The sequence below is a fragment of the Lactuca virosa genome, chromosome 8 (assembly GCF_052849685.1).
Source record: "Lactuca virosa cultivar CGN04683 chromosome 8, Lactuca_virosa_CGN04683_v6, whole genome shotgun sequence".
Taxonomy (NCBI): domain Eukaryota; kingdom Viridiplantae; phylum Streptophyta; class Magnoliopsida; order Asterales; family Asteraceae; genus Lactuca; species Lactuca virosa.
The window spans coordinates 346311458-346383546 of record NC_136433.1 but is presented as its reverse complement, the minus strand read 5'-3'; positions in this window follow the sequence as shown (position 1 = coordinate 346383546).

Here is a 72089-nt window from a genome sequence, read left to right as displayed (position 1 = left end):
GTTAGCCGGATGGGTAGGACACAGACTATAATTTTCATTAAAAGTATAATGATAAATACTAAGTAACTAAACACTTATAAATTCCCAATCTTAGTTACTTAGGAAAATGTGAAATTGGTGCTAACCCATGAAATTACACTTTGTACCTTACCAAGTCGTTGGTGGAGCTTGTGTTGGTAACCGGCACACTAAGATGGACTAGTAAGAGTGGCAAAGGGTGACTTAATGTTTATCATAGATCGGCGGAGCGCGTGTGCGTAACCGACACATTGATTAGGTGATAAAGATTAAGGGTACCAAGTTAATTTGCATGGTTATTCACACCTTGTTTGTGATCCTCGGCATCCCAGTCACAAACTTGAAAGGGCACAATCGAGATTTAAACATGCCATTGAAAAGCTCAATGAATCTCAAAGGATCTAGGAGTTTCAATTCACTTAAGACCTAAAATTCTTTTTCGTTTTTCGTTCAGTAGTCGTGTGAGGCGACTAAGTAGGGAGTACGTTGGCTCCACAGCCGAGCCAGAACCCGATATTTCACGTGGTTGACGAACGAATTGAGACCAGGAAGGTCTCATTAGATTTTGGAAAGCAGCCATGTGGCAGCATACTGCTTCAAGCAGTTCAGTGTTCGGGCAGTTTCAGCGTTTGGGAAGTATTTGTATTTGTCTTCTAGGTTACAAGTTCGGACGGAATAACAGATTGCTTGGGTTATGCTAAATGACCTGCAGGGATAATTGAATCTGTGATTTCAGTTTTCTAGTGGGAACCATAGGTTATCAGAAGTTGAGTAGTTAGTTGAGGGATAAACAGACTAGATTCAACGATAACGATTCAGTATGAGTGGTATTTTAGGGATTCAGACCATCTCGAGATAGCAGATGTCGTTATGGCCTTATTTTTTAAAAAATGTCATGAAGAGGGACTGTTTATGTCGTTATGGCGTGATGTTTAGTAGCACCGAGGTATATAACCGTAACACCATCGCCCGCTAAACCCTAAACCTAAGGAAACCTCTTCAACCACCATGAGAAATCTCCAGCCGCCGCCTGCCTTCCTCCTCGTCACCCCTGAAGCCAAGTCACTGGAGTCTGACCCTTCTACGTCGGAAATTGCTGCTATGGACCACCGATGTCGTTCGCAGGGCAGTTACAATCACTACCTTCTTCTCTCTTTGTTGCTGGCGGCGATGCCTCATTTCACGGTGGTTTCTTCTCAGTCAAAACCACCGCTGCCGTTTGGCTCGGTTCAGTTACTTAGTTCGCTGCTCTAGCCACTGCAACCACCGCCATCTCGCGCGACCGCCATATCTTCCGACTGTCATGGCTATCGTCGCCAAAAACCTTCGCTGCCTTCACCATTGCACTCCACCAGGTGGGCTGTGCTTATGTTTGTGGTGTGTGAGGGATAGCTTAGCCGGAGATCGAGAGAAAAACCCACCATGGCAGCCGACCATGGTGGTTATTGCCATGAAACAGTTTTTGCCACCACAAGCAACTATGAGGTGGTGGCTGTGTGAGCAAATCATCAGATGCGTGTGTTTGTGAAGTTGTTTGCATAGTGTATGGTCAGAAAATCAATGATCCGCCGCCACCACCACCGTGAGGTGGTGGCTGCCGCCACGCGCCACCGCCGGCCACCACAAGGTGGTTATGTATGTGTGTGTTTTGCTTAGTTGTGTGTGGTGTTTATTTTTTAGTGTGTGTTTATTTGGGATTAAAGCTTTGTAAAATGTATTACAAAGTGGAATAATGAAAAATAAACCCTAACCACCACCGTGAGGTGGTGGCTGCCGCCACCAGCCGCCGTGTCGGGTGGCGATGTGCCTCGTTTGCATTATGACTCATTGGGATGTTTGGACAAAGGGACTAAAACCCTAATGGGCCCAATGAAGCCCTAATTGACATAAACGCCCAAAAATGTGACTAATGGGCCTAATGAAATTCTAATTGATCAAAAGACCTAGTTATTGGGCCTATTGGGCTAAGATGGGTTTGGAAACCCTAATTAGGGTTTAGAAAACCCTAACATTGGATTTCTGGGCTTAGACTTATCGGGACCCACATTTGGGCCATTGTAATGGAATTGTGTATTAAGCCCAATCACACCATATGATTTATTTAGAAGAGTGATGGACTTAATGCATTAAGTCCTTAATGGGTTAGTGAGAAACCCTTAACCCTAATCGTTATTTTATGTGAAACCCTAATTTCACTTGGGTTTATTGTTGGGCCTTTCTATTAGGTCTTGACGATTGGGTTATTAATGGGCCATCCAAGATCAAGTAAATGGACTAGAATAATTAATGGGGTTTGAAGTAAGGCCCATATGAGGGTTTGGGCACAATTTGGAAAATTGGGCAATAGATGGGCCATAGTTTGGGCCTTAATGATTATATGATATTGGGCGTTTAGAATGCCAAATGTTTGGACTGGTCTATATGTTTGGGCCTTAGAGTGAGACCATGTAATGGTTTGGGCCCAATTTAGAAAGTCGGTCCATGTGTTGGGCTTTGACCCATAGTTTACTGTTGGGCCTTCGGATTGGTCCTTGGTCTTGGATCAAGCTAAGATTAGGGTAGAGTAGTCTTTTACCCCAAACATGGACTTGTGGTTATGTACTAGAACCCAATTATTAATTGGGTGATGTTTGATATTGACAGATCGAGAATCTGTAATCCAGCAGTTGAGATTGTGTCTACGAGACTTCAGCAGTGTGAGGTGACTTACATTCCAGTAGATGTGGGTCTACAGCGACAATGTCGGCCCAGTAGTAGGAGTTGTTTGTTACACGATTTTCATCGTGATAATTATCTAGTTTGCCATTTTCTGTTATGTTTGTGTGCTAGGATGCTTTGTGATACATGTTAGAAGTAGTAGGGGTCAAATAGTCCCCCAGATACCGGTTGAAAGATACCGAAGGGGTCGTTAGAACCCATGCATGCCTAGCGGTATGTTTATGATATGTTATATGTGATGGTGGTAGTAAGAGGGGAATAGTACCCAAGTTCAATCGTTTGGACCGAAGGGTAGGTCGGGCACCCCATATATGCCTGACAGTATGATTATGCTATGATATTATGTGGTACTGGGCTGATCGATGCGCGGTCGTAGGAGTTCATCTCATTGGAGATTACTCTCGGTGTTTTAGAACTGACCTTGGTGGTCTAGGGTTTAGCCAAGGAAGGGGTTTTGGAGCTATTTAATGGTCATCTTGGGGCCTTTTGGGCCAGGATTATGGGAAGGCAGTAGGGGGCTCATTTGGAACCCAAGGCTTATGGATCCCTAGAATCCTTTAGGAAGGAGGATCCTATTGTTAGTTCTTGTCATTTAGGATCGCAGGGGAGTTCAGTACCATGTTCTCAGGATGGTCGAAGTAACTCATGAGGTGGAGGTCAGGATTTCCTCAGATGCTTTTGCGAGTATGTATCTTCTTTTTTCTTATAGGTGATTATCAGGAATTTGTATTGCGTTTGAATTTGCTTGGGTTTGTGTAAGTTATATCTCAGGTTGGTTCTCTGCTTTTGTCTGGGTCATCAAGGATTGTGAGATGCCATTCCGCATGCCGAAAGTCTTCAATAAATCGGTAGTGGGTCGTATCTTCTTGAGTGGGTTTCACCATGTTTAGTTGTTGATCCAAGACTTTGTCGGAATCAATTCAGGGGCGTTTCTTAGAGGATATTTGGTCAGGGTAGTGGGTTAGTTCTCTAGTGAAGTCAGGGTTCAATGGTTGTTTCATCTGTTCTAGTATGATCGACGATCGCCTATGGAAGAGCTTTTGGGTTCAAGGACTACCGTTACTTGGAGAGGATCGGTAGCAGGAACATAGTGAGGTCAGTTGCAAGAGTTGTTGGTTCATTGGATATGTTAAGGGAGTTGTATATTCGCATGGGTTGTATGCGGTTAGAGTTTTGTGATTCTTTGAGAATCGAAGTTGGGGTGAACATTCGTCATTTAGGATAAAGGTTATGGTTGCTTTTCGCCGACTTAGGAAATCAAGGAATTGGTATGGTATCATGAGAGGTGAATTGGAGTATCATACTGATTAAGATATCAAGAGTATTCTTCCGGATTTCAGGAGTTAGGAGATCATTGAGTTGGCTAGGAATGGAACACTAGTAATGATTAGCACAGGTCATAGGTGATTCATGCTATATGAGGTTGATGGTTTGGGAATCCATCGGGATTTAAGAGATGAGAGAGCTTCGTCGAATCCAAGTAGGGGGAGAATCGATCATAATTTCTGGAAGCTTGGAAGGGCATGGGACTAGGGCAAGTTTCAAATCATGGACAGGAAGAGAGACGACCCAAGTGGCCATCTAGATTAAAGTTGTGTAAGTTGGAAGTCCCGGAAACTTCCAACGGCTAGTCGGTGCCTTCGTTGTTAAGCATAGCATGCTTGTGGATGGATCCAAGTCGAGGGTTGTGTTAGAGCCTCACTGCCTGTTCTTGTCTGATGAAGGCCTTGAGGTTCAAAACATGACCCGAACACCTGATTGGATGCAGGTTTCGGCTCAGGATGCAAGGTTGCGATGGGATTGTAACATTCATTAGTTTGTACCTTGGGCATGCCGGTCAGGATTGTCAAGGAGTATTTGTCTATCTTAGGTTGAAGATAATTGGGGTCTGAGGTGGAGTTGGGCCTTCGTAGCTCTTAATGGATGGGACCTGCAGGTGAGGTCGGTCCGTGGTATAGTTAGGTGAGACCCGTGGGCGAGGCTCGTGCGATCAAGGTAACACAGGTGGGACCTGGTAGAGACTGTTGGGTCAAGGGGTTGGATCTTAGGTTTCACGATTGAGTGTGTAGTCAGTAGGTGATGCAGAGGGGTTTATATGCTGAGTAGCCTTGTTATTTGGAATCTTGTGAAACTAGTGTTTGGACCAGTTGCGAGGATGGTAGTCTCAGTGTTGGTTTGGGAACCTATTACCGTTCGGTCTATGGAGGGGTGTCTTGAATGAAAGGACTTTGGGTGAACTACAAGTGTAGATCTTTGGGTCTCGGATTATGAATTAGGTACCGAGTTGGTTCTTAGTGGGAACTCGTGTTGGGAATCGCGGGTGTCTATGTATAAGGCCTTCTGTTCTATAGGTTTTAAAAGAAGGTATCAATATGCCGAGGGCATCTATGGAAGGGTTTAAGGGTAATGACTGGTTTCAGTTTGTTAGACGAACGGGTTCCTGTGTTGTGATGTGGTGTTATTTATGTGAGGGTTACGCAAGTATGGGGTTTCAGAATTTCAGATGGATTTCATTATATGTTTGGTCATGGATTTCTTTATAGGGATTACACCAGGGCGGGACAGTTTGTAAGGTTGTGGGAAGACCACAACATGCATGGAACCAGGAAGTGGTAGGTCGTTGGAGGCCGGTTGTAATATAAAACTTCAGTTGGTCTTGTAGCATTCACTTTTAGCATTTGATTTGGTGGCGTCAGGTTTGTCGTGCTGTTATGATCGGTGGGAGCCATAAGTGGCGCGATAGCTTGGACAATTATTGCCAGAAGAGGCTTTCATTAGGAAGTCGCGTGGGGCGATTGTGTGTGCCTTTTGTCTCAGCAACCGGGTGGGAATCCGGTGTTTCAGTTAATGGAAAACAAGTTGGGACCAGGGAGGTATCGGCTGCTTTTGGAAAGCAGTTAGGGGCATCGAGAGAAGCCAAGGCAGTGTTAGTGATTTAGGACTCGTGTGTGGCGTCGATTATCATTCGGAGGATGTGTAGGTCACTTGCAGGTTGGAGTGAATAATCTCAGAGTAGGTGATTTGACCCCGTTGCGCAGCTCTCATTTGAGTCTAACCATTGCAGGGAGGAATCTACTACTCGAAGGATTATCAGAGCCTTCTGTCAAGTATAAGTGTTCTTCAGCAGTTCATGGTCGGTGATGTTGTTCCCTCGGAAGCATCAACATAATCAAGGATTGGAAGCGTTTTGTTGGTCTGGAATTCAATGAGGTTTTGGCATGGTAGCTATTCAGTATGGGCAGTCTACTAGGGAGTCGGGTTGGGAGAGTTCTGATAAGGATGGGTTCGGTAGCCTTGGAAACGTCGTTGTATGTTCGGGTTTGTGGTGCGTTCTTCAGGCTGTCTGGCGTGGCTGGGGATGGTAAGGAATGATTTCAAGGACGCAATCTAATTTAAGTGGGGGAGAGTTGTAATGCCCGGAATCATGAGGATAATTGTTAGGAGTAAAGCCCCTTTTTAGAGTTGGACACGGCGTGTTGGAGGAACCAACATGGCGTGTCTAGATTTAATGAAACGCGAAGATTAATGAACCAACACGGCGTGTTGTGGTATCTTAACACGGCGTGTTGGCAGCTGGGAATGAAAACCTAATTTTAGGAGGTTGCACCCTATTTAAAGGCCTTAAGTCCTCATGGATGGCCTCCTTACCAGCCTCCATTGCCACTCAAACCCTAATTCGTTCCTTAGGCTTTCTTGGTGGTGTTCTTGATCCTTGAGTGAATTCTTGTGGTTCTTTTTCTCATTTCTAAAGGAAGCTTTGAAGATTGAGGGTGCTTAGCTTGGAAGGAAGATCATTGATCCATAATCTCTCCACCACTTCTTGTAGACTCTTTGAGGTATCAAGCTTGCATCTTGACTTGAGTTTGTTTAGATCTCTTGATGGCTAGTTATTATGATTTTGGTCTCCTTTCGGGTCAATGGATGAGTTGGGTTGTTTGAGGGATTGTTCCTTCAAATCCGATTTTGTTTTGGTATCCTTGAGCATAAAGGTGCAACCTTTATGTGAAGAATGGTGTCATGCATGCTTCAAACCCTCCATTAAGTCCCTTTTTAGCTTAAGAGTTTCATTTAGTCATGTAGGGATGTAAAGTTGACAACTTTACGTGATAATCCAGCTCAAGGAGGTTAGATCTATGTTTTGGGGCCATGCCTTTATGGATTAAGTGCTTAATAATTGATTTGGTTAATCTCGGGCAAACACGGCGTGTTTACAAGCCAACATGGCATGTTGGCTAGGGATTTCCTAATTATCTCGATGATGGAACAAGTCCAAGGGGCAACATGGCGTGTTTGGTCAACATGGGTTGTTGACTTTGACTCTGACCAGGAGTTTGATCAGGTTCGACCATGAGTTATGTTGGGCTATGTTTGGGTATTAGGGTAAGGCCCACGTAAGGGGTTTGGGGCTAATTTGGAAAATTGGGCCAAGTATGGGCCTTGAGTGATTATTTGGTTTTGGGCCTTTTAGATTTCGAGTTTGGGCCTCAATCTTGGACCAAGCTAGGTTAGGGATAAAATGGTCTTTTTACCCTAAGTATGGATTTTTGGATTATGGATTGGAACCGAATTGTTTATTGGGTGTTGTTTTGATGTTGACAGTTTGGGGATCTGTCAGCCAGCAGCCAGGGATCGTCTGTGTCTTTTGGCACTGCAAGGTGAGTCTACTCACCAGGTTTAGCGGGCCGAAGGCACCAATTTCTTCCCTTAGTTTTTTTATGTTAGAATTCTGGATGTTTGTGTAACTCTTGCATGCGTTATGGAATGGTATGATTACCCGGTACGGCCCGATACTAGGCAGGACCTAAGGAGTATAGGGTATGCTGGTTATGAGTATCTGTTTTATGCTTACCGGGCGAGGCCCGATGCCGAGCTTGGCTCAATGAATGTATGGTATGTTGTAGTCTTTGTGATTATTGCATGTGTTAGTAAGGTTATATGTTTATATGATTATAGGGTTATATGATTATATGTGTACCGGGCGGGGCCCAATGACAGGCAGGGTCTGGTGAATGACAGATCTGTAATCTGAATAAGGCTTGATGTTGGGCGGGGCCCGAGACCAAGTGGGACTCGAGACCTGGCGAGGCCCGATGTAGGGCGGGGGCCAAGTATGTGTTTGTGTATGTGTGGTATGTGGTGTCTTGGGGAACTCACTAAGCTTTGTGCTTACAGTTTTCAGTTTATGTTTCAGGTAGTTTGGTTTTCATTTGGAAGAGCTCGGGATGATTGCATAGCAAACACCACATCTTTCCACATTCCGTGATTTACTCTGATTCGATGATGTTCTTAATAAATCTCGATTAACTTCGCTTTATGGAAATTTTATGTATTTACGATTTACTAATCTAAAAACGAAAATTTATGTCATTATTTTTGGGACGTTACACCATCTTTGCCCCCCTTAAGGCAAAAAATCGTCCACTAAGCATTCTCCTTGCCAGCGATCCAGCATTGGCTATCGATGGGGCCCATAGCCCCAAAGAACTCAAGAGCTCCATAAGCCTTGAACTCCCGAAACGAGGGAGTTTATGTTCCTATCTGACGCACAATAATCTCTGCTCTAAAGGACCTCAACCACTCATCCATAAGCTCCATAATCACCTCCTTGATAGTACTGAACATCAAATGACTAGCATCCAAGATACCACAAGTAACCTCGGCTGCAGTGAACTCGCACAACCTCTCATCAATCGGTTCTACGCTAGAGCCAGAACCAGAACCTGAACCTGAGCCAAAACCTCCGCCTCAAGTGATTAACATCATCCTCTAACTGAAATGCAAACATATGAACAATCAGCATTAGACTCGAGGGAACTCTCACTATATAGGTCTATTTAGAGCCTCTAGGTCCATTCTTGTCTCAAGTACAGATCATGTGCGTCCAGTAGTACGGGCCCAATACTACCTTACACACCTATCTTTACCTTCCTTAAGAGTCGTCTTGATTCCTCTAAGTCACCACAGTAGAACTATATACCAATCATGTGCTAAACAACTTACGTATCCTAGACTTTCCTTGGAATCCTCAACTCCCACTATTGGTTGCTTTATGCATGCAAGTCATACACAAAATGGAATCACATAGACTGTCAAATGATGATTCTTCCCTAAGTCCACAACCAAACAAGGAACAGGAAATGAGGCTAAATCGATCATTATAGGGCTATATGAATCTAATTGTATACATCTTTGAAAGCCTACACTAAACAATTAACTAAGCCGATATCAATTAAAAGTAATAAATAGCATCCAATCCTCCTAGGCTATAAGGCATCACACAAATCAGGTAATTCTATCATATGATTCCTGAAGGTATCCTTAGCCCTAATCTAGCATGCAATTCACATATCAAGCATACTGATCATAATACATAGGTATGGGTAATTTAGGAACCACTTGCTTGAGCTTGGCTGATTACACACATCGCGCCCCGTTTTTCATACTAAAAATCTTGTAAGAAATTTAAATCATTTTTCTTTTGAAAATATTATCATTTCCTCAGTTTGAGTTCTGACATACCCAAAACTATGCCCAAATCCCTCAAACCAAGGCTCTGAAACCAACTTGTAACGACCCAAAAACCGTGATAAAATTTTTCATTTAAAAATCAATAGTTTCAATCACTAAATAAATCCAAGTCAATAACAATGTACACTATCCAAAATATCAAAAGTAATAGTATCCAAAAGTACAGAATTCATGAGGGGGGGAGGATGTGCCATCACGTCGGACTCTTCCCTTTTATACCAGAGTACCTGAAATCATAATCTTGAACTGTAAGCATAAAGCTTAGTGAGTTTCCCCAAAATACCACATGCCAAACATATAAATTAGGCCTAGCCCTGGGGTATATTCCAACCCAAAAACAAATATGGGCCCAACCCTGGGGTCCCGCCATGGGGTTTATTTCAACCCGATCATACGATAGTGGGCCCGCCCTGGGGTTTATTTCAACCCGACCATACGATAATGGGCCCCACGCTGGTGTTTATTTCAACCCGATCGTACCATAATGGGCCCCACCCTGGGGTTTATTTCAACACGATCATACAATATTGAGCCCTGCCCTGGGGTTTATTTTAACCCGATCATACAAACATATATATATATATATATATATATATATATATATATATATATATATATATATAACAATCACATAACAGCTAGCATTCTACATAACAGAATAATGGGTCGGCATTGGTGCTTTCGACCGTGGATACAGTGAGGAAACACACCTCTCAGACTGCAAAGATAACTAAACAAGACACTGCTCCGAATATCAGTTCCACCGAACACCTATTCAATGATAACTGACCAAACTCAACTTTAATTCATAATACCCAAAATACCCCTAGGTTAAACATGGTCAAAAATCTGGTCAACTCGAAAGTGAAAAGTTAGTCGAGTCGACTAAGCTGAGTAAGCTAAGCGTACAAACTTGGTCAAAAATCGGGCTGTTGACCACATACGTTCAATGTACTCTAGTGTACGCCCAACGTACGTGCCAGCCAGCTTCACCTTCTATTAAGAGCATAAACCCTTAAGCCCTTTCATCAAAAATCTAGATCTAGCCCTCAAATTATGTCCTTAATCATAAAGTTTCCAATTTTATGATCTTGCATGGCTATTAGGTGCTCAATACCAAAACGTCTGAAATGATAGCTCAAATGCATTAGAGTAACCCTTACGAAAATACATTAAGCTTATGGGACCAAAATGAACACAATCCATGGCTAATCAAGATCTACGCAAAACTTCATTAATATCAGAGTTTTTTACGTCCAAGTGGTGCCAACTGATGATGTGTTTCTGGATCCAAAGTGCATCATTCTTCTAAGATGGTCTCCTCCTCTGGTGGTTGTTGAGGCCAACAACATAAATAACCCTAAATCTTTTATACTAAAATAGTGTATAGTGGTAAAGGGGTCGAATCCACGGAGATTAGTTCAATTTGTATAACTCTATGAAAATCTCTTTGTAAAAATACTTGTGAAATAACAATTAAAAGTAAAAATGGGGGTTTTAATCTTTTTGAAATACTTGAAATAAAACTAGAATTAAACTAAAACTTAAATAGAAAATTTCAACAAAAACGATAGTTTGATATAAAATCAATAAAAGAAAGATGGTTGACTTAAGTTTTCCTCACTTTGACTTTTGATGAACATATTGTTGGATAAGGTGTCTAAGTCCATAACTATAATTGGTATGTACTTGACCCGAAAATAGCATGGTCCATTTGGGTTGCATTTCATTGGAACAATTTGAAAGAATGGACTTTTGAGTAGAGGTTGTTTATGATTTATTAATATATTATATGTTCTAATATATTAATATGAAATCATATTATTTAATTAGTATTGATCAAGAATTAATTTGGAATAAATTTAGTGATCAAAAGAGACTAATTAAATGTACGGGGATTGATTTGGTAAATCAATGATTTTTGTAGTGTGGGCCGATGGTTATTTAGGATGGGCTAAACCAATATGGTAGTCCATGGTTATCCATGGAGGTTTAACTCATGGAGCCTAAGTAATATGAAAGGTCATGTCCATTAGGTTTTACATGGATGTAACCCTTGACTTTGCCACACTATAAAAGAAGCCCCTTAGCTTCTAAAATTGGATACTAGTGGTTCAAGAGATCATCAGAGCCGATTTTGTGCAAGTACACACTCTCTCTCAAGTCCTCCATTGTTGGTGATGTTTTGTGAAGCATTTGAGGCATCACATTTGGGGTGCTAGGCTCTTAAAGGTTCAAGTTAACAAGCTACAACAAGAGGTAAGTTATCTAACTAGTTTTTATAGTTCAACAACCTATGATTTGTATGCTAGTTAGGATAATGCTTTGGAAAATCAAATTATATGTATAATTAGAGAAAACATAGATCCAAAGCATTTAGGGTTGTATGTGCACCATAGGGTTGTTAGAGTGCTCAAACCCCATCAGTGGTATCAAATCGAATTTTTTGCATCTGACTGGTGAACACGCAGAGTCCATTAGCTGACTCGCCGAGTCCACTCAGAAACAGGCCAACTCGACCTGTCCAGTTCATGTACTCGCCGAGTTGGTGCTCCTATGTGTAGAATTTCGAGTTTTTGGCAAGAATTGGATTAGGATCATTACCCCAAACTGTTTTTTGAACCATGAAATCTGTTTTTTGATATGGTAGTGATCATGCTTATCAATTAAAAGATAATTGTCTTAATTTCAAGATTTGTATTAGTTTATATGATTAGGCTAATTTCTTCAAGATTGTTGATATGAAATATCTTGATCTTATGAGTTTAACTAGATTATTTGACTATTGTGTTAATGAAAATAATGATCTAAATGCCTTTAATGGCATCCATAACTTGTCCTCAAGTTATGGAAATGAAAAGTCTTTTCTTTAAAAATTCATTAAACTCATAAGTTATGGAAATGAAAAGTTTTGAAGAGTTTCAAAACATGCCCTCAAGTATTGGAATTTGTAAAGTTACACTTATGAACACTTTAATTCCAAACCCTAGAATTTTAAAAGTTTAAAATCCAATCCTTATACTATTATAATATTATAAGTTTAATATATATATATATATATATATATATATATATATATATATATATATATAAGACAAGTCAGTGTTACCGTTAGTAGGCCTCATTCACGAAGTCGGTCTATAAGAAGGGTATAAGGCAACTGCCTATAAAATGGCAGTTTAATGGCTGTCCACTCTCACCCACCGCTTCCTTGACTGGTGCAGGGTCGTTAGCCGAACGGGTATGACAGGACTTTAATTCTCATTAAACGTATAATGATAATTATAAAGTAACTAAACTTTTATTAAATTCCCAATCTTAGTTACTTTAGGAAAAATGTGAATTTGATGCAAATCCATGAAATTGCACTTTGCACCTTGCCAATTCGTTACTGGAGCGTGTGTGGTTAACCGACACACTAACATGGACTAGTAAGGGTGGAAAAGGGTAGCTTGATGTTTGTCATAGATCAATGGAGTGTGTGTGGTTAACCGGCACGTTGATTAGGTGATAATTGACTTCAAGTGTACGAAGTAAATTTGCATGGTTATTCACACCTTGTTTGTGATCCTGAGTATCCCAGTCACAAACTTGAAGGGCATAATCGAGATTTAAACATGCCATTGAAAAGTTCAATGAATCTCAAAAGAATCTAGGAATTTCAATCCAATTAAAACTTAATAATCAATTTTGTTTTTCGTGGTGGAAATTGGTAAATCGTCATTTACCTACCTTCAAATATTTTGCAAGTTGGATTACGACATCCCTCTTCCAAATTGTAAAATATTGTGTTTGGTCCTAGCCTTAATATTTCATTTTAGGTGTTATATTAAGGATTAATATCTAATCTAAACTTTGTCTTTCTTTTTCAGATGTCTTCCAACACTGCTTCTGGCTCAAACCCTTCAGGCTCCTTCTCTCTCATGAACTTGTGTGGGAGAGCCATATTTGATGGTACCAACTTCAATGACTGGATTAGGAACATTAGGATGGTCACTCGTTATGAGGACAAGGAATATGTCCTCCATAAGGAGCTTAAGAAAATTGATGAGCCGTATGCTACTCCTGAGGAGATCGTTGAGTTTAGGACTCATGAGAAGGATGCCACCAAGGTGCCTTGTATCATGTTGGCTACTATGAAAGTTGAACTCCAAAAGTCCTATGAGGACTTCTAGCCTTTTGAGATGCACCAAGACCTGATGGAAAAATACCATCAGAGTGCTCGTCAAGAGACGTATGAAATCATCTCCTCCATGATAACAACAAAGATGAAGGATGGTGAATCCATCACGGCCCACATGCCGAAAATACAAAGGTTTGTGGACCGCTTGCTGAAGTTGAATGTGAACTTTGATGAGGAGTTGGACATAAATATCATTCTACATTACTTACCTCCATGTTATGATCAGTTCCGTATGACCTATCATATGAACAAGGAGGAGGTCACTCTTAGCAAGCTTCGAGGCCTTTTGAGGACTGTTGAAAGTAGTCTCAAATGTAAAAATGTTGTTCCTACTCCTACAGCTGCTGCCCCTGTCTTGGCAATTGGGCATGGGAAAGGGAAGAAGAGGAAGGCTCCCTCTAAGAGTCGCAAGCGAAAATCTCTTGATGGATCTTTTTCTAGTGGGACCAAAGCTGGTTCTGCTGCTCCCTCTTCCATTCCTAATAAGCAGAGTGTTTCTATTGTCACGATAAACGGCACTAGAAGCAAAGCTGCCCCAAATACTTTCAGGATGTAAAGGATGGGAAGGTTAAACCCACCCATGAAGGTATTTATACTATTATATCTAATAACTCATCACATTCTTGTTCTTGGGTCCTTGATACAGTTTGTGGAATTCACATTTGTTCTTATTTGTAGGGACTAAAAAGAAGTACGGATGTGGAACACGAGAAGATGAACTTGATTATGGGGAATATGAAGGTTTCACCTGTCACCAAGATTGGAGTTTATTCTTTATTGCTTAGTAGTAGGTTAGAATTAGATTTGAATAATTGTTGCTACTTGTATGAAATGGCAAGAAATGTTATTTCCTTTCATGGTTTGTACAAACAAGGTTTTAGTTTTTTATTTGATAATGAAATTGGTGCTATTAATGCTTTTTATAATGGTGTTTTTTTATTTTAAAGCTTTGCCTTGTAATGGTGTATATCAAACTGTGATGGTTGTAGACAACTTAGGAAATAATGTGTTGCACATTGATTCTTCCAATGATTTGGATGAGGCATGCTTGTGGAATTGTCATCTTGGACATGTCAACGAGAAGCGAATAGGCCAACTCCACAAGGTTGGAGTCTTGGAGTCATTCGACTTAAGGTCGGATGACACTTGCGAATCTTATTTGCTTGGAAAGATGACTAAATCACCCTTCACTGGTACTTGTGAAAGGGGTGAAGGTTTGTTAGATCTCATACACATCGATGCGTGTGGACCTTATAGAACCGCTACAAGGGATGCTAACCGCTTCTATGTGACTTTTACTGATGATTACAACAGATATGGCTATATCTACTTAATCAAACATAAGTCAGAAACCTTTGACCGATTCATGGAGTTTAAAAAAGAAGTGGAGAATCATCTGGGCAGGAAGATAAAAATGCTCCTGTTCGATCGGGGTGGTGAGTATCTTAGTATCGAGTTCCTATACTATCTTAAGGAATGTGGGATTGTTTCACAATTGACACCAGCTAGGACACCACAGCTTAATGATGTGGCTGAGAGGTGAAATCGAACCTTGTTGGACATGGTTCGTTCCATGATAAGTCGAGCTTCGTTACCAATCTCATTATGAGGGTATGCCTTAGAGACTACCGCCCATATCCTTAATCTAGTCCCAACTAAGAAGGTTGCCAAAACACCTCACGAGATGTGGACAGGGAAGGTTCCCTCGTTGGCACACATCAAGGTTTGGGGTGGCGAGGCTTTCATGATGTGGGAGACTCACGACAAGCTCAAACCTCGTAGTGAGCGGTGTATTTTCATCGGCTACCCGTAGAAATCCTTTGGATGTCTCTTCTACAGACCGAGTGACAATGTTGTCTTCGTTTCGAGGAGAGGAGTCTTTCGCGAGAGAGAACTCATAGGCCAAGGAAACAATGGGTGGCAAATTGACCTTGAAGAGCTTCAAGAGTCAAACGGTGAAGGAACCTCAAACACTAGCAATCAACCTGAGGAGGAAACTCCCGTTGATCCAGTTGACGAGTCTGTACCATTGAGGCGTTCCAGTAGAGTTAGTGTTCCACCTGTGTTATCTGGTTTCCATATAACATCTAAGGGTAATACATTTATCAGTGGTAGCACAATGTTAAATTTGGATGAACCTAACAATTATAAGGAAGTCATGGCAGGCCCCGAGTCTGCTAAATGGAAAGAGGCTATGGACACCGAGATTCAGTCCATGTATGACAATCAAGTTTGGAACTTGGTTGACAATGTATAGGGTCGCAAGACAGTCGGGTGCAAATGGATCTTCAAGAAGAATACAGACATGGATGGGAGAGTACACACATATAAGGGTCGACTGGTTGCGAAGGGATTTACTCAAACTCCGGGAGTTGACTATGAATAGACCTTCTCACCAGTAGCGAAGATTAAGTCCATTAGGGTTATGCTAGCCATAGCTGCATTTCATGATTATGAAATATGGAAAATGGATGTCAAAACTGCTTTCCTTAATGGAAAGTTGGTTGAGGATGTTTACATGAGTCAGCCAGAGGTTTTTGTCAATGCAAAGTACCCTAATAGAGTGTGTAAGCTTGAGAAATCCATTTATGGATTGAAACAAGCATCTCGCAGATGGAATCTTTGTTTTAATGAGAAAGTCAAAGAGTTCACTTTTCGAGAAGCGGGGATGAGTCATGTGTGTATGTCAAGGCTAGTGGGGGTATTGTTAGCTTTCTGCTGTTGTATGTGGATGACATACTTCTCATAGGAAATGACATCCCAACCTTGCAGGAGGTTAAGTCCTGGCTTGGGAAGTGTTTCGCTATGAAGGACCTCAGAGAAGCTGCCTGTAGTCTAGGGATAAGGATATTGAGAGACGGGAGTAAAAGACTAATTGGACTTAGTCAAAGTACCTACTTGGATAAGGTGTTGAAAAGGTTCAACATGATAGATTCCAAGAATGGTGATTACCTATCCAAAGCAATACCAAACCGAGTAAGACTCAGAGTCCGAGTACAGAGGCTGAGATAGCAGAAATGAGTCGAATACCAAATGCTTCCGCAGTTGGTTCGATCATGTATGCTATGACTTGTACTCGCCCTGATGTGGCCTCTTCTTTGAGCATGGTCAGCATATATCTGTTTGTTTTTGAGCATTCTAACACTCCTATGGTGTACATGCAACCCTATAAACCTTGGATCTATGTTTTCTCTATTATACATGCAAATATTCAATATTCCAAGGTTTCATCCTCACTAACATAATAAGAAGTAACTATACTACAAGAATCTAGTAGAATGACATACCTTTTGATGAAGCTTGAAGTCTTGAACCTTTAAGAGCCTAGTGCCTCAAGTGTTGCACCTCAAATGGTTCACATAACATCAAGAACCCTTGGAATAACTAGAGAATAAGGATACTTAGGTTCACACTCATGAAATTGGTTTGCCCTCTTTATGTACACACACTAGTGCTTAGCACTCAACCACTTTCATGAACCATAGACCTCTTTATATAGTGTGGAGGATTAGGGTTACATTCATGTAAACCCTAATACCCATGACCTTTCATTTCCATAGGATCCATGGGTTAAACACTCCATGGACTATCCATGAAAGCTTATCCCAACCTAAATGAACTTGGCCCATGCTATATATAAGAGTCCATATTTAATTAGCTCCTTTTTTATCACTAGATTAATTCTAAATTAATTCTTGATCAATACTAATTAAATAATATGATTTCATATTAATATATTAGAACTTATAATATATTAATATAAATCATAAGTATCCTTTTTCTCATTTTGTCTATCCAATTGTTCTGATTCCATGCAACCCAAATGGACCATGCCAAATCGGGTGAAGTACATACCAATTATAGTTATGGACTTAGACACTAATCCAACAGTCTTCCACATAGATAAGTCTAAAACTATTATTGCGTATAACTCTGCAACCCGACTAGCAATCGTAGCTCTTAAAAGCTGTTGTCGAACTCTGAACAAATCAATGACGCGTCCATTAGATAAGGGATCATATATTCCTCCATTCTAGATATCATATGAACTAAGACATGGATTATAATCATTCTCTCTCTGTCCAGGCTTGACCAAGCACTTCGGGGTGTCATCACTAAATCACCGAGGGGCCCACAGATATTGCTTTTATCCCAACAAGGGTAAAAGGAATGGATAAACTTCGACTCATATGCTTGTTCTACTACTTGTTGAATCATACACAAAGGCACGTTTTATAACATCGAGTTACCAATGTGTTTTCGTACAATCAATGTATAACCAACTCATAGGCAACAACTCATATCTGTAGGTTTGAAGAATATAAGATATTATCATATCATGATCACCCGTGATAAAATCCATGAAGTGATTCAAATGAGCGTGGGTTGAATCCAATACTCAGAACTTACGAGCACTCATGAATGTTTTAGCAACTCTTGCTATGTCCAATACCTTGGACATCTACAAACCAGCTTCATGAAAGTCTTCCTTAATACCTACATCCAACGTATTATCGACTGTGGATGGTTTGAACAACTTAGTCATTTAGAAAGAATGACCTAGTTATTCTAGAAATCAAAACATGCAAAGTGAAACACAAGAATAATCGAATCCAATATGGTCTCAGAACTTATGAATATAAATAGAACACCTTTTATTTATCACCATATTGATTATACATCATTCATTGTATACTGTTTCACATTATCAACTTTATACTTGAATTAAAACAATAGTTGTCAAATGCTCCAAGCATGTACACTATGTTTTTCTAAACAATAGTCATGCCATACACCAGGTATGCATACTATGTTTGTCTATGATCTTTACTTTGTGGAATAGATCGGCTGAACATAATTCCAATGATTCTCATTTCACAAACCGTAAATGCAAGAATTACAAATTCCTGCCATTTACCGAAATATGTTAGATTTTAAACTTATATGCACTGATCTTCTGTAATGGTTATGCACAAAGTCACAGAGACTTGTCAACAGACATTACAGAGTATTCCAGTGGAGATCAATTCCATGGAAATGAAGTCTCATATTCAAAGTACATTGCTTTGAACATCCTTCTTGCATTAAGTTTCCTAATCTTACATAGATTTAATGAATAACTTCCACCTATGGGAATATTTCCATATTCTCATTTTGACTATCAATTCTGAACAAGAGTTGCCTCTTTCCAGAATATGTCAATATGGTCCTCCCTAAGCAACCAATCTTTGGTAAACCTTAGATTGTCCTCGACAATTGCTTAATCAAATTAGTCATATCTAGTTCTTGTACTTTTTCCCTCTTAATGCTCTAGGATTTTGGAAAAATTTAGAATAGATGAATATTAGAGCACATGCAATCGATCCTATATCGGAAGCATATGGGACACGATTCATGATGTCTCACATAAAGACATGATACTAGACCAGTCTTTTGCTATAATATTTCTATTTCTATTTGCCATATTCTCATAATTCAGATTATGAAAAGGGATGTCGTAATCACAATCGAATTTTAGAACGCAAATAATGTTCCCATATATAGAATTTCCTTATGTTGAACCGTTCCAACATAACATTTATATATATATATATATACTTGACTAAATTTGATTAAAATCTCACGATCTAAGCGTTTAGATTTGAAATGAAGTATAATTTCCTCTCCCTTAATTATAGCAAAACAACTTTTTCCCAATTGAAACTTTTGTTTTCTATAATTAACATTGCTAACTTGCAAGACTTATTATAATTATCATGCTCCCACAAACATGATGATTATTAGCATAACACTTATGATCCCACTAGCTTTGACATGTACTCAGAAATCAGCTGGACTTCTAAAAATCAATACTTTATTGACTTTCTTACCAAAGTTCAGATTTCTGATACGAGATGCTTTGATAAAACTTTATCAAAGTCATACACCTTCCCTTAGATAGCTCATATGGGTGTCTAAATAATTTTAGAACTATGAAAAGGGATGTCGTAATCATAGTCTCAATTGTTTAGACCTTTTCCATTTCTCACAAGTCCATGTTAGTGTGCCGGTTAACCACACACGCTCCACTAACAACTTTGAGAATGCAAATATCACAATTGCTACCTACTTAAAATCTCTTAGTGAAAGCGTTTCCTCACCATCATTTTCAAGAATCGGAGAGAAACCTTATGAAACTTAGATTTTATGGTGTATGTGTTCATTTCCATGTGAATTTGTCACAACTAGGAATTCTTATACGTTGTAGACACTTAACAAAGAATGACATTGTACCTAAAACTAGAAAACATGTATGGTGTTATTCAATGACAACAAAATTCCATCAAATACCCTATACAAACTTTCAAATAGTCAACAAAAGTTAGAAACCCTAAAAATCCCGGTTCAAGTCCATTTTGGACTAGGATTTTTCTTATTGGGCCTAATGGACCAATAAGCTTCCAATTTGACTATTTTGGGTTTAGAACTCTTATATGGGCTCTAATTGAACCCACTTTCATTTATTTTAACATTTTGGGCCATAATGGACCTAGAATGAAATAAAACATTCTTATTGGACCATAACAAACTTAATTAGCTCTAAAGGGCCATAAAACTCATACCTTGATTGTTTTGGGCCGTGAAGCATCTCCAAAGACCAATTGGGCCGAAAATTATCAAATTGGGCTCATAATACGGATTTAAGCACAAAAAGGGCCAAATTCTTTTCTTTCTTCTCCCTCTCTCGGCCCAACTAGAAAAAGAGAGGGAAAAGAGTTGACTTATTGATGCCACCTCACAATTGTACATGGGTTATCCATGGACTCTTCTCATGTTCCCACGCATGTCTACTCAACTCACTCTCTTCTCTCTCTCCTTTCTATCATCGGCCGAAGACACCCAACACACACACACATTCCATCCATCTTTTGCAAAAAAAACCCTCTCTAGAAAAGTTCTTTCTTCTTCACAAATTTTCGAAGATCTAAGGAGGATCAAGGAGATTTCCACCAAAAACTCACTCCTTCCTTGGTAAGTCCTTACACATCTAAGTTGTATAACTTCATCCTTATATTAAGATCATTCATTGTAAGCATTTTTGTGATCATACTCTTAGAAAACCTCCATAAGTTCGAAAGCAACCCAAGAAAGCTTCCTAGGGCCGAGAATAGCATCATACTTCTTCCATTTCTTCAAAACCGAGATCCACAAGAAAAGGTGAGTTCATACCCCTCTCTCTTCGATTTTCACAAGTTTTATGGGGGAGAATACAAGTAAAATGTGTAGATCTATGTGTATGTGTATGCTATGTATGATTTCATGTATGTATGTGTGATTATATGTGTTTATGTGGTAAATATGCAACAAAAAGGGAAGAAATCACGAAATCTATGGCACAAGAAGGAAAACAAACATGAACTAAGATATATTACACTAAACAAGTCAAGAAAAATACCCTCTAAGATTAAAATAAACATATTGCAACATAAAACCCATCTATGGGCTTAATTTGTCAAATAAACAAAAGTTGGGTTAAAAATTGCCATTCACGGTTCTTCTTAAGGATCAAAAGAGTCAAAACAGTTAAAATAAATGTTCTTATGAATATTATGCTCTTCAAAGGATTAGAAATGTAATTTGTAGCTTAATGGGCCAATTTTTGGGCTTTCGGCCCATTAAGCCCAAAATTGCGAAAAACATAATTTCAAGGGACTGAAATGATCAATTCCTCAAAACAGTGGGTAAAGAGGGTAAACAAACCAATTCAGGGGTTAAAATGATTTATTTTCCAAACAAGGATCAAAAATGTAAACTTTTTGGATTTTGGGCCAAAATTGTAAAAGTGCGAAAAGTTGGGCTTTAACTGAAAAACTCTTTACTGGAAGGGCTGAAACTGCCAAAGAGTAAACTTTGAACTAAAAACATCACTTAAACAAGTCTATGGGTCAAAAATGCCAAGAAAATGGTTTAAGGGCCAAAAATGTATTTTTTTAAAAATAAAGGGACTAAAATGGTCGTTTTTATTAAAGAAAGGCTGAATAGGTCAAACCAATATTTTGAGTCAAGTATTTTGGTTTAAGATTTTTGAGTCAAAGGAATACCAATTTACAACTTATGAAAATAAAATGAAGAATATACATATATTTTCAAATATCATTATAAACAACCGAACGGTCTCGTGTCGATACGAAGATAACAATCGGCAATCAAACTTTCCAACAATTATACTATACTTAAAACAAGTAAATATCCAAATAGCTGGGCTTGAAAGATCCTAATCATGCTTATCGGACCTTCGTGGCCCATTAACATGACTTTTGGGCCTAACGCTAATAATAACACATGTCTATTGGGCCTCCTGTGACCCAATTACATGTTTAAGGGACCCTCAATGGCTCATATGTGCTATTGGACCTTGGTGGCCCATTAGCATTACTAGTAAGGTCCAAATTAAATCAAATATGAAATGGGTCAACGCGTCCTTTGTATAACCAACAGCCTTAAATAACACGCGTAATTAGCAGGACCTTTTATTCCTATTCTCCATGTTTGTTAGGCTTATTTGAAATCAAAGTAAACAAATTCAGGTCGTTAATCAATAGTAATCAATGTTGTTTGGATTAAGTGAGTAATAACGGGCGACACCTCTAAGTGTCGTTCGTAGTCTGTAGTTATAATCAAAGTCTCCTGGAAAGAGAGCGAGAGTTTGTGTATAGATCTATACGGGGGTGACTCCCCCACACCTCAGTTGTTGCAACAATTAGACTCGGCCAGTCTAGGGTGACAAAATCTTAAGATCAATCCCGGCGTATGTTAGGTTGCCAAGACATACGAACTAGTCATTATTATTTATGGTTATAACGACTCACATAATTAATTAAATCCAATACCATCCGAGTAATCAAGGAAGAGTAATCAAAATCATTCGTTGTGGCGGTATAGCAATTTGAAAAACAATTATATTTTATGTTATCGGAAAACACCGGGTTTTTCGAGGGAAATCAACACCACTCGCTTGTAATTTTTCTATAACTATAATACAAAACTTCCTTTTATACACGTTTTAAAATCATTCATGCATCAACTTATGGATCTTCACACTTTGGTAAACAATTGTCTTTTCAGAAAATATCGGATTTTCTGGGTTTTATAAACTACACAAATCATTTTTATCATAACCCTGCTTATGAACTCACCAACATTTCATATGTTGACGTTTTTTCAAAATAACTTGTATTCTCAGGTAACAGGTAAGCTGAAGGGTAATATCAAGTATATTAGGATGTTATGTTTTGAAAACTCTCAAACAATTTATGTTATGGATGTGTAATATTTAAAACAATGTACTGGATGTGAACAATATCAGTTGTAATGTATTGATGCATGGTGATGTTTATGTTATGATTCATGTATATTCATTGTGATGATATTCAATTTAAGTCACGCGAGCCCTCGGACGTTTCCGCCGTCTGGTTTCGGGGGTGTGACAGGTTGGTATCAGAGCTCTGTTCATAGTGAACTGGCATATCTAACCACACATTGATATGCAACTATAAACCAAAGAGGGACTAAAACAACTCTGAACAAAACAAAATAAAACACAACGATAAAAACATCTTTACTTGTGCGATATAGGAAAAAGAATATAATACCAAATCAAATAAGATAATACTGACATCTCGGTTAAGTCGGGACTGTTCATGGTTGTATTAAGGGGTGAATGTAACCTGATCAACTACATTTTCTCTGAAGTACAACTAATACATGCCCTGGTAAAAACCTCGATGGACGGTAAACCTAAAAACATACCCCTTGTTACCAAGAAAAGAACATCAACTCAAATTACATAATAACTAAAACATCTTAGGAATAATATTAGTACATTTATATACTCTCGCAGACTGCATGGCCGGCTTCCATCACCCCGGAGATCCGTATTTCCCTAATCAGGGAAATAACGGATGGTTGGAGGAGGCACCTGAAGAAGACCCTGAGGAAGAAGAAGAAGCCGAAGAGGACTTCGAGGAGGAACCTAGCGATGATGGTGATTCGGACACGGAGTCCGAATTCATCAACCCTCCTTACCCGACTAGGGTGCCTGCTCACCGGATGGGGCCGAGTGGCCCTACACCCCCCTGGGGTATCGATCTTTGGAGGTGGAGAAGACAGCAGGGACAGTGACCTCCGTTTGGCATGGCACGCGAGTTCTACGACTTGAGGGATGGAGGACCAGCTGATCGCGCGCTTCCGGTCATGGTGAGACGATTGCAGAACACTGACGACCTAGCTCAGAGCACCGTCGATCAGATGCACCAGATGCGGACTAGAGTTGAGCGTGCAGAACAGGAGACGCGAGAGGTTATCTGAGAGTTCCACATGAGGCAGGTGAGGTGGGAGACTCGCCACCGAGACGCGGAACAACAGGTGGCTCGCCTTCAGGAAGCGTCCACTTCTTCAGCACCACCCCCTGGCACATCCCACCATGACTAGGACTAGTCATACCTATCCTTAGTATTATGCTTATATGATCTATGCTATGTACCATCGACTCTATGTTTAAGTGATTACACTACTCATAGAGTCGTTACGCTGCAGAACTTGCACCACTTATGTATGCTCTTTCGAGCAAATTTACATGTAACAAAGTGCGGATAATATTAATGGAAAAATTTTACGTGTTCTATGGTGATGTTGTGATCTGCTATGTGTTATGTATCCATGATTGTATGCTAATTTGTGAAACTACTTAAGTTCATGCAATACACCTAGTTTATAGGACCACAATGTCACAAAAATCATAGGCACTCAACATCTTTCCGTTCCACGACAGAAAGATACCCCAACGACCAACGCGTGGAAACCCTAGACCAACCACACCCGAAGTCAACTCAACTGCATTTCAAGCAGCTGTATTTGCTGCGGTTACTGCGGCCATGGCGCAAATCCACCAAGGGAACAATGGTGGAATCAATGGACAAGGGGCTGGAAGTTCGAACAACGAAATAAATCAAGGACCTACCAAGACATGCTCCTACAAGGACTTCACCAACGCCAAGCCACGAACCTTTAATGGCACGGGAGGAATGATAACCCTAAAGAGATGGATGGAAAAGGTGGAATCAGTATTTGAGATATGTGAACGCCCCGAAGAGGTGAAAGTGAAGTTCGCCACATGCACATTTGTTGACCAGGCTCTCTCCTGGTGGAATGGACATGTAGAGGCCATGACTCTTGTTGAATCATAAAAAGTGACCCTCTTGAACTTCAGCTACCGCAACCTCTTCAGCTACCGCAGCCATCCAGCACCCGCAGTCAAGCTCCTTCATCAGCAACCGCATCCGGAGTCTACCTACCGCAGTCACTTAACTAGATTACTTTACTTGTCTTTATTATAATACTCTCTATTGTCCAGTATGCCTTGCATGGCTACTCTTAGAGATGTAATCTAGTGTACTTCATGAGTCTCTATAAATAGAGCTCATTCTCTTGTATTCAATACGCATAACTAACACATCTATCTATTCTGAATACACTTCTCTGAGGTTATCTTTTCTATCTCTCTATCTTTCTACGCACCACTTCTTACTCTTAAATCTTGCTAGAATACTACTGATTATAACCTCTTTTCTGAGCAAGTCTTTCGTGACTTAATCACTAAGTTTGATCTTCCTTATTAACTCGGTTTGAATGCATTCCTTGTTATGAATCAACTTATGTGTATACTTGATATAATAATTATTGTCATTTCTATTTCTTTACTTTCCGCAACTAATTCTCTAACTATCTAACTCTAACTTATTAATATTATTGTTGAGCTTTTAGATCCTTCGAGATTAACTATTCCGCAATACTACTTGTTCTAACGTTTGATCAAGTGTGTCTCTAAGTTTTTCTCTCAACAATTGGTATCAGAGCCATAGTGGTTGCTTTTTGAAAATGGAACTCTGATTTTCAAAGGGCCTTCTATACCACTGAAGCTCATTTCTTAAAAAAAAAAACTTCAAAAATGGCACAATCGTTATCTCTGAATGTTTCCAACAGTGTTGGTGGTTCTAACCGAGCCCCAATACTGGTAGCAAATGAATATCATCACTGGTCACAAAGAATGGAAAGATACTTAAGGAGACTTGGTAGAGATGTATGGCGATCCGTACAAGAAGGACCACATGTCCCAGTTCTTACACCAGTCCAAACTGATGGCGCTACAACCAGACTAGGAGGAGGTCAACCAGTCATGAACCGTCCCACCAAGGATGATCTCGATAAAATGGAAAATCATGCTGTTGCTTTTTATGAAATCTCCTGTGGAGTTGCTCCTGACAACTTCGATATTATCATAAATTGCAAATCAGCAAAAGAGATCTAGGAAATTCTCAAGAATTTGTACGAAGGCTCAGAACAAGCACAAGACAAGAAGCTTACTACTGCACTTAATGAGTTCAACAACTTCAAAGCTCATACTGGCGAAACTTTGGAAGACTCCTTCAAAAGGTTCAACCTGATAGTCACCAAGTTATCCAATGCGGGCACCATCCGCAGTAACCATGAAACAAATCTTCAGTTTCTTAATGGTTTGGGAAGACATTGGACTACGGATAAGATGATAGTCCAGGGCGATAGAAAGATTCACACTTTGTCACTCTACAAGCTCTATGGAGAGCTGCAAGCACAAGAATCCACCGTACTCAAAGACTGTGCTGACTTCGGAGGACCACTTGCTCTCATAGCACAAACCCCACCGCAGTCACTCTACTCTCCCTCATATGATACTCCACCGCAGTCACATGAAGATGACTCAGAGTATGACGATGAAGAAGAATTTCAAAAGGCTATTGCTCTGGTTAGCAAACAGTTCAACCGTCTTCCACCTCCTTCCTTCCGCAAGAATCAACAGTTCAACAAACCTCCATTAAACCGTAACTTCGGTTCCCAGAATAACCATCCTCGATATTCCAAAAGTTCTCATCCACCACCGCAATCTCAAAATAATCAACCAAAGGAGGTACCGCAGTCTCCTCAAACCACTGACTCCGGTACTCCCTCAGAAGACAAGACTGATGTTGTAATTTGTCACAAATGCAACAAAGAGAATCACTTTGCAAGAGATTGTAAGGCCAATGTAGTAAAAGACAGAGCATTCTACCTTATAATGGCTCAAGAGTTGGAAGATAAGGAAAAGGCAAGGGCATACGTAGCCCATGTCAAAAGAGACCATCAAGTTTGGTCATCCGGAGACGAAGATGAAGCCATCAGCAGTGTCAAAGGAAAATGGAAAATTTGCATGCTTGCAACTGCGGATGATGATGGGTCTACAAAGCTGGAAAAGAACTACTGCTACATGGCAAAGGATGGAACTCTAAGCATCGTCGAACAGGTAAAACTTATGATCCAAACTCTAAACTATAGCATGCATGACTGTCAGCCCTACATAGATGATCTTAATGACACTTGTGCTGCCGTCCTTACAGACTATAACAAAGCGTTAGATGAGAAGAACATTGCGTCCCAAGAGATGTTCCACGTGAGAGGACGACTGGATAACAAAAGACTCAAAATGGATATGTTAGAGAAGGACCTAGAGTTAGAAAAAGATGCAAGAATGTTGAGTGAAACCCAATTAGAGATAGCTTTGAACCAGAGAGATTTAGCTCATAGTGAAATTGGACGCTTAAATATCTTAATTGAAAATTTGTTTAATGAAAGTGAAGCTATTGAAAATTTGGTAAACAATGGAACCGTGGACAATACATACAATTGGGGTTGGTCGAATGGATATCCTACCGCAATGGATTCCTCGCCCCGGTTCAATCAAGACAGACTGTATGTCCCTCCAGACCGAGAATTTCATTTCCCAGTCAATGACAAGACCTTTCCCGAAGACATCAAAACTCACTTCGGTAGACTACATAGTCTAAGCAATAATTGTGTCATTGAGGAAATTATGCCTGAGGTTTTGGGTCACACAAGTGATCAAATTCCTATCTGAGGCACCATTTATCCAAATTCTCAAACCTCATCCGTAGTTGATGAAGAATTTGTCATTGAGGGCCCTGAAGTCTCAATAGACTTTCCATCTCTGCCCTCAGACCGTAGTGTCTCACACTATAGTCAAACATCCCTCAAGAGTCCCACTGAAGTCCCAACTAAGACTTACTCTGCAGTAGTCAAATCTTCAGTACAGCATTCCTCAGTAAAAGGAACCGTGACCCTTCAGGCGATTCATCGTGAATTACCTATAGAGAACTTTGAAGTGGGTCAATGCTCACAAACCCCGGAATCTTCAAGTTCGGATGACTCAAGCCCACGTTTTCAAAATCATTCTAGAAATTCCAGGAAACCGCAGTTGAACAACAATGACTGCGGTTCACCAAAATCCTTAGCTAAAAAAGCTTTCAAAGAGGAAATTAGATCTCGAGGCACAAATAGACAAACTTTTTCAAAAAATAAGAAACATGTCAGATTTCCAAAGTTCAAGAGTCCAGAAAAATTTGTTTTCTCACACTACTTTTCAAAAAACTCTCCCATCAAGAAAACAAACAAAAAGGAAAGTCCAGCTTCAAAAGTCATTCCTACTTCCTCTGACACAACCCAAAAGGGTGTTCAGTCTTTTCGAAACAATGGTTTTCAGGTCTATTCCTCAAATGATCCTAAATGGAAAGGTATTTTACCCACTCCAACACTTTTAAAGTCACGTCAAAATTTCAACAAATGGAAAGGTATCCTACCAGATCCACCAAAAAGGACTCAAAGATTTTCACGTGCTAAACCTTTTCAAAAACAAACTTTTTCAAAATCCAACAACTTTCATGTCAGGGATTACCAACCTCGGACTGGTAACAAGTCCAATTCATCCTATAGACCGCTGACCAAGCATAGTGTCAGATCTAAAGACAAAATCTCTTTTTGTAAATGTCAGTATAGTTGTCAAAAGGATTCATCCTATGTCAAATCTAGTCGGAGTCAGAAACCTCGTACTTTTTCGAAAACTCACAACACTCCAATTCTGCACAAACATCCAGGACTAGGATTAAAAGTTGACAAGAGACCCGTCCCTGCAACCTCGGTCCATGCATCTTTCAAAAATTCACCAATTGCCCCAGGCTCCAAACTAGTTTGGATGCCTAAACTAACCGTGTAATTCTCAGGCTTTGTGCAAGGAGGAACAAGAAGAAGAATGGTTAATTGACAGTGCCTTCTCCTTGCACATGACCGGAAGGTTAGAATACCTTCGGGATTTCAGGCCAATATGCAATGGTGGAAATGTTACATTCGGCAACAATGCGAATGGAATCATCCGAGGTTACGGTGTTCTCACTACGGGGAACTTTTCTATTCAGAAGGTTGCTTATGTAGAAAGCCTTAAACACAATCTCATCAGTGTTGGCCAACTATGTAAAGCAGGACATCGAGTTGAATTTGATGATCAATTTTGCTACGTAATGACAAGTGATAGGAACACGTGTCTGATCAAATCCCAATCCGAAGGTACCATGTATCCTTTGGATGTCTCTCTGATCATTGGTCGACCGCAGTTGTGTTTCCTATCCAAAGCCGTATCCGAAGTCAGTTGGCTATGGCACCGCAAGCTAGCTCATCTCAACTTCAGGTACATCAACAACTTGGTCACAGGAGAACTAGTCAGAGGTCTCCCTATTCTCAAATTCATCAACGATACTCTCTGTCCGGCTTGTGAATGTGGTAAACAGTCCAAAGCAAGTCACCCTCTGGTAATGGATTCTTCAATTTCTGAACCACTGGAGCTATTGCACATTGATCTTTGCGGTCCATCAACCGTTGCCAGTCTCCATCATAAAAAATACATACTGGTTATTGTAGATGACTTTACACGCTTCACATGGGTCTTCTTCCTCAGACTCAAGTCAGAAACACTGCAGATTTTCATCAACTTCATCAAAGAGATCGAAATTCAGATCAAGCTTCCAGTAAGAAGGATCTACAGTGATAATGGAACCGAGTTCACTAATCATCTTCTCAGCAGTTTCTTGGTGTCCAAGGGTATCTCTCACAACTTCTCAGCTCCCTACACACCGCAACAAAATGGGGTAGTAGAGAGAAGGAACCGCACTCTAGTAGAAGCAGCCAGATCTATGCTCAACTTCGCACACCTTCCTCTCTACTTCTGGGCTGAAGCTGTAGCAACCGCATGCTTTGTCCAAAACCGAAGCATTGTGTGCAAACGCCTCAATAAAACACCATATGAAGGACTTAACAATCGCAAGCCAAATATTCACTTCTTTCATATCTTTGGGTGTAGATGTTTCGTGATCAACAACAGAGATCAACTTAACAAGTTTACACTGAAGTCTGGTGAAGGCATTTTCCTTGGTTATTCCACTAACAAGGTTGCTTATCGAGTGCTCATCAGACGTACAAGGCTGATCATTGAAAGCTTCGATGTGAAATTTGATGATTCTCACATCCGCAACGCCCCTCCATCCACTGAAACCACCGCAATCATGGAAAGCGATATTCCTGCCTCTTCAGGTCCTTTAAATCTAGTTGAAGTCAATTATGACGATCTTTTCGATCCTGTTGAAACGGCGAAACTATCCGAAGTTCTTGTGTCACCCGTAGCTCAACAACAACACGCTGATGTTTCTGGACCATCTCTATCTGAAGTAGCATCTCTCAATACTTCCACCTCTCAGGTTGAGGGGGAAAGCTCTACTCCGGATCTAGCAACAACCGTCTAGGTTCCAGTACTTGATGCTGCTCAAGTTCCTATCCGGAGAGAATCATTACCATCAAACGTATCTTCGGATTCGGATGATGAACTCATAGAAAACATTGACACGAGAACCGATCCAAGGATTATCTCTCTTCCATCCGCAGTCCAGGGGGAACCGTCTTAGGTTCCAGAGGAACTCCCATCAGCAATCCAGGGGGAACATCTCCCAACTGTTCAAGAAAACTACATTCTCGTTCCAACAAACCAAGATGACTCAGCAGGATGTTCTCAAGTCCAGGGGGAACTGCCATCTCCAACCGCTGACTCTCCTGATATTAAAGATATTCCCTCTACCGCAGCTGCTGATCATCTGCAACCCCGTCTACACGTATGGACGAAGGACCACCCACCAGGTCAAATCATTGGCAACCCATCCGCAGGTATCCAGACTCGATCTTCCAAGGACCTATCTGATCATTGCCACTACGCAACATTTATGTCCTCGGTAGAGCCCAGAACGATCAAAGAAGCATTGCTTGAACCTGACTGGATAGCTGCAATGCAAGAAGACCTAGAAGAATTTCAAAGAAACAAAGTTTGACAGCTCGTTCCGAAGCCACGTGGTCACTCTATTGTTGGCACTAGATGGGTGTTCAAAAACAAGCTGGATGAATCTGGTGCGGTAGTCAAAAACAAGGCAAGGCTAGTTGCAAAAGGGTATAGTCAACTTGAAGGAATTGACTACGATGAAACATATGCTCCGGTAGCACGCATGGAAGCTATCCGGATCTTTCTAGCATACGTAGCTCACAAGAACGTCAAGGTACACCAAATGGACGTTAAGAGTGCTTTTCTCAATGGGGAATTAAAAGAAGAGGTTTATCTTCAGCAACCTCCAGGTAATGAAAATGTTGAATTCCCAGACCACTGCTACAAGCTTGAAAAAGCAGTCTACGGTCTGAAGCAAGCCCCAAGAGCATGGTATCAGACTATTTCTGAATTCCTTGTCTCATCCGGGTACAAGAGAGGAGTGATTAACCCCACGTTATTTAGAAAAGCAAATGGTAACCACCTTATGCTTGTACAAATATATGTGGATGATATCATCTTCGGATCGACTGATCAAGGAATGGTGGATGAATTTGCCAAGCTCATGACCAACAAATTCAAAATGAGCATGAATAGAGATATTAACTTCTTTCTAGGACTTCAAGTGAAACAAGTTCCACAAGGGATATTCATTCATCAAGAGAAATACACCACTGAACTGTTAAAGAAATATTCTATGGACAACTGTTCTTCGGCTAAGGTCCCCATGGCCTCAGGCGAATCTGTGGATCACAAGACTTATAGAGGTATCATAGGCTCTTTAATGTACCTCACCACAAGCAGGCCAGACATCGTCTTTGCAACTGGTGTATGTGCAAGGTATCAGGCTGACCCGAAAGTGTCACATATGACCGCAGCCAAACAGATACTACGGTACCTGAAAGGAAGCAAATCTCTTGCTCTGTGGTACCCCGCAGGCAACGATTTCAGCCTTCAAGCATTCACAAATGCGGATCATGCCGGATGAAAACTAGATAGAAAAAGCACTTCAGGTGGATGTCAATTTCTGGGTGAAAGACTCGTCAGCTAGTCTTCAAGGAAACAAAGTTGTGTATCTCTGTCTACCGCAAAAGTTGAGTATGTGGCCGCATCCAGTTGTTGTTCTCAAGTCCTTTGGATGAAAACTCAACTATTGGACTACGGATATAGAATGCTACGGATACCGATCTATTGTGACTCTGAAAGTGCTATTGCTATTTCTCACAATCCAATTCAGCACTCAAAGACTAAGCATATTGAACTACGGTATCACTTCATCAAAGACCACATCTTGAAAGGTAACATTGAACTCATCTTTGTCCATTCTCATGAAGAGATTGCTGGTGTATTCACAAAAGCGCTCGACTCCACAAAGCTTAACACCTTCCTGCAAATGTCAGGAATGATGAATCCAGACCCGCAATTCTTTTTGAATTGTTAGATACCGCAGACCATCCTTGGTCTCCGTTGCTGTTCTAACTGAAAGTTACTTATGATAGATGGTTTTGGTACCGCAGTCTAGGTACCGCAACCATATATCATACTTATTTTTCATGGGTCCTTATTGTTTGTTATTACTAACTTTTGTACAAGTGCTCTTCTCAGTCTCTTCTACTGCAGTCATAAATCTACCCATCCGCAATGACATCTGGTCATCCGTAATGACACCTGGTCATCCGCAATGAAGTTTCCATCCGCAATCACGTTGATAATTTCTCAACTATTTCATCAATCCTTGAATCTTTTGTGTGCTATTTAATGATCATTCATTAAATAAAACATTAAATAACAAAAAACATTCCCTTGAGAAACTGTCTCATTCTCTTTCTGAATAAGCCTTGTGTCAGACCTATTTTTAGGTATGATGACAAAAAGAACGTTTTTCCATAATCACATCCTTAATTTGTCTTTTCCGCTTACCCAGAACGTCCAATCCGTTACAACTTCCTTTCCCCTCACCCCACGATCACCTGACGTGATGATGTCCTTCTGACTTTTCATTAAATGCAAACCCTCTTTTGGCAAATCTCTAAAATCTTTTTTAAACCGTTTGATTTTATGTGGCTAAGATTTAATCTTCGATTCAAAAGATTCCCTCCAAACGACGTTTTACCTTATTCTTTTTTTTACCTAGGGTAAAAATTTCATCCCTTTATAAACCCGTCTTCTTCCCAAAATCACTTTACGCTTTCTGAACATTGAACTTTCCCTCTCAAATCCTTCAAGAACTCTGTTTTTCTACTCTTTCTCTCAAGATCCTACTATGGTGAAATCCGGTGCATCCAAGAAACAATCCAAGGCTTTAGGATCATTAAACCCTACTGGTTCAGACTCTCCCACGATTGCTTCAAGAAACTTCAGAGCAGTGTTCGAAGATCATCCATCCTATAATGCTCCTATCAAGCTGATGATTAAGTTTCTGAAGAATCATCCCCTGTTTGGCCCCTTTGATGCTTTCACAGATGTCCCAATCTCAACCCTTTTCAAATGTGCATTCTCAGCTTATCGCCCAATCGAAAACCCTCAAGAAGTTCACCTTAACCTGATTGACGATTCTTTAGTCATTATATCCAAAGAAAAATTTCTTTCTACCATTAACCTTCTTGTTCATCCCTCCATCAAGATCTTCTCCCCATCCATGGCGGACGTTACTTCAGCCCTTTACCAAATGGGTTATCAGAAAAAGATAAGGGGAATTGGGGAATTCAAGAAAAATCAACTGCCTGCGGTCTGGCAATTCGTTTGCCACTTCGTCATCCGCAGTCTCTCCGGCAGAACCGGAGACACAGACAATATGGGACTGAAGCTTCTAGAGTTGGTATGGAGTATATTCACAGGACACGATGTAAACTACGGGCAGATCTTATGGGATGACTTTCTTCAATACATTCCCAAGGAGAACCCAAGGGAAAACCCAACCGAGCTCACCTTTGCAAGGTTCTGGTCACTCTGCATCTCAGACCTTCATGCGGATGCAGGAATCGACATGGGCAGTGTCATCGATTTCTTTGTCACCAAGGATCTCAAAAGGTACAATCCTTCTTCTGATCAAACTGTGTTTGGACCAATTCGAAGACTCCCTACCCACATTCTTTCCACACTTGGTCTTGAGACTGCTGATGTCTCAGATCACATTGAGGCTACGGAAGGTATTGCCCCATACCCTCCTACCCTGCCTCTTCAAGATCCATCCGCAACCATTAACCCTGAAGGTACCGCAGTCCCTTCTGCCACTACTCTTTCCAATCTTTCTCAAAGAAGAAAGCAATTGGCCACCAAGAAGAAACAAAGAACGCCCAAGAAGGATGCTCCCAAACGAACCGCAACCACCAAGAAACGTAAACTCAAACCAACCGCAACCACACCTGATAGTGATTCTGATGAGGATAGGCAACCAATTGCCATCCTTAAGAAAAGAAAAACCGATACCTCTGGCCAAATGCGTGACCGGAACGATACTGAAGCCTCTCAAAAGCCTCCAGTAGTCCTTGGGGTGGCCGCAGACCCATTCAACACCACTATCATTTCCCAATCAGACTCAGAAAGTGAGTCTGATTCACCACATCGTGGAGACTCCCCCCAGTTCACTCCCACGAGGATGACACTGGTACTCGCCCTAAGGTCTCCAGGGCTTCCCGACTGCATTTCTTTTCACCTGAGGAGTTGCGCTCCTTCCTTTTGAATGTCTCCCAAACACTTTAAACACCTTCCCAACCGCAGGGCAGTTCTTCCGCCGAGGCCAAACTTGACCACGGGTCAAGGAGACCAAGGAAGCTCAGGAAATCCTACTCTGCTTACATCCGCAGCAGGTGGTTTAGGCACGGTGAGCACAAATGTGCAAGGATCCGTGGACCCGAAGGACACTTCGGTGCATTTCCAAGGATTTGACGGAGATGAATCAAACGACTCATGGTTACGCTACACTCCGGTAACTGAGTCAGAAATGAAGAAATATGATGCTTTCAGATGAGCATTCAAAGCCCGCAAGGAACAATAGATCAAGCAACAACAACAAAAGGAGCAAGAAATCCAGTCAGTGGCAAAGTATTGGGCAGATGCAATCAACAATGCCAATACCGTAGCCACCATTCAAAAGGTTCAAGACTGGATGACCGAGATGGCTGATCCAATTCTTAAAGCCCAAGCAACCGGTGAAGGTGCAGGTACCTCCAGAGTAACTCCAACTCCTACTCCAACTCCAAATCCAATTCCAACTCCAGCAGTTCATGAATCACAAGACGAAGGAACCGCAATAGAAGTCAGTTCTGCTCCCACCTTCGGTCTTGATGATGAAGACATTCAGGAGGTAAATAAGCCCAGTCCTTCTGATGATGACCTCATGATGTTCGATGAAGAGGAATCCAGTGGCTCTCACCATTCAACTTCCAAACCCAAAGAGAAGAAGAAAAAGAAGAAGAATGTTGTCACCAGGAAATAATTTATGAGCTTACAAGCCAAAGTCGATCAAATCTTAGCTGCGGTCAAGCCAACCCAACCGCAACCAGAAGACTCTCCCGGACCACAGTCACTGATCGAACGTATAGAACGCCTGGAAACACGTTAGCGCTTGGCTGCTGAGAGAATTTCTCTCAAAGTTGAAATGGGGATCCGGTCCCTTGACAACAACCACAAAGCAGATCACAAGGACTTCATGGCTGCTGCGGAACGCCTCATCTCTGAGGTGACCGCAATCAAAAAGGATCTCCAAGCAGCCATTGCGGATCAAGCCACACAGTCTTAAAAACTAATAGCTGAGACTCACATTGCGTATGAGTCCACTATCTCAGTTCTTCAAGCCACGATCAATAGACTGCAATGATCCCTGTCCTCTAACTTCCTTTGTCCCGAGATTCTTCAGCTCACCAAGGAAATTCATCCCCTGCTCTTCAACCCCACCATTCCCAATAATCAACAGTTGGCCGATGCCCTTAAAGCTCAATTTGAAGAAGTTTTTGCCAAGGTTGATGGCCTTAGAAAATGGCTTGAGGAAGCTCCTCCGTTGCTTTCCTCAAGAGGGGGAAGTGAAGACGAAGTCCATCGAAGTGAAGATGAAGTCCATCACTCCAATCATTCCATCTCACAACATCAGAGCCCCCCCCCCATCATCACAGAAAAAATTCCTACACCGCAACCATCTCACCATACTCCACCTCATAACACTCCACCGCAAGAGAAGGTCACCTCGGAGAAACCAGAGACTCCTCCCCACTTCAAAAACCTGGCTGAGCAAATGTCCTCTCCAAGCTCAAATGACTCTCCTGCCACCACCCGAAGGAAACAAGATTGGAAGGCAGCCAAACTTGCAGAGCTCATATGGAGAGAATGCGGTTTTCATACTATGATGGACGAATCCTTGATAAACTCTTGGATCAATCCTCACCGCAGACTGCTGGACGAAGATTACAGACCCCACCTCACCTATGTTGAACCCCCTACTGATGGCTACTGGGATGTCCCAATATCTCTAAATGTCAAATACTTCACAGTATTTGAGCAATTCGACCGCAGCCTTCCAGATCACAAAAGACTGCCAATGGAATTTGAGAGACTTAGTCTTTTTCATGCTAAGCATGCCTCTTCCATTGAGAAAGTATGGTCTAACGATAGACCATCCGCAGTCAAGAACTACAAGATTCGGAAGTTCATGAAGGCTGACTACATCCACTATACCCTCACTAGAAGGGAGCATGACTATGTCCGCACCCAAGCAGACTTCCCTTGTATGAATCCAGAAGAAATCTTTCTCATTGCCAAGGTATTCCAGAACAAGTCAGAGAAGCACCAGAAAATGAAGATTGCGCTTGAAAGGGCTAACACCTTTTTGAAGGAAACGGTCTGTGATTTTGCCAAGATCGACGCAGACATCTACCCCATCATTTCCAAGAAATTTGATATGCCACCACTGGACCCTGCACGAACGCCTACCGAAGGCTATCAAGAAAGATCCTTAGGCGCAACCAACTTTCCTGAGCTTGGAGTCATTTTCAAAAGGAAGATCGATAATGTCAAATATTTCATTCCTATGACTGCCATGCATCGCCTCACCAAGAAGCAACTTGGCAGATCCAGGCACATCGACAGAAAAAATCACTTCATAAGACATCGACCAGAAGAAGGAATCCTCGTAGCAAAGAGGGTATCGTCAGAGGAGAACCCAGCAGATCCCCTCACGAAGGGACCGAGTAGGGTTAAGCACTTACAGCATGCGAGGCGCATCGGGCTGAAGGACGATATTAGTTTTAATGATTAGACAGAATTTTAGAAACTTGTATTAGTTGAAATATAATTGACATTTGATGATTTAATAAAAGGTGTTTTTATTTATAAGTAATGTTACTATCTTGTGTCAATCATTTACTATTGTTTCATTTTGCATGTTTTGACTTCCAGAATAATTATATTATTCAAACCGTCCACAGTCGATCATACTTTGGAAGTAGGTATTGAGGCAAGACTGTCATGAATTTTTCTTGTAGATTGTCTAAAGTGTATTAGACATAGCAAAGTTTGCTACAACATTCATGAGTACTAATAAGGTCTGAGTATTGGATTAAACCCACGCTCACTTAAATCACTTCATGGAATTTATCTCGAGCGATCGTGAGACGATAATATCATATAAGTCTTCAAACCAAGATATATGAGTTGTTGACTATGAGTTGGTTGTACATTGATAGTGTGAAACCGCATTAGTAACTTTATGTTATAAAACACACTATTATGTATGATTTAAAAATTAGTTAGTACAAACATATACTGTCGAAGTTTATCTGTTCCTTTTATTCCTTGGAGGATTAAAAGTGATATCTTGGTCCCCTCGATGATTTTGTTTTGAATTATGTGTCGGACGCGGTCAGAACTCAATTGATCTGTTCGATTAAGTTCTATGTCAAACAAATCGGAAATTAGGAACCAAATGCTGGACAATAAGAATGACTATGTTCCATGTATTTGTCCGGCTAATATCATGAGAATAGAGGACTATATGATCCCTTATCTAAATGGTGTGTCACAGTTCGACAAAGGCTTTTAAGAGCTACGATTGCTAGTCCGTTCTTGAAGTCATACTTGCAGCTATAGTTATTAGACTTATCCAAGTGGGAGACTATTGTATAAGGTTTCTAAGTCCATAACTATAATTGGTATGTACTTGACCCGAAAATAGCATGGTCCATCTGGGTTGCATTTCACCGGAACAATTTGAAAGGATGGACTTTTGAGTAGAGGTTGTTTATGATTTATTAATATATTATAAGTTCTAATATATTAACATGAAATCATATTATTTAATTAGTATTGATCAACAATTAATTTGGAATTAATTTAGTGATCAAAAGAGACTAATTAAATGTACGGGGATTGATTAGGTAAATCAATGATTCTTGTAGTGTGGGCCAACAGTTATTTAGGATGGGATAAACCAATATGGTAGTACACAGATAGTCCATGGAGGTTTAACCCATGGAGCCTATGTAATATGAAAGGTCATGTCCATTAGGGTTTACATGGATGTAACCCTACACTTTGCCACACTATAGAAGAAGCCCCTTCGCTCCTAAAATCGGATACTAGTGGTTCAAGAGATCATAAGAGCCAATTTTGTGCAAGTACACTCTCTCGTAAGTCCTTCATTGTTGGTGGTGTTTTGTGAAGCATTTGAGGCATCATATTTATGGTGCTAGGCTCTTAAAGGTTCAAGTTAACAAGCTACAACAAGAGGTATGTTATCTAACTAGTTTTTGTTATTCAAGTATCTATGATTTGTATGCTAGTTAGGATAATGTTTTGGAAAATCAAATTGCGTGTCTAATTAGAGAAAACATAGATCCAAAGCATTTAGGGTTGTATGTGCACCATAGGGTTGTTAGACTGCTCAAAACCCATCACATATCACTAGAATCCAATGGTGCAATACTTGTTTTAAATCCTTAATTTGGCTATAGTAATCCAAGAAGCTTGAGATTACCTAGACTTTTCTTAGTTGTTAAAATGGTTAGAGAAGATCATAACAATTTTCTTAGTGAAAGTCACGATTTCCATTAAGCATGTAATTAGTGAAAGTCAACTAGCATTAAGAACCAAAAATTCACCAAATCTAAAAGGATTCAAATTCTTTAACTTACATGTTGGAGAAAATGTTTTTATGATTGTGTGAAGTAAAACTAAAACAAAAATCACTTGTTTCTTGCTAATTTGAGGATGCTTTACTTAATCAAGAAATTCGCCAACTAATCACCACAAGCACATCTAAACACATGAATAAAAACATACACGTAGTAATAAGATGTTAAAACACAAAACATTCTCATAAAGATTCAAGAAAAAGTTCATGGAGTCTTCAACTTTCAACAAACATTCAAAGGATTTCACCAAAGTCAACCAAGTTTTGTTTAGCCTAGCGTGGCTAAACTCAAGAAACTAAAGCTAAAGTAAAATGTACCAAACATGTAGCAAGATTTAGAGATGAAAAGATGATGTTCTTCTAGTGTTCTTGGCCTTCAAAGTCATCAAAATATCTAGACAACGAGCTCAAAAATTCGGATGTAAAGAAGTGTGGAAAAGTGGCACACCAACCGTCCCCATATAACTCAAAACAAGAATTCCCGAAAATGCCCCTGAAGGGCCTTGCACGACCCGTGTGCTGTTGCGCGGGTAGCTTGCTTGCTATTATGGGTCTTTTGTGATTTGGCCTTCCATTGACTTAGCCTACTAGCCTAGAACGAATCCACTAAGCTTGTACTCCAATATTCTTCATGTTTTCTTCAATTTAAGTCCAAGATAACTTCTCCAAATGATCCATAGCTCATGTAATTGCCCGATCATTAATCCCCGCACGCTCGAAAAATTCTTCCATCTTTGTTTAATTAAGAGGCCATCTTATTTGTGACAACTGGAAAAATTCTAGAGCAAACAAGGTCTAAACTTTAACCATGTACGAGTGAGTTCACACCATACCATTGATGCAATAGAACTTTGAAAGCCAAGAGGGATATGTTTATATATATATATATATATATATATATATATATTCAATACCATGTTGATATAAATTAAAATAAGTCAACACAAGTCAAAATGTTAAGTCTAAAAGTATGAAATTGTAACTAATTTAGAGATTTCGTTTTAGGAATCTAGGGATATTGTGTTTTCGGTTTTTGTAGGGCCATGATGACAAGATATGGCCAAAATCTCAAGCTTAGGACCATTAGCACCGAAATATCAAGCCTAGAGACCACACAAACCGAAATCACCCTTTCCTGAACAAAGCTAGAACCAAAATTAACACGTTAGTTTAGCTTGATTCGGTAGTTTAGCTTGATTCGGTAGTTTAGCTTCCCCCATTTTGGCCGAAATCTCATAGCATGGACGAAATCTCATAGCATGGACGAAATCACCCCCATTTTGGCCGAAATCTCCATAAAGTGGTCAAGTGGTGCCACTTGATTCGGTAGTTTAGCTTCCCAATATGATAGATTACACATACCAAGTTAACCCTTCCTATATAAGTCACGAATTAGGAAACATTCAAGCCTCCTTTCACAGTAAACAAACTTCACCTCATACTCTCTCAAAACTCAAACCGATTTTTCCTTTCAACCTCAAGTTCATAACAATCCCTAGCAGAGTTCTGCTTCAAAAGTTTTTCTCTAGGATTTTGGTAAGTACACTTCATAAACCTAGTGTTTATGCAACACTTTTTTTAATAGTTACATATCCTCACACATTAATATGTTTTTAAACTATTAGGATACGACTACCTCCTCGTATTCTAGACTCGAAGATCAGCGTTTTCACATCGTTATCTAACCGCGATCACAGTCAAGGTTATTTCATACCCCTACATTTTTTCAAGACTTTTTCTATGTTTTAAGGGGGGGATACTGTTGGGTTTAGAGCATTCTAACACTCCTATGGTGTACATGCAACCCTAGAAACCTTGGATCTATGTTTTCTCTAAATACATGCAAATTTGATTTTCCAAGGTTTACTTCCTATCTAGCATGTCATGGGGAACTTGTAATACAAAATTCAAGTAGAATAACATACCTTTTAGAAGCTTGGATTCCTTGATGACTTTGTGATCCTAGCACCCCAAATGTGATGCCTCAAATGCTTCACACAACACCACAATTCTTGGAATAACCTTGAGAGAATTCCAATATACTCGAAAATCGGCTAGCCCTCTTACTTGCTTGTAGTAGTGCAATTTTGCTAGACAAGGAGCCTTTATATAGTTGTGACACAATTAGGGTTACACCATGTAAACCCTAATTGTCATGGCTTTCCATATTCCATGATCCATGGGTTTGTAACCCCCATTGACTATCCATGGAGCACCTTTTGGGTTTTAACCCAATCCATACAAACCATGGATCATTAGCCCACTACACAAGAATAGATTATTTACATAATCAACCCCATATATTTAATTAGTCACTTTTTGATCACTTAATTAATTCAAGATTAATTCTTTGATCAATACTAATTAAATAATATTATTAATATATTAGTTCTTATATTAATAAACCTTAAGTGTCCTTTCTCTCATTTTGGTCTGTCCAATTATTGCAATGCCATGAAACCCAAATGGACCATGCCGGGTCGGGTCAAGTACATACCAAATATAGTTATGGACTTAGACACTATATCCAACAGTCTCCCACTTGGATAAGTCTAATAACTATAGTTGCAAATATGACTTCAGAATCCGGCCAGAAATCGTAGCACTTTCAAAGTCTCTTGGAACTAAGATGATGATGATGATACGCCATTTAAGATAAGTGATCATATAATCCTCTGTTCTTAAGATATCAGCCGGAAAAATACATGGAACAATGTCGTACTTATTATCCAGCAGTTGTTTCTCGATCTCTGATCTGTTTGACATAGAACTAAATTGAACACATCAATTAGGTTCTGACCGGGCCCGGTACATAGGTCAAAAAAAATCATTGAGGGGCCCAGATATCGCTTCTAATCCTAGAAGAAACAGATAAACTTCGACTCATATGATTGTACTGACTACTTATTGAATTATGCATAAAAGAACGTTTTATAACATCGAGTTACCAATGCGTTTTCGTACAATCAATGTATAACCAACTAATAGTCAACAACTTATATCTCTAGGTTTGAAGATTTATATGATATTACCGTCTCACGATCACTCGAGATAAATTCCATGAAGTGATACAAGTAAGCGTGGGTTGAGTCTAATACTCAGAACTTATGAGGATTCATGAATGTTGCAGCAACCATTGCTATGTCTAATATGTTGGATTAGTGTCTAAGTCCATAACTATATTTGGTATGTATTTGACCCGACCCGACATGGTCCATTTAGGTTGCATGGCATCATGCATTTGGATAGACTAAAACGAGAGAGATAACACTTAAGGTTTGGTAATATATTATAAGTTCTAATATATTAATAAGATTATTTATTTAATATTGATCAATAATTAATTTGGATACTCCATGGATGCTCCATGGTGTTTTTGTACCCATAGGATACTCCATGGATGCTCCATGGTGATTTTGTACCCATAGATCTGTTGGGTTTTGAGCATTCTAACACTCCTATGGTGTACATGCAACCCTATAAACCTTGGATCTATGTTTTCTCTATTATACATGCAAATATTAACTATTCCAAGGTTTCATCCTAACTAGCATATTATGAAGCACCTATACTACAAAGTTCTAGTTAGATGACATACCTTTTGATGTAGCTTGATGTCTTCAAGCTTTAAGAGCTTAGCCCCAATAGTGTGGAAGCCTCAAATGGAATCACAAATCACCAAAACACCTTGGAAGAACTTGAGAGAATATGTATGCACACTAAAATCGGCCCACTCTTATTTTAACACACTTGTGCCAATTTTGTGAGCCAAGGACCCCTTTATATATTATGGAGGATTAGGGTTACATCCATGTAAACCCTAATACCCATGACCTTTCATTTACATAGGATCCATGGGTTAAAAGCTCCATGGACCATCCATGAAAGCTTAGCCCAACCTAAATGAACTTGGCCCATTCCATATATATAAGAGTCCATATTTAATTAGTTCTTTTTGATCACTTAATTACTGCTAAATTAATTCTTGATCAATACTAATTAAATAATATGATTCCATATTAATATATTAGAACTTATAATATATTAATATAAATCATAAATATACTATTCTCAAAAGACTATCCATATAAATTGTGCCGGTGAAGTGCAACCCAAATAGACCATGCCGGGTCGATTCAAGTACATACCAAATATAGTTATGGACTTAGACATTAATCCAACAGTCTCCCACTTGGATAAGTCTAAAACTATTATTGAGTATGACTTCAAAAGCTAACTTGCAATTGTAGCTCTTAAAGCCGCTGTCGAACTCTGACCTTGTCAATGACTTGTCCATTAGATAAGGGATCATATATTCCTCCATTCTAGATATCATATAGACTGAGACATGGATTATAATCATTCTCTCTGTCCATTTGTTGTTTCCCGATTTTCGATTTATGATGACTGATTGGTTGAGCAAATCAAATCAGTCCTGGCTTGGCCAAGCACTCACATGTGTCATCGCTAAATCATCGAGGGGCCCACAGATATCTCTTTTATCCCGAAGGTAAAAAGAATGGATAAACTTCGACTCATATGGCTTGTTCTACTACTTGTTGAATCATACACAAAGGCACGTTTTATAACATCGAGTTACCAAATGCATTTTCGTGCAATCAATGTATAACCAACTCATAGTAACAACTCATATCTCTAGGTTTGAAGAATATAAGATATTATCGTCTCATGATCACTCGTGATAAAATCCATGAAGTGATTCAAATGAGCGCGGCTTAAATCCAATACTCAGAACTTATGAGCACTCATGAGTGTTGTAGCACCACTTTGTCCACCAACTTGGACCTCTACAAACCAACCAATGACAGTCTTGATTCATATCTACTTCCAACATATGATCGACTGTGGATGGTTTGAATAACTTAATCATTCAGGAAGAGCGACTTAGTTATTCTGGAAGTCAAAACATGCAAAGTGAAACACAAGAATAAATGAATCAAATATGGTATCAAACCCTATGAATATAAATAAACACTTTTATTTATCACCATACTGATTACTCATTATTCTTTGTTTCGGTTTTATCAACTTTATACTTGAATTAAAAACACTAGTTGTCCCATGCTCCAAGCATGTACACTATGTTTTTCTTAAACAATAGCTTTGCCATACACCAAGTATGCACTCTATGTTTGTCTATGATCCTTACTTTGTGAAATAAAGCAATTGAACATAATTTCAATGATTCTAATTTCACACTCCCAAATCCTTATCGAAAAATGTGAGAATTTCAAATTCTTATCATTTATCGAAATCTGTTTAGATTTTAAACTTATATGCAATGACCCTCCTGTAATGAATATGTACAAAGTCACAAAGACTTGTCAACAGTCATTATAAGGTATTCCAATGGAGATCAACTCCATGGAAACTAAGTCTCATATTCAAAGTACATTGCTTTGGACATGCTTCTTGCATTTAGTTTTCTAATCTTACACAGATAACTTCCACCTATGGAGACAACTCCATATTCTCATTTTGACTATCACTTCTGAATAAGAGATGCCTCTTTTCAGAATATGTCAATATGGTCCTTCCAAAATTAGCACTATACTTCCAACTGTCCCTGAGCAACCAATCTTTGGTAAACCTCAGATTGTCCTCCACAATTGCTTAATCATTTTAGTCATATCCAATTCTAGACCTTTTCCCTTCTTAATGCCTCTGGGCATTTGGAAAAATTTAGAAATGACAAATATTATAGCACATGCAATCGATCTTGTACCCAAAGCAAATGGTACACGATTCATGATGTCTCACATAACAACATAATTCTAGACCAGTTTTTTGCTACAATATTTTTATTTGCCATGTTTTCAAAATTTGACAATGAAGAGGGATGCCGTAATCATAATCGATTTTTGAGAACGCAATATATAGAATTTTCTTAAGCTGAACCAATCTAACATGAAATTCATATATATATATTCTTGACTAAAGATGATTAAGGTCTCAATCTAAGCCTTTAGAACTGAAATGAAGTATATCCTCTCCCTTAATTATAGCAAAACAACTTTTTCAATCCCTGTAGCCTCACGAATTGAAACTTTTGTTTTCTATAATTAACATTGCTAACTTGCAACACTAACAATAATTATCATGCTCCCACTAACATGATGATTATTAGCATAACACTTATGCTCCCACTAGCTTTGACATGTACTCAGAAATCAACTGGACTTCTAGAAATCAATACTTTATTGACTTTCTTACCAAAGTTCAGATTTCTGATACGAGATGCTTTGATAAAACTTTATCAAAATCATACACCTTTCCTTAGATAGCATGCATGTGTGTCTAAACAATTTCAGAACTATGAAAAGGGATGCCGTAATCATAGTCTCAATTGTTTAGACCTTTTGCCATCTGCTTCAAATCTACTTGGTGGAAGTGTTTCCTCACCATCATTTTCATGAATCGAAGAGAAACCTTATGACCCTTAGATTTTATGGTGTATGTGTTCTTATCCATGTGAATCGTCAAAACCATAGTCACAAGACAAGGATAATGACAAATCCAAACTCATATGGAATGAACTTATGCAATCTTAACTTCTTGCCACCTGGCAGTACAGGGCCTGCCATTGCTTCCAACTTGTTATGCAACCAATTGAGAACTTTCAGAACTCCTATGCAAAGCCAACTTTAACTGGAATGGGCACAGAATATGTCAACACGATAGGTTATAAACCTCAAGTCGTGTGTTAGTGAAGAACCTCAGGTTTTATTCTTGATTAGTTCTTGAAATTCTTTTTATCATCTTTAAGACTCCCACTATCCTCTTGACATATAAGACTATCTTGCCAAATATTCAAGAGATAGTGCGGATTCTTTATCAAGACAAACACTTCACACAATTGGCCTTAGTTGGTCTTTGTTTTATCCAAAACATCACAACTTACCAATTTCAAATGTACAAGAGTAGGACACTTTTACTCTTACATTTGACAAGTGTTTTAAACCTTTCTTTAAGATATGTCACTCAAGTTACAATCTTGGAGTATGACTCTAAGATTTGTTTTGGAACGAAGTATGACTCAGCTTCCTGATCTAACCATTTCAACAATTCATGACTCCTCTTCTTAGTCATAAGAATGCACTAAGATGACCTTTAGAGGACTAATTGTGATATGATTTCTAAATCATTAAGATGATCACAAACATGATACTAAAGTACTCTCCCTTCTTTTCAGATTTGAGAAACTTTTATCTTTCTGCCTAGTTTGATTCTTCCCATTCGTTCTGCCATACATTGAGACTTTTCCAATGTTTTAGAATTATACTTAAACTTGTAAGAATAACCATACTTACTAAACTTTAGTAAATCAAGTAGTCTTAACGAGCTTTGTGGTGGACATGACCAGTGCACAAGAATGTGTGCTCGATCCCTTTAGTCCTTCACTTGACTCACACATCCATGTGAACAAGTAATTAGTCTTGATTTTCCAATGCTTGAAAGTTCTCATTCATCATACTATTCAACTTGCATGATTCCAAGTTTCGGTCCAATTGAAACTTGGGCGATGCGGAACTTTCCTGATTTGGTAAATTTAGACACTACCACAAATGAAAGAATCAAATCCATTTTCCAATATTGTTGTCAGTGGAATCATATAAGGAACAATTTTCCACAAATGCCATTGTAAGGATACTTCAAATAAATAAAATTAAACAATTTTCTTTTATTTTAAAACTTTGCGGAAAAACTTATCCTTACAATCCACATGGAAAATTGTTGTTATCTATTCCTTAGCAATATATCATAACTTCTTAAGCAACTGCTCAAAATTCTGATGCGATCGAAATCCACCTTCGCGATCAGAATCAACATATACTTCCTTTAAGACTTCTCTCTATTCTTTGATTGTTAAAACATCAACATGTGACCCAGTCACATCATTTAATGAGGATCTCAGAATAGAACTTAACAGAGTTAGATAATGGGCTCTACCTGATGTAGAGTCAAACTTATTGACTTTAACATCCTTAGGTAAATTTGGCATCTTTGCAATCAACGCCCCTTCCTTTGGGAAAATAAACATATGGACCCTTTGGTAATGGGACTATCTCAGACTTAGCCTTTCTCTTTACCATTTGGTCAACCGGGTTGACTATGGCCAATCCCTTTCCATTGGGAAGAGAATGCTTCTTCTGGATTTCCAGTGTCACCATTGTCACTGTCCATAAACTTTTTAGGAAGTTGATCTTCTAATCAAATTTGCTTTACTATCGTTCCAAATCATTGTTGATTCAGCAGCACCAAGCAAATAGATATGATCATTAAGGTTCATGTCATAGTCTGTTTCATAGTAGTCCCAAAGGAACTCACTATATGACGTAGAAAGTGATTGAACATCCAACTTTCTCAAGACTTTGACACCCAACTCTCCCGGCTTGTCAATATGTGACTTCATCTCTAAGATGTGATCATACATAGACCTTGCTTGCCATTAGGGCTTGAGTGACCTTGAACTTGTGGGTTAGGGAGAATAATTGGAGGAGGTGGAGGAAGAGAAGTATGACTTCCATGAGCCAAACTCGGGAAGTCATATTCATTAGCAAAGCTTGGTTTGGGAAGATCATTGTTGTCTAAACCAGACATCAACAATGGGAGAAATTCACGTAAAGTTGATTTAAGTCCTTAATATAACACCCAATATGATATATTAAGGCTAGGACCCAACAAACTATTTTATAACTTAGAAGAGCAATGCCGTAATCCAAGCTATAAAATATTTGAAGGTAGGTGAATGACGATTCACCAATTTCCACCAAGATAAACGAAATGTATTATTAGGTTTTAATTGGTTTTGAAACTCCTAGATTCTTTTGAGATTCATTGAACTTTTCAATGGCATGTTTCAATCTCGAGTGTGCCCTTCAGGTTTTGTGACTGGGATGCCGAGGATCACAAAACAAGGTGTGAAGTAACCATGCAAATATACTTGGTACCCTTAATATTTACCCCTCAATCGATGTGCCGGTTAACCACACACGCTCCAACGATACTATGATAAACATTAAGTTACCCTTTGCCTAACTTGTTAAGTCCATGTTAGTGTGCCGGTTAACCACACACGCTCCACTAACAGCTTAAACAAAGTGCAAAGTGTAATTTCATGGATTAACACCTTATTCACATTTTCCTAAGTAACTAAGATTGGGAATTTATAAGTGTTTAGTTACTTAGTATTTATCATTATACTTATAATGAAGGGAGAATTATAGTCCTTGTCCTACCTGTTCGGCAAACGACCCTCCAGCAGTCAAGGAAGCGGTGGGTGAGAGTGGACACCCGTTAAACTTCCATTTTATAGGCAGTAACCTTATACCCCCCTTATAACCAAATTCCAAAACATGAGGGCAAGTTTTGTAATTCTTGAAAACCTTTGGCTTCCATAATTTATGGAATTAATGGTGTTTTATGATGAAACTTTCCATGTTCCATAACTTAAGAACAAGTTATGGAATTCTTTAAAACATTAACACCAAATTTTGTAACTCCATAAAAACTTTGAATCAAATTTTTTTTTTTTAAAAAAACTTTTATATCCATAACTTATGGAAGTTTCAAAAACCCTTAAGATCACAACTTTAAAAAAAACTTTTGAGCTCCAAAATTTTATGACAAAATATGTAACTCCATAAAAGATTTATATCCAACTTTTAAAACTAATAAAATAATCATATCATTTTATCTTTTACTAAATTTGACCTAATTCAACTCATATAACAAATGATTCAAATTTTACAAATAATTCATTTTTCACAAAACAAGTAATTATCTTAAAATTTGACAAACGTCATGTTTTTTTTTCCTTTTTTTCCAACTTGAAAATAAAACATTTGCATCAATATAACAGAAAACAACCCATGGCTCTGATACCACTGTTGGGTTTTGAGCATTCTAACACTCCTATGGTGTACATGCAACCCTATAAACCTTGGATCTATGTTTTCTCTATTATACATGCAACTATTAACTATTCCAAGGTTTCATCCTAACTAGCATATTATGAAGCACCTATACTACAAAGTTCTAGTTAGATGACATACCTTTTGATGTAGCTTGATGTCTTCAAGCTTTAAGAGCTTAGCCCCAATAGTGTGGAAGCCTCAAATGGAATCACAAATCACCAAAACACCTTGGAAGAACTTGCGAGAATATGTATGCACACTAAAATCGGCCCACTCGTATTTTCACACACTTGTGCCAATTTTGTGAGCCAAGGACCCCTTTATATATTATGGAGGATTAGGGTTATATCCATGTAAACCCTAATACCCATGACTTTTAATTTACATAGGATCCATGGGTTAAAAGCTCCATGGACCATCCATGAAAGCTTAGCCCAACCTAAATGAACTTGGAATTTCCATATATATAAGAGTCCATATTTAATTAGTTCTTTTTCATCACTTAATTAATTCTAAATTAATTATTGATCAATACTAATTAAATAATATGATTCCATATTAATATATTAGAACTTATAATATATTAATATAAATCATAAATATACTATTCTCAAAAGACTATCCATATAAATTGTGCCGGTAAAGTGCAACCCAAATGGACCATGCCGGGTCGGGTCAAGTACATCCCAAATATAGTTATGGACTTAGACATTAATCCAACAGGATCATGGAAATGAACGGCCATGACAATTAGGGTTTACATGGTGTAACCCAAATTGTGACAAACTATATAAGCATCTTATTCTTGTCAAAATCGGCCACCATGAGTAATATGAGACTATGGAGAAATAGTGAGGGCTAGCCGAATTTCATGAAGTGTTCATTTCTCTCCAAGTTATTCCAAGTGCATTTGATGTTGTGTGAACCATTTGAGGTGTCACACTTGGGGCACTCGGCTCTTAAGCATCAAGGAATCAAGCTACATTAAAAGGTATGTCTTCTAACTTGTTTTATTACCCAAGTATCAAAGATTGTATGCTAGATAGGGTAATACCTTGGAATATTCATATTTGCATGTAGATTAGAGAAAACATATATCCAAGGTATTTAGGGTTGCATGTACACTTAGGAGTGTTAGAATGCTTAAAACCCAACAGTGGTATCAGAGCCTAGGCTTGTTTTCTTGTTATACATGCAAAAATGAGTGAAAAATCGAAGTTTGGTGCTGTCTGCACAGCAGACTCGCCAAGTCCATGAAGGGACTCGACGAGTCCAAGGCTAAACTTATCCAACCCGCCGAGTTGGTTCATGTAATCTACGAGTTGGACCCCCTGACAGCATATCTTCGAGTTTTTTGGCTGGAAATGGACTAGGAACATTACCATAACTTGTTTTTGAACCTATAAACCTGTCAGTGGAATCATATAAGCAACAATTTTCCACAAATGCCATTGTAAGGATTCTTCAAATAAATAAAATTAAACAATTTTCTTTTATTTTAAAACTTTGCGGAAAAACTTATCCTTACAATCCACATGGAAAATTGTTGTTATCTATTCCTTAGCAATATATCATAACTTCTTAAGCAACTGCTCAAAATTCTGATGCGATCGAAATCCACCTTCGTGATCAGAATCAGCATATACTTCCTTTAAGATTTCTCTCTATTCTTTGATTGTTAAAACATCAACATGTGACCCAGTCACATCATGTAATGAGGATCTCAGAATAGAACTTAACAGAGTTAGATAATGGGCTCTACCTGATGTAGAGTCAAACTTATTGACTTTAACATCCTTAGGTAAATTTGGCAGCTTTGCAATCAACGCCCCTTCCTTTGGCAAAATAAACATATGGACCCTTTGGTAATGAGACTATCTCAGACTTAGCCTTTCTCTTTACCATTTGGTCAACCGGGTTGACTATGGCCAATCCCTTTCCATTGGGAAGAGAATGCTTTTTCTGGATTTCCAGTGTCACCATTGTCACTGTCCATAAAGTTTTTGAGAAGTTGATCTTCTAATCAAATTTGCTTTACTATCGTTCCAAATCATTATTGATTCAGCAGCACCAAGCAAATAGATATGATCATTAAGGTTCATGTCATAGTCTGTTTCATAGTAGTCCCAAAGGAACTCACTATATGACTTAGAAAGTGATTGAACATCCAACTTTCTCAAGACTTTGACACCCAAGTCTCCCGGCTTGTCAATATGTGACTTCATCTCTAAGATGTGATCATACATAGACCTTGCTTGCCATTAGGGCTTGAGTGACCTTGAACTTGTGGGTTAGGGAGAATAATTGGAGGAGGTGGAGGAAGAGAATTATGACTTCCATGAGCCAAACTCGGGAAGTCATATTCATTAGCAAAGCTTGGTTTGGGAAGATCATTGTTGTCTAAACCAGACATCAACAATGGGAGAAATTCACGTAAAGTTGATTTAAGTCCTTAATATAACACCCAATATGATATATTAAGGCTAGGACCCAACAAAATATTTTATAACTTGGAAGAGGGATGCCGTAATCCAAGCTATAAAATATTTGAAGGTAGGTGAATGACGATTCACTAATTTCCACCAAGATAAACGAAATGTATTATTAGGTTTTAATTGGTTTTGAAACTCCTAGATTCTTTTGAGATTCATTGAACTTTTCAATGGCATGTTTCAATCTCGAGTGTGCCCTTCAGGTTTTGTGACTGGGATGTTGAGGATCACAAAACAAGGTGTGAAGTAACCATGCAAATATACTTGGTACCCTTAATATTTACCCCTCAATCGATGTGCCGGTTAACCACACACGCTCCAACGATACTATGATAAACATTAAGTTACCCTTTGCCTACCTTGTTAAGTCCAGGTTAGTGTGCCGGTTAACCACACACGCTCCACTAACAGCTTAAACAAAGTGCAAAGTGTAATTTCATGGATTAACACCTTATTCATATTTTCCTAAGTAACTAAGATTGGGAATTTATAAGTATTTAGTTACTTAGTATTTAACATTATACTTATAATGAAGGGCGAATTATAGTCCTTGTCCTACCTGTTCGGCAAACGACACTCCACCAGTCAAGGAAGCGGTGGGTGAGAGTGGACACCCATTAAACTGCCATTTTATAGGCAGTAACCTTATACCCCCCTTATAACCAAATTCCAAAACTTGAGGGCAAGTTTTGTAATTCTTGAAAACCTTTGGCTTCCATAACTTATGGAATTAATGGTGTTTTATGATGAAACTTTCCATGTTCCATAACTTAAGAACAAGTTATGGAATTCTTTAAAACATTAACACCAAATTTTGTAACTCCATAAAAACTTTGAATCAAATTTTTTTTTTTTAAAAAAAACTTTCATATCCATAACTTATGGAAGTTTCAAAAACCCTTAAGATCACAACTTTAAAAAAAACTTTTGAGCTCCAAAATTTCACAAAACAAGTAATTATCTTAAAATTTGACAAACGTCATGTTTTTTTTCTTTTTTTTCCAACTTGAAAATAAAACATTTGCATCAATATAACAGAAAAACAACCCATGGCTCTGATACCACTGTTGGGTTTTGAGCATTCTAACACTCCTATGGTGTACATGCAACCCTATAAACCTTGGATCTATGTTTTCTCTATTATACATGCAAATATTAACTATTCTAATGTTTCATCCTAACTAGCATATTATGAAGCACCTATACTACAAAGTTCTAGTTAGATGACACACCTTTTGATGTAGCTTGATGTCTTCAAGCTTTAAGAGCTTAGCCCCAATAGTGTGGAAGCCTCAAATGGAATCACAAATCACCAAAACACCTTGGAAGAACTTGAGAGAATATGTATGCACACTAAAATCGGGCCACTCTTATTTTCACACACTTGTGCCAATTTTGTGAGCCAAGGACCCCTTTATATATTATGGAGGATTAGGGTTACATCCATGTAAACCCTAATACCCATGACCTTTCATTTACATAGGATCCATGGGTTAAAAGCTCCATGGACCATCCATGAAAGCTTAGCCCAACCTAAATGAACTTGGAATTTCCATATATATAAGAGTCCATATTTAATTAGTTCTTTTTGATCACTTAATTAATTCTAAATTAATTATTGATCAATACTAATTAAATAATATGATTCCATATTAATATATTAGAACTTATAATATATTAATTAAATCATAAATATACTATTCTCAAAAGACTATCCATATAAATTGTGCCGGTAAAGTGCAACCCAAATGGACCATGTCGGGTCGGGTCAAGTACATACCAAATATACTTATGGACTTAGACATTAATCCAACAGGATCATGGAAATGAACGGCCATGACAATTAGGGTTTACATGGTGTAACCCAAATTGTGACAAACTATATAAGCATCTTATTCTTGTCAAAATCGGCCACCATGAGTAATATGAGACTATGGGGAAATGGTGAGGGCTAGCCGAATTTCATGAAGTGTTCATTTCTCTCCTAGTTATTCCAAGTGCATTTGATGTTGTGTGAACCATTGGAGGTGTCACACTTGGGGCACTCGGCTCTTAAGCATCAAGGAATCAAGCTACATAAAAAGGTATGTCTTCTAACTTGATTTATTACCCAAGTATCAAAGATTGTATGCTAGATAGGGTAATACCTTGGAATATTCATATTTGCATGTATATTAGAGAAAACATAGATCCAAGGTATTTAGGGTTGCATGTACACTTAGGAGTGTTAGAATGCTCAAAACCCAACAGTGGTATCATAGCCTAGGCTTGTTTTCTTGTTATACTTGCAAAAATGAGTGAAAAATCGAAGTTTAGTGCTGTCTGCACAGCAGACTCGCCAAGTCCATGAAGGCACTCGACGAGTCCAAGGCTAAACTTATCCAACCCGCCGAGTTGGTTCACGTAATCTACGAGTTTGACCCCCTGACAGCATATCTTCGAGTTTTTTGGCTGGAAATGGACTAGGAACATTACCATAAGTTGTTTTTGAACCTATAAACATGTTTTTGATGTGGTAATGTTCATGCTAATCCAATTTCAAAGATAATTATCAATAGATTCATGTTCTGTATTAGTTTAATGATTAGGCTAATTACATGAAAAAAGTTTGAATGGATTATCTTGTTCTTATGAGTTGCTTAGATTAATAGGAATGGTATGTGAAATTGTTGTTTTCCATCCAAATTAATCTAAGAGTTGATTCTAAAATGTGTTTTTGTAACTTGTCCTCAAGTTAGATGAAAAGTCACATTTAATATTCATAATACTCATAAATATTTCCCTAGGTTTTGAATAAAGAAAAGTCATATTCTTTTAATAGTTTAAAGTCTTCCATAACTTGTCGTCAAGTTATGGAACTTGAAGAGTTTGTTGAATTAAAACTACTTTAAACACATAAGTTATGGAATTGAATAGTTTTGAATAGTTTCAAAACTTGCCCTCAAGTTTTGGAATTTGTAAAGTTTTCCCTTATGACTACTTTAATTCCAAGTTAAGCCCTTAGAATTTTAAAAGTTAAAATTCAACCCTTATACTTTATAGTATTATAAGTTAATAATATATATATGTATAAGAGCAAGTCAGTCTTACCGTTAGTAGTCCTCATTCACGAAGTCGGTCTATAAGGCGGGTATAAGGTTACTGCCTATAAAATTACAGTTTAATGGGTGTCCACTCTCACCCACCGCTTCCTTGACTGGTGGAGGGTCGTTAGCTGAACGGGTAGGACAAGGACTATAATTCTCCCTTCATTAAAAGTATTAATGATAAATACTAAGTAACTAAACTCTTATTAATACCCAATCTTGGTTACTTAGGAAAATGTGAATAAGGTGCTAATCCATGAAATTACACTTTGCACTTTGCTTAAGTTGGTTAGTGAAGTGTGTGTGGTTAACCGGCACACTAGCTGGACTTAACAAGGTAGGCAAAGGGTAACTTAATATTTATCATACTATCGGTGGAGCGCGTGTGGTTAACCGGCACATCGACTAAGGGGTAAATATTAAGGGTACCAAGTGATTTGCATGGTTATTTCACACCTTGTTTTGTGATCCTCGGCATCCCAGTCACAAAACCTAAAGGGCACAATCGAGATTGAAACATGCCATTGAAAAGTTCAAGGAATCTCAAAAGAATCTAGGAGTTTCAAAAGCAATTAACAGCTAATATATTATTTCGTTTTTCATGGTGGAAATTGGTGAATCGTCATTTGCCTACCTTCAAATATTTTATAGATTGGATTACGGCATCCCTCATCCAAGTTATAAAATATTGTGTTGGGTCCTAGCCTTAATATTTCATATTGGGTGTTATATTAAGGACTTTAAATCAACTATCTTGAATATCTCCCAAAAGATGTTTGGTTCAGACATCTATGATCTTCCCAAATCTCTTGGAACTTCACTTCCTCCACCTCCTCCAATTATTCTCCCTAACCCACAAGTTCAAGGTCACTCAAGCCCTATTGGCAAGCAAGGTCTATGTGTGATCGCATCTTGGAGATGAAGTCACTTATTGACAAGCCGAGAGAGTTGGGTGTCAATGTCTTAAGAAAGTTGGATGTTCAATCACTTTCTAAGTCACATAGTGAGTTCCTTTGGGACTACTATGAAAAAGACTATGTCATGACCCTTAAATGATCTTATCTATTTGCTTGGTGCTGCTGAATCAACAATTATTTGGAGGACTAGTAAAGCAAGTTTGATTAAGAAGATCAACTTCCCAAACCTTAAATGGACATTGACAATGGTAACATTGGATATCCAGAAAGAGCTTTCTCTTCCCAATGGAAAGGGATCGGTCATAGTCAACTTGGTTGACCAAATGGTAAAGAGAACGACTAAGTCTGTGACAGTCCTGTGTGCCAGTTCCATAGAGTCCGTATGTTTATATTGCCAAAGGAAGGGGCATTGGTTACAAAACTGGCTCTTTACCTGAAGCATCATGGGTTGATCAAGTCAAGATGTTTGATTCTACTTCAGGTGAAGTCCACTATCTAACTCTGTTAAGTTTCTATTATGAGATTCTCATTACATGATGTGACTGGGTCACATGTTGTTGTTTTAAGAATCAAAGAAAAGTGAAGAAACGTAAAGGAAGTATATGCAGATTCTGATCACCAAGATGGATCTCGACCGCATGGTTCGGTGATCAGAATTTTTGAGCTGTTGCTTAGGAGTTATGATATATTGCTTAGGAATAGATAACAAAAAGTTTTTCATATGCATTTGCACTGTAAGGATAAGTTTTTTTTTCCGCAAAATTTTAAAATAAAATAAAAAGTTTTTAAGTTTATATTTATCCTTACAGTGGCATTTGTGAAAAAATGGTTGTTTATATGATTCCATTGATAGCAATAATGGAAAAATGGATTTGTTTCTTTCATTTGTGGTAATGTCTAATTTACCAAATAAGGAAAGATTCTCATCACCCAAGGTTTCAGTTGGATAGAAACTTGGAAATCATGCAAGTTGTATAGTATGATGAATGAGAATTTTCATCTTTGGAAAATTAAGATTAATTCCTTGTTCACATGTATATATGAGTCAAGTGAAGGACTAAGAGATCGGGTACACATTCTGGTACACTGATCAAGTCCACCACAAAAGATCGATAAGACTATTCTTCATGATTTACTAAAGTTTAGTAAATATGATTATACTTACCAGTTTAAGTATAATTCTGAAACATTGGAAAAGTATCGATGTATGGCAGAACGAATGAGAAGAATCAAATTAGTAAGAAAGATAAAAGTTTCTCAAATCTGAAGAGATGGGAGAGTGCTTTAGTATCAGGTTTTGTGATCATCATAATGATTTTGAAATCATATCACAATTAGTCCTCTAAGGACATCTTAGTGCATTCATATGACTAAGAAGAGGAATCTTGAATTGTTGGAATGGTTAAATCAAGAAGATGAGTCATACTTCGTTCCAAAACAAGTCTTAGAGTCATACTCCAAGACTGTAAGTTGACTGACATATCTTAAAGAAAGGTTTATAACACTTGTCAAGTGTAAGAGTAAAAGTTTTCTATTCTTGTACATTTGAAATTGGTAGGTTGTGATGTTTTGGATAAAACAAAGACCAACTTAGGCCAATTGTGTGAAGTGTTTGTCTTGATAAAGAACCCGCACTACCTCTTGAATACTTGAGAAGTGAGTCTTATATGTCAAGAAGACAGTGGGAGTCAAAAAGATCCTGAAATAGTTTCAAGAACTAATCAAGAATAAAAATATGTAGTTCATCACTAGCACCCGAATAGAGGCTTATAACCTATTGTGTTGACATTTCTGCACCCATTCCAGTAAAGTTGGCTATACGTTTGAGTTCTACATGTTCTCAATTGTTTGCATAACTACTTGGAAGCAATGGTAGGCCCTGTACTGCCAGGTGGCGAGAAGTTAAGATTGCACAAGTTCAATCCATATGAGTTCCGATTTGTCACTAACCTAGTCTTGTGATTATGGTTTTGACAAATTCACGTGGATAAGAACACATACACCATAAAATCTAAGGGTCATAAGGTTTCTCTCCGATTCATGGAAATGATGGTGAGGAAACACTTTCACCAAGTACTTTTTAAGTAAGATAGCAATTGTGATCTTTGTAATCTCAAAGTCGTTAGTGGAGCATGCGTGGTTAACCGGCACACTAATATGGACTTATGAGAAATGGCAAAAGTCTAAACAATCGAGACTATGATTACGGCATCCCTTTTCATAGTTCTAAAATTGTTTAGACACACCTGTGAGCTATCTAAGATGAGGTGTATGATTTTGATAAAGTCTTATCAAAGCAATCTTGTATCAGAAATCTAGAAGTCCAGCTGATTTCTGAGTACATGTCAAAGCTAGTGGGAGCATAAGTATTAGGTTAATAATTTTCATGTTAGTGGGAGCATGATAATTATAATAAGTATTGCAAGTTAGCAATGTTAATTATAGAAAACAAAAGTTTAAATTCATGAAGTTGCTGGGGTTGAAAAAGTTGTTTTGCTATAATTAAAGGAGAGGAAATTGTACTTCATTTCAATTCTAAAAGCTTAGATTGAGGTTTTAATCATCTTTAGTCAAGGATATATATATATATGGATTTTGTGTTGGAATGGCTCAACATAAGGAAATTCTTTATATGGGTCCATTATTTGCGTTCTAAAATTCGATTATGATTACGGCATCCCTTTTGCATAATCAGAATTATGAGAACTTGGCAAACTGACATAGAAATATTATAGCAAAAGGACTGGTCTAGTATCATGTCTTTATGTGAGACATCATGAAACGTGTCCCATATGCTTCGGATATAGGATCGACTGCATGTGCTATAATATTCATCCTTTCTAAATTTTCCAAATGCTCTGGGCATTAAGGGGGAAAAATTTTAGAATTGGATATGACTAAAATGATTAAGCAATTGCCGAGAACAACTCTTGTAATACTCTGAAAGGAGGCAACTCTTGTTCAAAAGTGACAGTCAAAATGGGAATATGGAAATGTTTCATAGTTGGAAGTTATTCAATCTATGTAAGATTAGAAAAACTAAATGCAAGAAGGATGTTTCCATGGAGTTGATCTCCATTGTAATACTCTGTAATGTTTGTTGACAAGTCTTTGTGACTTTGTGCATAATCATTACAAGAGGATCAATGCATATAAGTTTAAAATCTAACAGATTTCGGTAAATGATAGGAATTTGGAATTCTTACATTTTCGATAAGGATTTGGGAGCGTGAAAAGAGAATCATTGAAAATTATGTTCAATCGATCTAGTTCACAAAGTAAAGATCATAGACAAACGTAGAGTGAATACTTGGTGTATGGCAAAGCTATTGTGTAGAAGAACATAGTGTACATGCTTGGAGCATGGGAGAACTAGTGTTTTTAATTCAAGTATAAAGTTGATAAAACCGAAACAATGAATAATGAGTAATCAGTATGGTGATAAATAAAAACTGTTCTATTTATATTCATAGATTGTGAAACCATACTAGATTCAATTATTCTTGTGTTTCATTTTGCATGTTTTGACTTCCAGAATAAACTAGGTCATTCTTCCCGAATGACTAAGTTATTCAAACCATCCACAGTCGGTCATATGTTGGAAGTAGATATGAATCAAGACTGTCATGAGTTGGCTTGTAGATGTCTAAGATGTTGGACATAGCAAAGAGGTGCTACAACACTCATGAGTGCTCATAAGTTCTGAGTATTGGATTCAACCCACGCTCATTTGAATCACTTCATGGATTTTATCACGAGTGATCATGAGACGATAATATCTTATATTCTTCAAACCTAGATATATGAGTTGTTACTATGAGTTGGTTGTACATTGATTGCGCGAAAACGTGCTTTTGTGTATGATTCAACAAGTAGTAGAACAAGCCATATGAGTTGAAGTTTATCCATTCCTTTTACCTTCGGGATAAAAGCGATATATGTGGGCCCCTCAATGATTTAGTGATGACAAATGTAAGTGCCCGGCCGGGCATGGACTGATTTGATTTGTTTAATTAGTCAGTCGTCATAAATCGGAAAACGGGAAACAACAAATGGACAGAGAAATTGATTTATAATCCATGTCTCAGTCCATATGATATCTAGAATGGAGGAATATATGACCCCTTATCTAATGGACAAGTCATTGACGAGATCAGAGTTCAGTTACAACGTCAGAGTTCAACAACGGCTTAAAGAGCTACGATTTTCAGTCGGTTCTTGAAGTCATACTTAATAATAGTTTTAGACTTATCCAAGTGGGAGACCGTTGGATTAGTGTCTAAGTTCATAACTATATTTGGTATGTACTTGACCCGACCCGACATGGTCCATTTGGGTTGCATGGAATCATGCATTTGGATAGACTAAAATGAGAGAGATAACACTTAAGGTTTGGTAATATATTATAAGTTCTAATATATTAATAAGATTATTTAATTAGTATTGATCAAAAATTAATTTGGAATTAATTAAGTGATCAAAAGGAGACTAATTAAATATATGGGTTGATTGTGTAAATCATCCATACTTGTATAGTGGGCTAATGCTCCATGGATTATCAAGTTGGGATAAAACCCATAGGATACTCCATGGATGCTTCATGGTGTTTTTGTACCCATGGATCATGGAAATGAAAGGCCATGACAATTAGGGTTTACATGGTGTAACCCTAATTGTGACAAACTATATAAGCATCTTATTCTTGTCAAAATCGGCCACCATGAGTAATATGAGACTATGGAGAAATGGTGAGGGCTAGCCGAATTTCATGAAGTGTTCATTTCTCTCTAAGTTATTCCAAGTGCATTTGATGTTATGTGAACCATTTGAGGTGTCACACTTGGGGCACTCGGCTCTTAAGCATCAAGGAATCAAGCTACATAAAAAGGTATGTCTTCTAACTTGTTTTATTACCCAAGTATCAAAGATTGTATGCTAGATAGGGTAATACCTTGGAATATTCATATTTGCATGTATACTAGAGAAAACATAGATCCAAGGTATTTAGGGTTGCATGTACACTTAGGAGTGTTAGAATGCTCAAAATCCAACATAATACACCTTAGACAATCTACAAACCCAGTTCATGACAGTCTTAATTCAATACCTACTTCTAAAGTATGACTGACTGTGGAGAGTTTGAATAATATAATTATCCTGGAAGTCAAAACATGCAAAATTGAAACAATAGTAAATGATTAACATCAGATAGTAACACTTTACTCATAAATAATAACAACTTTTATTTAATCATCAAATGTCAATTACATATTACAAGTTTCAAACTATCTAATTATTAAAACTAATATCATCCTTCAGCTCGATGCGCCTCGCATGCTATAAATGCTTAACCCTAGTCAGTCCCTTCATGAGGGGATCTGCTGGATTCTCATCTGATGATACCCTCTTAGCCACGAGGAGTCCTTCTTCTGTACGATGTCTAATGAAATGCTATTCTCTGTCAATGTGTCGGGATCTCCCGTGATCCCTTGGTTCCTTAGCTAAGGCAACCGCACTTTCGCTGTCACAGAAAATTTCCATTGGCTCTTTTATAGATGGTACAACTCCAAGGTCTCCAATGAAGTTCTTTAGCCATATCGCCTCCTTTGCTGCCTCGCTTGCTACTATATACTCTGATTCGCAAGTTGAATCAGCTACCGTCTCCTGTTTGGAACTTTTCCAAGTAATTGCTCCTCCATTTAGGATAAACACCTAGCCTGACTGAGAGCGGAAATTATCCCTATCAGTCTGAAAGCTAGCATCGCTATATCTTACCACTCTCAAGTCATCACTGCCACTAAGAGTAAGGACCCAGTCCTTAGTCCTTCGCACATACTTAAGAATGTTCTTTACCGCAGTCCAGTGCGCCTTGCCAGGGTTCCCTTCATATCTACTGACCATGCTCAAGGAAAAGGCCACATCAGGGCGAGTACAAGTCATAGCATACATGATTGAGCCCATAGCGGAAGCATATGGTACATGACTCATCTCAGTTATCTCAGCCTCTTTACTCGGACTCTGAGTCTCACTCAGTTTGGCGTTACTCTGGATTGGTAATTCCCCTTTCCTGGAATCCTGCATACTGAACCTCTTCAGTACCTTATCCAAGTACTCTAACTAAGACCAATTAGTCTCTTACTCCCGTCCCTCAATATCCTTATCCGTAGGATATAGGCAGCTTCCCCAAGGTCCTTCATAGCGAAACACTTCCCAAGCCAGGACTTAATCTCCTGCAAGGTTGGGACGTCATTTCCTATGAGTAGTATGTCATCCACATACAACACCAAGAAGCTAACTATACTCCCACTAGCCCTAACATATACACAGGACTCATCCTCACTCCTCGAAAAGCGAAACTCTTTGACTTTCTCATCGAAACAAATATTCCATCTGCGTGGTGCTTGTTTCAACCCATAGATGGATTTCTCATGCTTACACACCTTATTAGGGTTCTCTACACTGACAAAACCCTCTGGCTGACTCACGTAAACATCCTCAGCCAACTTTCCATTAAGGAAAGCGGTTTTGACATCCATTTGCCATATTTCATAGTCATGAAATGTAGCAATGGCTAACATAACCCTAATAGACTTAATCTTTGCTACTAGTGAAAAGGTCTCATCATAATCAACTCCCGGAGTTTGAGAATAGCCCTTTGCAACCAATCGCGCCTTATAAGTCTGTACATTACCATCCATGTCGGCCTTCTTCTTGAAGATCCATTTGCACCCGACTTTCTTACGACCTGGTACATTGTCAACCAAGTTCCAAACTTGATTGTCATACATGGACTGTATCTCGATGTCCATAGCCTCTCCCCATTTAGCAGCCTCAGGGTCTGCCATGGCTTCCGTGTAGCTGTTAGGTTCATCCATACCTACCAGTGTACTATCACAGATAAGTGTATCACCTTCTACAGTAATATGGAAACCATAGTAATGCTCAAGTGTATTCCTAACTCTCGTGGAATGCCTCAGAGGTATGGGCTCATCTATCGGATCAACAGGAGTTTCCTCCTCAGGTTGGTCGCTAGTGTTTGAGGTTCCTTCACCGCTTGACTCTTGAAGCTCTTCAAGGTCAATTTGCCTCCCACTGTCTCCTTGGTTCATAAATTCTCTCTCGCGAAAGACTCCTCTCCTTGCCACAAAGACCACATTCTCACTGGGTCTGTAGAAGAGGTAACCAAAAGATTTATGTGGGTAGCCGATGAAAATACATCTCTCGCTTCGAGGTTCGAGCTTGTCGTGAGACTCGCGCCTCACGAAAGTCTCGCAACCCCAAATCTTGATGTGGTCCAAGTTGGGAACTTTCCTAGTCTACATCTCATGAGGTGTTTTGGCGACCTTCTTTGTAGGGACTAGATTAAGGATGTGGGCAGCAGTCTCTAAGGCATACCACCAAAATGAGATTGTTAACAAAGCTCGACTCATCATGGAATGAACCATGTCTAATAAGGTTCGATTGCGCCTCTCAGCTACACCATTCAGCTGTCGTGTCGTAGGAGGTGTCAATTGTGAGACAATCCCACATTCCTTAAGATAGTCAAGGAACTCGATACTAAGATAATTTCCTCCCCGATCAGATCAGAGCATCTTGATGTTCCTGCCCAGTTGATTCTCTACTTCGTGCTTAAACTCTTTGAATTTCTCAAAGGTCTCTGACTTATGCTTGATTAAATAGATATATCCATATCTACTATAATCATCAGTAAAAGTCACATAATACTGATTAGCATCTCTTGTGGCGATTTTAAAGGGTCCACACACATCAGTGTGTATGAGGTCCAATAAACCCTCACCCCTCTCACAAGTACCAGTGAACGGTGACTTTGTCATTTTTCCAAGTAAACAAGACTCGCAACTATCATCCGACTTTAGGTCAAATGATTCCAAAACTCCAACCTTTTGGAGTTGGCCTATGCGCTTCTTGTTGACATGTCCAAGACGACAATGCCACAAGGATGATTTGTCTAAGCTATTTGAAGAATCAATACACAACACATTATTTCCTAGATTATCTACAACATTCACAGCTTCATATGCACCATCACAAGGTAATGCTTTAAAGTAAAATACATCATTGTAATAAACATTAATAGCACCATTATCATTATCAAATGAAAAGGAAAGCCCTTGTTTGTACAAGCCATGAAAGGAAATAATATTTCTCGCCATTTCAGAAGAGTAACATCATTTATTCAAATCTAACATTAACACATTATTAAGCAATATAGAATAAACTCCTATCTTAGTAACAGGTGATGCTTTCCTATTCCCCATGATTAAGTTTATCTTCCCGTGCTCCACTTTCTCACTTCTTCTTAGGCCCTGCAAATCAGTACAAATGTGAATACCACAACATGTATCAAGCACCCAAGAGTTAGTTTTAAATGAGTTATTAGACAATATAGCGTAAATACATGCACGGGTGGGTTTAACTTTCCCATCCTTTCCATCCTGCAAGTATTTGGGGCAGCTTCGCTTCCAGTGCCCCTTTTCCTGGCAGTAGAAGCATTGTGCTCCCTTTGGGTTTGAAGAAGGAGGAATGGAACCTTTCCTGGTTCCACTTGAAGAAGAGCCATCAAGAGAATTTCCCTTGGTACCCTTCGAAGGGGTTTTTCTCTTCTTCCCCTTTCACTGCCCAATTGTCAAGACAGGGGCAGTAGTAGGAGTAGGAGTAACAACTGATTTAAGGCCACTTTCAGCAATCCTTAAAAGTCCTTGAAGTTTACTTAGTGTGAGTTCCTCCTTGTTCATATGATAAGTCATACGAAACTGATCATAACTTGGAGGTAAGGAATGGAGTATGATTTCAATCGCCATGTCCTCATGAAAGTCCACATTAAGCTTCAATAACCGGTTCACGAACCTTTGCATTTTCTGCAAGTGACCGGTGAGGGGTTCTCCCTCTTTCATCCTAGCTGTTATCATGGAGGAAATGATTTCATACCTCTCCTGATGAGCACTATGATGGTACCTATCCATCAGATCCTGGTGCATCTCAAAAGGGTAGAAATCTTCATAGGATTTCTGGAGTTCTGCTGTCATTGTGGCCAACATGATGCAAGACACCTTAGTCGCATCTTTCTCATGGGTAGTGTACTCAGCAATCTCCTCAGGAGTAGCAGTTGACTCATCGATAACCTTTAGCTCCTTATCAAGGACATACTCTTTGCCCTCATAGCGAGGAATCATTCTGATGTTCCTAATCCATTCATTGAAATTTGAACCATCAAAAATGATTTTCCCACACAAGATCATTAGGGAAAATGAGCCTGTAGGGTTTGAGCCAGTAGCAGTGTTGGAAGACATCTAAAAAGAAAGAAAGACAAGTTTTATTAGATAAAGAGTCCTTAATAAGTCACCCAAATGAAGTATTAAGGCTAGGACCCAACAAACTATTTATAGTTGGAAGAGGGATGCCGTAATCCTAGCTATAAAATATTTGAAGGTAGGTAAATGACGATTTACCAATTTCCACCACGAAAACGAAATAGATTATTAAGTTTTATTGGATTTGAAATTCCTATATCTTTTGAGATACATTGAACTTTCAATGGCATGTTTGAATCTCGATTGTGCCCTCTCAAGTTTGTGACTGGGATGCCGAGGATCACAAACAAGGTGTGAATAACCATGCAAATTGACTTGGTACCCTTAACTTTTTATCACCTAATCCATGTGCCGGTTAACCACACGCGCTCCACCGATCTATGATAAAATTAAGTTACCCTTTGTCACTCTTACTAGTCCTTGTTAGTGTGCCGGTTAACCACACTTGGTCCACTAACGACTTGGTAAGGTACAAAGTGTAATTTCATGGGTTAGCACCTATTTCACATTTTCCTAAAGTAACTAAGATTGGGAATTATTAAAGTGTAGTTACTTTATAATTTCATTATACTTTTAATGAAGATTTAAAATCCTTGTTCTACCCATTCGGCTAACGACCCTCCACCAGTAAAGGAAGCGGTGGGTGAGAGTGGACACCCATTAAGCTGCCATTTTATAGGCAACAACCTTATACCCCCCTTATAGACCGGCTTCGTGAATGAGGCCTACTAATGGTAAGACTGACTTATTCTTATACATATCTATATATTTAAACTTTAAATATAGTATTAGTATAAGGGTTGAATTTTAAACTTTTAAAATTATAAGGTTCAATTTGGAAATTAAAGTATTAGGGTGTAAGACTTTACAAATTCCAAAACTTGAGGGCAAGTATTGAAACTATTCAAGACCTTTCATTTCATAACTTATGAGTTTAATGGTTCATTAAAATGAAGACTCTTCATTTTATGTAACCTCTTATTCTTTAATGACACTTTTAAAGAAGTGACTTTTGGTTATCCATAACTTGAGGACAAGTTATGGACTCCATGATTAGCCATTAAGGTCAAGAATCATACTACAAGCAAGTTACACATAATTCCTATGATCTTCTAAAACTCATAAGAACATGAACATTCATATCAAAATTTCAAGAATCATATTAACACATCTAAAACATGGAATTTTGATATTAGCCATTGTAAATGGATTAGCATAAGCATTACACCATCTAAAACAAGTTTTAAAACACCAAAACAGTTTAGGGTAATGTTTCTAGTCCATTTCCAGCAGCAAAACTCGAAAATCTGCATTCAGGGGCTCCTACTCGTCGAGTGCAAGAACCTACTCGACGAGTAGGATGAATTTCCTCATGGACTCGTCGAGCCCCCCCATGGACTCGGTGAGTTCATGCTGCAGAGTCCAGATTTTTGAGCTTTTTCAACAAGTTTGCATCAAGTATCAAGAAAACAAGCCTAGATACATGCAAATTTGATTTTCCAAGGTTTACTTCCTATCTAGCATGTCATGGGGAACTTGAAATACAAAATTCAAGTAGAATAACATACCTTTTAGAAGCTTGGATTCCTTGATGACTTTGTGAGCCTAGTACCCCAAATGTGATGCCTCAAATGCTTCACACAACACCACAATTCTTGGAATAACCTTGAAAGAATTACACTATACTCAAAAATCGGCTAGCCCTCTTACTTGCTTGTAGTAGTGCAATTTTGCTAGACAAGGAGCCTTTATATAGTTGTGACACAATTATGGTTACACCATGTAAACCCTAATTGTCATGGCTTTCCATATTCCATGATCCATGGGTTTGTAATCCCCATGGACTATCCATGGAGCACCTTATGGGTTTTAACCCAATCCATACAAATCATGGATCATTAGCCCACTATACAAGAATAGATTATTTACATAATCAACCCCATATATTTAATTAGTCTCTTTTTGATCACTTAATTAATTCAAGATTAATTCTTTGATCAATACTAATTAAATAATATTATTAATATATTAGTTCTTATAATATATTAATAAACCTTAAGTGTCTTTTCTCTCATTTTGGTCTATCCAATTATTGCAATGCCATGCAACCCAAATGGACCATGCCGGGTCGGGTCAAGTACATACCAAATATAGTTATGGACTTAGATACTATAGCCAACAAATACAAGTAACACACAAGAAAAGTTATGTTAAAAGGCAAACATTAAAATATGTTATTTTACGAAAAGTGTTAAATACATGGAACGGCTTTACTACCAACCACGTATATTTTTACAAACAACTTTTTGATAATAACGTAAATATATGAAAAACGTTTACAAAATACATTACATTATTCTTATATATATATATATATATATATATATATATATATATATATATATATATATATATATATATATATATATATATATATATATATATAGTTTTAGTATAAAACATTCATTTCATTAAAACTTTATAAATATAGTTTACGAAATGTTACCCCCTTTGTAACCCGTTGAGCAAAGGGTAAAATTTTATAAAGTACATATATAATTGTTTTACAACATTTTCGATATTATCCTGGAAAAAGGGGATAATTTCATATACAAACATTTTCATTACAAAAACACGTACAATCGTTGAATAATTTTGTGAGACATTGTCTTCATCGTACCTAACTGAGATATACACGAAAGTCATGTATTATAATCGGAATCTCTGATACGAGAACGTGATACTTGTGTATAGATCTATACGAGACTGATGATCCCACACCCTAACTATTGGCTACACTCAGACTGGTAGGTTATGGGTGACAACTGTCATAAATATCTTGATGCCTGAAGAACGTCGAGGAAGGCAGTTCATTGTTAGCACGATTATGAAAACTCATATGGGGAAACGACTATACGTATATTTTACACGAAAACACATTTCTTCAAATGGTTTTATACATGAATAAAACCACATATTACTACTTAAAGTATGGAAAACACTATTACACTTCGGTCTTGGAACCTTTAAGACTAAAACTCATTTCTACGGAAAATATTGGATATTTATGGAATAAACACCATCATTTTACAAGTGAACGACTTGCATCTCATTTATTAGAAAGTATCGGATTTTCTGGAAAAAACACGATATCTTTTCACGAAAAGACTTACTACTTTTCATACAAACTCTTATGAACTCACCAACTTAATTGTTGACACCTTTTCAAACAACTTGTATTCTCAGGTAACCAACAGCTTTTGAGGATGGGGCGCTAAGGCATCAAACAAATCTTTTTTCATCATATTGTAATTGACTTTTGAAACATGTAACACTTACAGTGATGTAATTTTTTCAATTATATATATGAGGGTTATGTTTGCTTTCTTTACTATTACTCAATTGTTATGATACAATACATGAAAGTCATCCACCCCCTGACGTTTTCACCATCCTGGTTTGGGGGTGTGACATTATTCAATGCTCCATCCATCTAAAGCCCATTTTATGCATCACATCCAATCGATATTAAGCCCAAAAATCTTTATTATTCACGAAGTCCGATCACCTCCTAAAGATCCCGCTCCGCTAGTCTCCTTAAAATCTGTAATTACGCTCACGAAACTAGAAACTACCCGAACTAGTCACAAAATAACAAAAAGGAAAATATGCATGGAAATTAACTAAAATATGAATGAAATACACAAAAATAAACTATAAAAAGAAGTAAATAAAATAGAACTATCAAATCATCCCAAGCTTAAACTTTACTTGTCCTCAAGTAAGACAAGAATAGAATTAACTTGGGCTGAACTATCTTAAGGAAAATAAAAAGAATGGATAGAACCATAGAACCTGATCATTGTTAGTCAACATGGTCAGAATTAATCTTGCTGTTAGCCCAAGAAATTTTCATCCGATGACAATGGAACCATAAACCACAACCAAGACGACTCCTCTAGGTGAGTAAGGAGGGACGGTCAGTCGTAGCCCCAATGGAACATGCATACAATGAAAAACATTTGTAGTAGGGAGAAAGCATGTGGTTGGGCTCGTGTCGAGATCTTCTTTAAGTGTACACTCTTATCATGAAAGTTGTGTGATCTCACGTTTGTCGGCCACTCTCAAGTGTGATTGGCTTTCATTGCTCTGGCACCGTTGTAGGAATCATTTCATATAGTGTTGGCCCGAACCTTCCGTAGTATTCGACTTAACAGTCTCCCTAAAATCACCAATTTGTGAAAAACAACTCGATCTATATACAATAAAACAAAACTGTATAAATTAATATCAAACGGCGGGCGACCAAAATATATGAAAATTTTGTTCGATAATTGAACCGGTCACGTATATAGGATAAACGCCGCTTGGAATTTTCTTGTTGAGCTTCTCAGGTTTTTTTTCAAGGCAAAGTTGAAGGTAGTGCACTAACATATTGAAATTTCTATCAAGAAAACTTTTTGACTCGAAATTCGGTTCCCAAAAGTATGTATGTGGAACCGAAGGGTAATAATAATAATATGAATGGTCTAAGTGTGAAAATGACCATGTGTGGAGCATAGAGATTTAAGATCCATTTCAAACTTGTCTTTTTCCAAATATAATAAAAATGCCCAAATGCGGGCTAAAAGACTCTAAAATCGTAATGAAATCACAAAAAACTGGTGATGTAAAGAGACCGGATATGGATTCTACTCGGGCACAAGAACCAGTGCTTCATCCTAACGGTTCAAACATAATCAAGTGTGATCCTCTCGACAGTATGGACCGCAGGGTAAGAATATCCATTGCTATAGTATATCCTACACTTGTTAGTATTGAATGCATAAATCATCATGAAAACTACCTGGCCATGATCACTTACCCTTTTAAGCTCTGGGAGTTGATCCCAAGTATGAAGTCCTTGTTGGGTTTTAAGCACTATAACACTCCTATGGTGCACATGCAACCCTAAATGCTTTGGATCTATGTTTTCTCTAATTATACATGCATTTTCAATTTTCCAAAGCCTTCTTCCTAACTAGCATACAAATGAACAATTAAACAATACAACTAGTTAGATAACTTACCTCTTAGTAGGACTTGTAGTTCTTGGCCTTAAAAAGCTTGAGCACCTCAAGTGTGATGCCTCTAATGGTTCACAAACACAAAATGCAAGAGGTGACTTGAGAGAATAAGTTACTTATCACAAAATCAATATCAAACTCTTAGTATGATGTGGTGTAGCCGATTTTGCCATGAGGGGTTCCTTTTATAGTGTTGCAAATGCTAGGGTTACACCTTGCAAACCCTAATGACCTTTCATATTACTTAGGCTCCATGGGTTAAACCTCCATAGACTATCCGTGGATTATCTGATTGGTTTAGCCCATCCTAAATAACCATGGATCATTAGCCCACACTATAAGAATCATTGATTTACATAATCAATCCCCACATATTTAACTAGTCTCTTTTGATCACAAAATTAATTCGAAATTAATTCTTGATCAATACTAATTAAATAATATGATTTATCAATTAATATATTATACTTATAATATATTAATAAATCACAAATAACCTTATTCTCAAAAGTTTATCCTATCAAATTGCACCGATGAAGGCAACCCAAAAGGACCATGCTACGATCGAGTCAAGTACATCCCAGTTATAGTTATGGTCTTAGATACCAAATCCAACAGTCTCCCACTTGGATAAGTCTAATACCTTTAACTACCAATTCAACTTCTGGATCCGATTAGCAATCATAAGCTTTCAAAAGCGGTTGTCGAACTCTAACCCAGTCGGTGACTCGTCCTTTAGATAAGGCATCATATATTCCTCTGTTCCAAGAATATCTATGCGGACAAATACATGGAACATAATCATACTTATTGTCCTGTAATTTGTTTCCCGATTTCCAATTCGTCTGACATAGAACATAACTGAACACATCAATTTATTTCTGACCGGGCCCGACACATAGTCAAAATAGAATCATCGAGTGGCCCAATATATCGCTTTTAATCCTCTTAGGAAAAAAGGAACTGATAAAATTCGACATTATATGCTTGTACTAACTACTCATTAAGTCATGCACAACGATACGTTTTATAACATCAAGTTACTGATGCGTTTTCGTATCATCAATGCACAACCAACTCATAGTCAACAACTCATATATCTTCGTTTGAAGATTATGTGATATTATCGTCTCATAATTACTCGTGATAAATTCCATGAAGTAATTCAGGTGAGCGCGGGTTGAATCCAATACTCAAATCTTATTTCAGGAGCACTAATGAATGGTGTAGCAAACTTTTGTTATGTCTAACGCCTTAGACAATCTACAAGCCAACTCATGGCAGTCTAGCCTCATTACCTACTTCCAAAGTATGATCGACTGTGGATGGTTTGAATAATCTTATTATTCGGGATGTCAAAACATGCAAAGTGAAACACAAGAATAATATTAATCCTATATGGCCCCAAAACTTTTGAGTGTAAATAAAACACCTTTTATCTAATCACCTTCTGAAGTCTCATATTCAAATCACATTCCTTTGAACATCCTTCTTGCATAAAAGTTTCTAACTTTCTCATAGATTCTTGATATCCAACTCCCATTATGGAAACATTTCCATATTTGCCATATGACAACTCATTGTTAATATAATCATGTCTATTCATAATAATGTCAATATGGTCCATCATTACTATACTTCCAACTATCCATAAGCAACCAATCTTTGGCGAACCTTGGATTGTTCTTCGTAGGTGTTTAATAACATTAGTCATATCCGCTTCTAGTCCTTTTTCCCTCTTAATTCCCTAGACATTTGGAAAATTAGAACACATAAATATTATAGCATATGAAATCGATCCTATACCCGGAGCATATGGGATATGATTCATAATGTCTTACATGAAGACATGATACTTGACCAGTCTTTTGCTATAATATTTTCATATATAGAATTTCTAATGTTGAAGCATTTCAACATGGTATGCATATAAATCCTTGACTAAATTTGATTAAAATCTCAATCTAAACTTTTAGAATTGAAATGAAGTATATGTTCTTCTCCCTTAATTATACCAAAACAACTTATCAACCCTGCAACTTTGCAAATGGAAAACTTTGTTTTCTATAATTAACATCGCTAACGTGCAACACTTACCATAATAATTATACTCGCACTAGCATAACAATTATTTTGTTACTTGCATAACATTTATGCTCCCACTAGCTTTGACATAAATCCAGGAATCAACTGGACTTCTAGAAATCAATACTTTATTAACTTTCTTACCAAAGTTCAGATTTCTGACATGAGATGCTTCGATAAGCCTTTATCTAAGCTCACACACCTTTTATCATAATGCTCATATATGTGTCTAAACAATTTTAGAACTTACATCAATAGGTCTCAAATGTTTAGACCTTTTTCCATTTCTCACAATTCGAACTACGAAGAGGGATGCCATAATCATAATTGAATTTGAGAATGCAAAT